The sequence below is a fragment of the Bidens hawaiensis genome, unplaced genomic scaffold (assembly GCF_021521415.1).
Source record: "Bidens hawaiensis isolate Kalapana, Puna unplaced genomic scaffold, B.hawaiensis_p1.1 tig00052338_1, whole genome shotgun sequence".
Lineage (NCBI taxonomy): Eukaryota > Viridiplantae > Streptophyta > Magnoliopsida > Asterales > Asteraceae > Bidens > Bidens hawaiensis.
The window spans coordinates 31,698-103,786 of NW_027499405.1; the positions used below are offsets into that span (position 1 = coordinate 31,698).

Here is a 72,089-nt window from a genome sequence, read left to right on the forward strand (position 1 = left end):
ACTGATGATCTTCTGTTTGCTCATCAACCAGCCGTGTCTGAAACTGTCCTATAGCTTCACAAATCTACCAGTCACCCAGCGTCTTCCATATCAGATCTCCCATTCAGTGTAAGCTTCTCCGACTATAACGATTGAGGTCTTTGAAATGCATGCATCCTCGTGCCAATAGATCATCTCAACCAATCACGTGAGTCCATCTGACTTCACCAACACGTGAAGTTGGGCTTCCTCCACAACTTCACCAACTCGTCGGCATACGATAAGGTTTAATCTTCAACTACTCAACATCAAGTGATCAATTTCATCACAAAACCACCTTGACAGAATCTAACGTATGACCATTAATTAATCCGAAGCATCTTCAATCACCAGGGATAACGATCAAGAACATAAACACTTTAGTTCCTGATTAAATCCAACTTGTTCCAGAATTTTCACTCTAATAAATAAGCATCACGTTTCAGGATCCAAAACGCCTTGAAAATAACATAAATAATATGCTCTGACCGCATTCCAGTAATGACAAAAACCTTCAGTTCAATTTGACTTTCTTAAGTTGGTCAACCTCGAACAACAACAATTTCATTGCCCACAAACACCCAAATATGTGTCAATATCCAGTTTCAAACAATATCCCATTCACAACTTCAACTCCATATCCAGAGTTGACACGTATTTGTTCACACGTAAGACCCAGAGATAACAAGTTTCACTCGTTGACGGAACAACATCTCCGGTCTCACAATAATCGTGTACACCTGGCCATACAGACGAAAACACCAAAATACTTTTTTTTTTTCTCGTTAACTTCGCCTAAAGTTAACTTCGTCTGTCCATAACTTCGCCTGGCTATAACTTCGCCGAGAAGTCAACTTCGCCTAAAGTCAACTTCGCCTAAAGTCAACTTCGCCTGTTCATAACTTCGCCAGACCTTATATCTTCGCTGAAACCCTACGAACAGTGACGGCAACTTCGCCTGATGAACAATAACTTCGCCTACGGCGCTGTTCGGCCAGAAACGCACAGAAACGTGCCAGAAACACCAAAACGCAGATCTCGAACCATATCATAAGAGCCTAAGGCTCTGATACCACATGTAAGTCCCCCCGGGGCGTCGCCGATCGATACGAGATCCGCACGAGGTCTAGGAGTGCGGAATCCTCCTAGACTCGTTTATTGGTGTAAAGATGAAGAACACAAACACGTACACGAACAAATTCACGAACAAATACAAGAACGGGATAAACAAATCTGTAGATTCTTATATAATAATCAAAACGAATTACATACCAAACTCGTAAACAAACGACGGCCGACCCGAGGTGAGCTCTACCTCGGGTCGTCCCACACGACTCTCACTCTCGGTCTCTCTTTAGACAAATAAACTGTAAAACACAATATTCTAATTTCTGGATACAAAACCTAAACAAGACACACATATATATAGACAAAACATCTTTTCGGGCTTGGGCTTGGGCCAGTAGGCGAAGTTGTTCATAACTTCTCCTATGGCGAAGTTGTGATAACTTCGCCTAAGGCAGAAGTTGTTACAACTTCGCCGTTGGCGAAGTTGTTCTAACTTCGCCTAAGGCGAAGTTGTGCTAACTTCGCCTGTGGCGTTCCGCTGGTCTGAATTGCATAGCGACGGTCACAAAATGCACCAACATTTTAACGATTGTGAGTTCGTTTTTGAGTTTTAGACATTCAAACAAGTTGTAATCAGATTCTAATGAACATGTTTATCATATTTATCTATTTTATCTGTTGTTCATTCAGTATGCTTGGCTAAACTTGTTTGAATCACCTAGGTTTGATGTTTAACGGTTGATTTATCACTTTTCGGGTGCTGATTTCGTGTTTTATTGTTTAGTTATTGTAAAGTTCATAATTTGTGATATTATTCCATGAACCTTGCTGAAATTAGATTCATTTTAGGTTGCATGAGCCCCAAGTAGTTGATTATTGCATGAATTTGTTTCGTGTAGTCGTTAATTGCTAGTTCGGTTAATACTGAGTGTGTTGATTGATGGTGGTAGACGCGTGCCATTAGGGTTTATGTTTCTTGAATTATTTAGGTCAGTAGGATCATCCTCTTTGAGTTGGACCAAAACTTTAGGGGTTAGCTTATCTCTCTGCTTTAGTTGATTCATTTACCCGTTGCGTGACCACGTGCGGTTTTCTAGCTATCGACTAGGTTAGTTTGTAAGTTGAGTTATTTTATCATTAATATTGAATTACCCCTCTCTTCCTAGGTTTGTAATTAGAGTGCGTAAATAAACAATTTGGTAAATTAGGGTGCGTAAATAAACAACCGTAAATTAAAAGCTAAATAGACGTTGTTAGGGTTTTCTGGTAAAACTGACTGTAGGGACCCAGTTGCCTTGATTCCATCTATCTTAGTTCATCTTTAGAAGCCGGTTTCAAACACTTGTTAGCACCTGATCCATCCTATACCCGTTAAGTCATCTTACCTAGGTGGTTCGTTTTCTTATTATCGTTAGTCCGTTAAGTTTCACCGTTAGTTAGGTTAAATAATTAAGTTAGTTTTGAATAAATAAGATAAAGAAATATATTATTCAGGCAGGACTTAGATTAGGGTTGATTATCTGAGCCGTTCTCACGTGTCTTTGTGTTCGAGATCCGGACTTCCATTAGACTGTGCTGCTACGCGACCGGTACACTTGCCGTTTGTGTGAAGTTTAGTTAGGATTGTTTGGTTTTATAAATTTAAGACTTAGTGTTGAATTGCGAGAATTAGTTATTAATATTTATATATAGCTTCTAGCACATCAGTGTTTCAATTGAATTTTATTGGTCAAAAATGTTAAATGGGATTGAATATCATTCAAAACTTGAAATTGATCATAAAATTTGAGTTGAAGTATACAAATTATATTCTAACAAGTTTATTATCATCATAAAGAGTATTTAACCAGAATTAAAATGGAGTTGGAAGATATAAAATGGGTTGACCCGTTAGCTTGTTTAAGTAACTAAAATTAAACCTTTATAATTATATTTTTGTATTTGTTTTTTCGTAATCCATTTTTCGGATATACTCTTGAATTTCCAATAAAATTTCATGATTTAACTATTAAAAAAATAAATAATATTACTCATTTTTTCTACTAACTCTAAATTATTTCAATTTATTTAAAAAAATCTTTTAAATGTTTTGGTAAATGGGTCAAAAGGATCGTTCGGGTCAATCCAAAATTGTATGTATGAGGGTTAGGGTTGAAATATTAACATTGAAAATAATGATATGGGTCCGGTTTGGATTACACATTTCAACCCGTCAACTCGCAATCCTGACCTAGTCCGTTAATCTGACACGATTGACACCCCTAATATTGGAAAGTGATGAAGGTTTAAAATGAAGAATTTTATTCAATTTTTGAGTTTTTGCTAAAAGAAAACTTGAAACAATAGGGTCAACAAGTTGAAACTCAAGAAAACTTGACCCAAATACCCTTTAGTATCACCCACGGGTCAATGGGAAGCTCCTTTCAAGTCACCCGCAGGACATATGGATCAACCCGCATAAACCTTTAAAGGAAGAACATTCCCCTATCATGCCGAAGCATCCAGGCACCCTCATACGTCATCCGCGTGATAGCAAATCTACCCGCCAAAGTGACCGGGAGGCAATACCAACAGGACAGCTGTAATTAACCAATTACCTTCTAGAAGAACTACCACGATTGTTACTTGGAGAATACGTGACCCGTCGACAATGGACGAGGGATACCTGGCTAGGTTGTTATAACCGTGCACATGGCCAAGAAATAACTGATCCTATCACGGCTCGACACGTGTCCAGGTTGTTATACCCATGCACATGCAACGTATAGCTCTACCTGTCAAAAGAGGGAACGTGTCCATACGGTTAAATGAGGTCTTCTAGAATGGGACAACTGGCCCAATTATATTCCCTCATCCTTCGGCTATAAATACTCTCTTGATCTGCATGAGGTATGCATTCACTCCCCATTATCTACTCACAATATTCAAGTACTTTCTCTTCTGAAGAACTGTACCTATTCTCACGCCGGAGGGTGGTTATGGGAAGCCCCCCACCTTGTCCTTCCCGTAACGAGCTCACGGTGTTTGTTTTGCATATTCCGGTCACTGGACTTTGGGAAGTTGTGCTCATATCTTAGTTGGTTATTATCCGTCTCCTACCTTGTGGACTCATTAGATCAACGACCCGTCAAGGGGATCAGATCCGTGTTTCTTCATTGGCGCCATCCGTGCTTTTGTTAGAACAACAATAATTCTTCGTTTTTGGTTCGTTGTACGATATGATCCAGTTTCCTGAAGGGCCGACGGGAACTCCTGCGCCTATTTCACGCATCACCGATACGGAAGCACCTGAAGGTTTCGCTTCTAGTGTTTTTGCACGTATCACGGCTCCCGTTTCACGAACTAATATTGAAACACCTAGAGGTTTTACCTCAGAGCGTGTCGCTAGCACCAGTTGGTCCTACTCCTATTGATTTAGGACATGTCACGGTACCAGAAGGTTCTAATCTAGGAGACTTGGGGCGAATTATGAGAGAAACGCACCGAACTCGCTCAGAATTGGGTCTAGAAGAAGATTCCGCTGATTCTGAACCGGCGTGGACTCGTCGCCATAATTTCAGATCTAGGGGACTCTTATCTCTGGATGAGTGGCTCCGTATTCAACAAGAAAGTGTTGCAGCCGAGTACGAGCGTAGGGTGCGCGAAGAGTGACTTTATGCTCGAACTTTGACTTTTGACGAATCTCCCAGGAGGTCTCTTTCCCCTCCTCCAACAACGAGGAGGAGCCATATCCGTCAAAGCGTTCAGACAGAAAGAGACCCGGAGGAGGTTTGGGAAAGGCGTGAACGTCCTCACAGGGTTATGCGTGTACCTTCTTATGTGGAGGAATATGAAATTCATGATTCGACGTACCACCCAAGGGACGTTAGTTATTACAGTGGTGATAGCGGACTCCACCTACGAGGAGGAACGAGTTACCCGCGAGTGGTAGTCCGTCAAACGGAATACCACAGTAATGCTGAGGTAGACTTCTCGAAGCGTTACAGCCCAACTGCATTTACTGAAAAGTCAAAATTCATTGCACGAATTGCAACAGTTCTGTTCCCGGTTAATGCAAAAATCCCAACATCTGTTGGAAAGTATGATGGAATGACTGATCCTAGCGACCATTTAATTAACTTTGTGGTCATGTGGGGAGTCAGCGGCTGGACTCTTCTCTACTGGTGTCACATGTTCGCTTTAACATTCACTGGTGCAGCACGTGAATGGTTTGAAAAGCTACCGGACGGACAAATTAAGAGTTGGGATGACTTTGTAGCCAAATTCTCCCAACATTTCAGTCAACAGCGGAAACACACTCGTGATCTGTCTGAGATATTAGATGTGGTTAGGCAGAACAATGAATCCATTGCGGACTTCATTACCCGCTTTAACAATGAAAGTCTCAATATCGGTGGCGTAAGCGAAGACATGTTGCAAGGAGCTTTCCGTAAAAATGTGAAAAGTGATAATTTAATTTGGACTCTGATGGGCAGAGACGGAATGCCGACGTCTTGGAACGATATCATGACCGCAAAGAAATTGTTTGCAAGGACTCAGAAAACCTTGGCAAATAATGGTCAGAAACCGAACCTTAAAGTTGAATTCCATACCCCGCGGCCGAACAAACAAGCGAAAGGAACAATTTGGTCAAGACTTCAGCCGACCGCGGAACCATCAAAACAGTTTGATGCCAGTACCTTGATTGGAAACAAGAATAAGAAAAATTCTTCAGTCCGGTCCTTCAACAGTTGGACTCAGTTGTCAAAAACTCCTTCTGAAATTCTCACGACTGAGAACGTGAATTTCAGAAAACCTCAACCACTCACAAGGAGGTCGTTCCTTGATGCCAAGAAGCATTGCTCATTTCACAATGACATTGGGCACAACACAAACAAGTGTGTGGCCTTGAAAAACGAAATTGAAGCAGCTGTGAAGTCCGTAAAACTTGAACATCTGGTTAAAGGTGCAAAACCAGGGACTGGTAAGGCTCCCGCGCGAGACAACCAGGGCCCGTCCAAAAAGCAAGTAAAAGATTTACATGTTCACATGATTCAAGGCGGACATAGTTGGAGGAAAGAGAAGAGAGTTCCAGGACGAGGAATGGAAGAATGAACCCGTGATTTTTCCCCGAATCAAAGGCGGACCGTGCAATAAGAATCATTTGATAATTACCGCCCTCTTTGGCCACTATTGGTCGGAGTATGTTTTCTTTGACACTGGTAGTACATCTGATATTGTGTACGAACAGTGCTTTGAGCAACTCGATGACGAAGATAAGGAGAGATTAAAACCTATTCATGCTCCTGTATCCGGTTTTGGAGGTGAGGTGATGCACCCGCGAGGGGTTATATCTTTTCCAATCACTCTTGGTGATGGAGTTCATTCGAGAACTGAGGAAGTTGAGTTTTTGGTTCTACCAGCAACTTCCAAACATGACATCATTTTGGGGCAGGAAGCAATCGGTGACTTTCACTCTCACCCGTCCACAGCTCACGGTGCAGTAGGAGTTCCAACCCGCACCGGCGTAGCAGTTATTCATGTCAATCGACACTGCTTCGCAATAGAAAGTTCAAAGCCTAGCAAACTCAGAGGATCGAACCAGAGAAATGGGTTTTAAATAAGAAATTTCCAGATCAAACAGTCGTAATCGGACCGGTCATCTCAGAGATAGTGAGAACTTTCTTGAAGCAGTTGTTAACTAAGAATATGGACATCTTCTCTTGGCAACCCGCGGACATGACTGGTGTCCCGCGAACATTGCGGAGCACAAGTTGAGGGTAAACCCGATGTTTACACCAATTGTTAAAAAGAAGTGAAAGATGGGCCCTGAACAAACCAAAGCTATGAATGAGCAAGTACAAGATCTCCTTCATACTTGAATCATCCGTCCAATCCAATACTAGACCTGGGTCGCCAATCCAGTTATTGTCCCTAGAAGCAATGGGAGATGGCAGATGTGCATAGATTTCAAGGATCTGAACAAGGCATGTCCCAAGGATTGTTATCCATTAACAGAGATCGATGTTAAAGTTGATGTCGTAGGCCCATTTAAATTCAAATGCTTTCTAGATGCCTACAAAGGCTACCATCAAATCCGCATGGCGGCGGGCGACGAAGACAAGACAACATTTCGTACAGACTAAGGCACATTATGCTATAAGATGATGCCTTTTAGTTTAAAGAACGTGGGTGCTACGTATCAACGGTTGATGGATGTGGCATTTAAGACACAGATTGTTCGAAACTTAGAAGTATATATGGATGATCTCGTGATCAAAAGCATTGAGGAAGATCAGATGTTGAGAGACATCAAAGAAAAATTTGACACCTTGAGAAGTATAAACATGAAGCTGAATCCAGCCAAGTGCTCTTTTGGGATGGAAGAGGGAAAATTTCTTGGAGTAATAGTTACAGGAGAGGGCTTCAAAGCCAATCCGGATAAAGTCCAGGCAGTGGCCCGCATGCCTTCCCCCTCTTCCCACAAAGAGGTTCAGACACTTAACGGAAGATTAGTTACCCTGAATCGATTCTTAGCAAATCATGCAACCAAATCTTACTCGTTCGTTTCAACATTGAGAAATTGCCTCAAAAAGGCACAATTCAAGTGGACTGCAGAAGCCGAACAAGCATTCCTAGAAGTCAAGAACTATTTGATGGAATTACCCACCTTGAATGCACCATATGCGGAAGAACCATTGAGGTTATACCTATCGGCGTCTGATATTTCCATTGGAGCTGTACTACGTACGGATAGAAAAATGTCCAAACACCAATTTTTTATGTCAGTGGGACATTATCAGATCCGGAGACCAGATACTCAATGCTTGAAAAAATGGTCCTGGCACTGGTTTATGCTGCCCTTCGTCTCCGCATGTATTTTCAAGGTCATCCCATCAATGTGTTAACTGGATACAAGCTCAAGAACGTGTTGAGTAAACCGGAATTGTCTGGACGATTGGCAAAGTGGGCCATCGAACTGGGTGAACATGCAATTGAGTATAAACCCAGACCAGCAATCAAAGGGCAAGTGTTGGCGGATGTCGTCACTGAAGTTCCGCATCACAATTGATTGAGCAACAACCCCAAGCACCTCCTGACCATGGACAAATTTGGTCATTGTTTACGGACGGAGCTTCAAGCAGCGAGGGATCTGGCGCAGGCCTCAGGCTAGTCAATCCCGAGGGCCATGAGTTCACATACGCCATGAAGTTAGACTTTAAAAGTACTAACAACGAGGAGGAATATGAAGCTTTTCTGGCAGGCTTACGGATAGCAAAGAAGCTTGGGGTTAAGCATTTGGAAGCACGGGTGGATTCTATGCTTATTGCGGGACAGATTAATGGAACTTACGAAGCAAAAAATGACGCCATGGCTTCATACCTGTCACAAGCAAAGGACTTGATCCTTCAATTTTCCTCTTTCAAAGTTGTTCACATCAAGAGGAGTGAGAACAAGTCAGCGGATGCCCTTAGCAAGTTGGTTTCAACAAATTTTGAGCACTTCGCTAAGGATATTCGTGTTGAAGTCCTTGATCACTGATGTGCTGAAAGTAGTTATATAAAAGCACGCAAATCTAGACACTAAGTAATAATTCTAGACTCTTAACTTAACTAAAACTACTAACCGGCAAGTGAACCGGTCGACTCTAGTACAGCTAAGTAAGTCCGGATATCGAACACACGAGACTCTTTTAATTACGTAAACTAGCTAAATTAGACTCAACTACAGACACGACTATTTATTTATTCTTAAAAAGGGGGTTTACTAAAAACAACTAATATTTAATTAATTATTAAAACTTAAGACGACTTAAACCAGGACTTAACTCAAAGAATGACGAACAACCACCTAGGCTAGAATCCCTAATGCATCAATTATCAAGTGGTTGGAAAATGCTAAGTTATGGAACCATGATCTTAAACTATTCACTTAATGGGAAACTGAGCAAGACCCTTGACCCTTCTTAAGAAGACACCTATGGAATCCTAATAAGCTATTAAAATTACCGGTTTTAATTAGACTCCCTTATGGTCGCTAATTTATTTTTTGACAAGTACCTCTATAATAAATCCTACCTTACAGCGCGGAAATCAAAGGCAATTTAAAGAATCCACTCAACTAGATAGACAAGGAAAATAAACCAAACCTATACAGACTCCTTACAGAGAACTAAATCTAGCAATTCATCAACCAAGACCTATCACATAATCTATCACCTTACAGCTATTTAGATTAGCAGCACGCTTAGGTCTACTTGATTTTTTAATATTGTTCCTATGGTATTATTGAAAATCAACCATAAACTAGTCAAAAACACACAGTAGATGACCTAACAGAATCCTATTATATGACAAACAATCACTAAGGAAATTGTGAAACAATAAAACTCGCCAAACAAACCTAAGCACACATATGGATCGAACGAATAAAAAAAAACTCTTACTTAGTCATAAATCCATAAACGAAAACAAAATCCAAACCAAAATCCAACGTCAACAAAATTTCATCATAAGCCTAGGCGGTGTAAGGGTTTAGCCAACAACCATACTCAAGAACAAAAGAAAATAAATTGGTTCAAATAATGAATTCATAAAGATAATAATAAATTCAAACCAATAATAATGATATTTGGATGAGTAGGTGTTGAACCCAAACGATCTCTGCTCGAACCAACGGCCTCTTGTCTTTTCTCCAAGTCAACAAGGGCAACCCTCTTTTCGTTCGTCCCCTTAAGTTCGCGGCTGCCTAGCTCCAATCACCCTCCACTCTGACTTCTGCCTGCGTCCCCTCTTTTATTATTAAACCTTTGCCTTAATAGTCCAACCTAACCGTCATTCTTTTCCAGCCCTTCACTTCACGTGGGCTTCCACCAAATAAGATAATAAACTTGGCCCATGTCATTTATTATTTTCTTTTTGTTGTTCACGGTTCAAGTTTTTTTTCACCATAAGTCTTTTAGAATATTCATTGAAGTCCAATTTTCTCAAAGTAGCATTCAAAGTTGTTTCCTACGTATAACATCCAAATACACAAACATTTAATAACAATTTAATTCTCATTTAATTGCATTATTCCATATATTCGTTCTTATTTATTAATAAAATTATTAAATTAAACACCTCAACTTAATAAGATGAATAACAATAATATACAAATTCCATTTCATGAGTTACTTGTTAGTCTCAAAAATAGTAAAAATTCATCATTTAGCTTGTTATCTCTTAAATTTATTTAAATCCAGCTCTGAACCAATAAGAAATATTATTTCATAAAAACCAATTCAAAACAACTCAAAAGTGTAAGGAATATTTATTTAATAATATGTATATTTTAGACCACATCAAATATCCCCACACTTAAACCTTTTCCGTCCCTGAAAAAGTGATTTGCAATGGAATCATAATCGGAAAAGTGATCTTACAAACATATTGATTATTTTAAAGCTTAGATAATCGCAAAAACTGCGATTGCCGATATTGTTGTCCACTTAAATCCATGCCTTATTCTTTACCGGGACAAATAAGATTCGACAATAATATTACTCAGTGGTTTACACAATTAAGACCCGTTTATTTTCAGCTTTTACCGGACCAGGGCACCCCAACTTGACTTAAACCTCAAAATTAGCAGATTTAAAACTTTTGTTGCTCTATTTTTTTATGAATAGTTAAAACGATCAAGGGTATTGTTTATCCACCTAAGCTTAAGCATCAAAGTCTACCAAGCAGCGATTAGATATAATTAAGGTTCAATTAATTTATAGCTAGTGTTCCCCACAACATGACATACCCCCGTTATCAAGCAATACACCGAACCATTACCATAGGTGAGTATGCAAAATTTCATCTGTAGGGCTTACATGTGGCGTGTCCCTTGTGGTCCATTTCTTAATGGTAATGAGACGCGAGCAAGGGGACCCCACATGACTAACAACGTGGATGATCAAGTCTGTAATGCATTTGTACTTTTGTACTTTTTGTGATCATGTTTAAAGACTTATGTGGAAGAAATCTACGGGTTTGCTCTTTTTAGCTTTATTTTAAATATTCACAACCCCATTTGGAATTGTGAATACCCAGATGAATAGACTGCATACAGACCCATGGTCTCCGGACCCGGGGCATCCCATCAATACAAGATTTAAGGTTGTAAAGCCATACGCCAATGATGTGTAAAACACTAAAACTAGCAGTTTAAGATTTATATCACACGCTACACTGCATACTCTAACGTTAAACCTACCCAAGCATCATATGATAACGTATTCAAATTTTCACATTTTATAATATTTCCACTTTTCATACCAAGAATTGAGGCTTGAGTATGGCCTGACCTTTCATTACTTATCTTCCACGGACAAAACGCTTTACCCACAAAAGATTTCCGTTTTAACCATTTAATCAAATTGCCCTTTCATTTTCAAGGTTGAGCCTACCGACACATCCCAAGTTAAGTGCACTTTCTTTTATTTATCTCATATTATTAGTAGTTTGAAAAACCAATCTCCAATTTTTCTATCATCTTCCATTTTATTGCAAAAAAAATTCATTAAACTCTTGGGACATTTCAAAAAAAAATTTAATCGCTTTTTTTTTACTTATTTTTTAATTCTTTTTTTTATTTTTGCCGAAAATATCAATTTCCCATCCCCGCACTTAAATTTCACATTGTCCTAAATGTGAGAAAAAGAAAATTACAAATAAAAAAATAAAAATAATAAATTGGAACAGACTCCCCTGGTAAATAGATGATATACCTCGTGAGTCGTGCTCCACGCCCTCCAATTCCAACGCGATCAACAACCTATCTTCAAATAACCTCATCTTTCACGAACAAAAACAGAAATCCTGAAACAAGTGGCATCCCCACACTTGTTTAAAACCATATCCCATCAACTATCTCATAAGCAACCTTGGAACAACCTGTAAGTAAGAGAAGAAACACCCGACAGAGAAAAGAAGTAAAAACAAAATAGAAATAAAAATAGAAGAAAAAGATAGTACCAGGGTTGCCTCTCAGAAAGCGCTAAGTTTATAAAAAGTCTTCAGCCAGACTTAGTCCCGAAACCTCAATCAGGAGACTTCTCCGTGATCCTCTTCCCATCGGTGCTCCTCAACACTCTCCTCTTAAAATCAGTTGGGATGAAACTAATTTCCAAAATCATGTAGGCCCAAAAATAAGCATTTGGCTCCATCCACCCATTATTAAAATTCTGAAAATACGACCAATTCGGCACACTTTGATTCCCGAGCCCGAATATCTTCCTTCTTGGGGCTCTTGATTTACGTGGCGATACACGAACAACTATTTCTAAAAACATATCCGCTTTACCGTGCACACGTGGATGTTCTTTCACAACGAGATGCAATTCTTTTACTCTTCGATTCTTCAGATATCTCTTGTGATTCCTCTTTGAAAATTTGTTTCTTAACTGGCTCCCCGAATAATAACACTTCAAGCACCTCAAGATCTCTTTCGGGGTTAAAATCACTCCCATCCACATCGGCTGAACCCACCAAATCTTCACCAAATTCATCCCTAAACTCGTCTTCCCAAGAGGGAATACGATCCTCTGTTTTATCCTGCAACCCAAAATCCTCAAACTTGATCGTCGGCTCATAAAATTGTATTTGATAGTTTAGGCCCGACCGAAAATCATACATGATATCTGAAAGTGGTGCTTTTGGATTAATGCTATGGGTGACACGTAAAACATCGTATAATATCTCTTCTGGATGTGATATGTGATCCATCATTGCGCCAGATGAGTCTTTACAACCGATAATATTCCCCATCCTATCATACACCACGCGGAATTTAGGCTGATAGCTATTTTTATCTAGGTGGTCCATAATTTCCTGTATTTCTAACTCCCATATAGTTAAACCTCTTTGATCTTTATGAGGATTTCCTTCAACTCTGGCCCCGTAGTAACAATCCATGAAGATCACTACAAAGATAAACTTAAACAGAAAAGGATCACGAGCACCAAATAGTAGTACAATAAAAAAATATATATATTAAAGAAAACTAAACTAATTAAAATAAATTAAACTAAACTATATTAACCTAACTCCTACGACTCAAAACGAACTATAAAAAAATGAAAAAAAAAAACATAAAAGGAAAAACTACTTAGACTCCTATGACTCAAACGAAAATAAAAACAAATAGCACGTATGTAGCAAATAAGTCCAAGTAAAGATAATAACGCAATCGCCAAGAGGCTCCGGCAACGGCGCCAAAAACTTGATGTGCTAAAAGTAGTTATATAAAAACACACTAATCTAGACACTAAGTAATAATTCTAGACTCTTAACTTAACTAAAACTACTAACCGGCAAGTGAACCGGTCGACTCTAGTACAGCTAAGTAAGTCCGGATATCGAACCCATGAGACTCTTTTAATTACGTAAACTAGCTAAATTAGACTAAACTACAGACACGACTATTTATTTATTCTTAAAAAGGGGGTTTACTAAAAAAAACTAATATTTAATTAATTATTAAAACTTAAGACGACTTAAACCAGGACTTAACTCAAAGGATGACGAACAACCACCTAGGCTAGAATCCCTAATGCATCAATTATCAAGTGGTTGGAAAATGCTAACTTAGGGAACCAGGATCTTAAACTATTCACTTAATGGGAAACCGAGCAGGACCCTTGACCCTTCTCAAGAAGACACCTATGGAATCCTAATAAGCTATTAAAATTACCGGTTTTAATTAGACTCCCTTATGGTCGCTAATTTATTTTATGACAAGTACCTCTATAATAAATCCTACCTTACAGCGCGAAAATCAAAGGCAATTTAAAGAATCCACTCAACTAGATAGACAAGGAAAATAAACCAAACCTAGACAGACTCCTTACAGAGAACTAAATCTAGCAATTCATCAACCAAGACCTATCACATAATCTATCACCTTACAGCTATTTAGATTAGCAGCACGCTTTGGTCTACTTGATTTATTAATATTGTTCCTATGGTATTTGTAACACCGCATCTTTACCTTCTTTAATTTAAGCCTAAAATACTAATTTAGAAAGTACAGGGACTAGAAGTGCAAGTTCTGAAAATTTGTTCCCATCGCGGTACGCGATATGGACAATCAACCCATCGCGTAGCGCGATGAGCTTGCTGAGTCAGTGTACACGTGTCCTACCACGTGTCGACACGTGGCACGATATGACAGGCCACGTGTCATGAGCTGGTAAGGCGGCTTAAAAAGGGTGGCGTCGCGATACGCGACGGGTCACAAGTGACCCATCGCGTACCGCGATGGGGACCAAATTTTGCTATAAAAGGGGGATGACGGGCATGAGTCTCATTCATCGCAAACACACCTTCCTTTACACACACATAGCCTTGGAAAGCGTGCCCCGTTGCCGTAGCAAGCCGACGTGCTGTTTTCTCGATATTCGTGCAAGATACGAAGTGGGAATTAAGCTAACAATCACATAAGCGAGTAGATCAAGTCCTGCCTTATCTTATTATCATTCTAAGCATCCAATCTAAGGTAGGAGTTATGTTTAAGTTATTTGAATCATAGCTTAGACTATCAATCGAGGCTATGGCCTTTAACCTTGATCGTATTTTGCAAATCATTCACAATCATGTTTTCATAAAACATTACTTCATGATGAAGTAATGTTAAACGAAAGATATATTTTGACGGGCATGTAGTAACTGGAAGGGGGATATCACTAGTAGTAAGTTTCTTGCCTAAGGAAAAGTAATTCGTACAAATCCCAATCAACCGAGGGACCCGTTTACTTACCTGGAGAAACTTACCAACGTGTTAGAACCTATTAGGCCAAAGCATGCTATATCAAACGTCACGTAAAACCAAGTGTTTTCAATCACAATAAAAGATAAACGATTTCAAGGTTAAGCTCACAATCATAGCTTAATCATCATTCAAATCATTCATACAAACCTATTCTTGTATAGGTTAAGTATCATTCACAATCAATCAATCAGTCAAGGTTTTCCAACACCGAAGGTACAGGTGAATACGTTAACCTTTTTATCAGTCAAAATATGTTTATACTCAACGAGACGAATGGGTGTTTGTCTTAACGAGTCAATCAATGTCTACATGAGATCGAGTAATCTCTAAAACGTTATAATACAAAGTAGAAAATAAAATCAACTCAGACCGAATACACATGTGTCTGGATCCATACATAACCGTTCTGCCTAATCATTCAAAGGCTACTTGGCCGTGGGCTAATGGTCATAACTAGTCTCCCGGTAAGGGCTACGTGGCTCAGTGGTACATAGACCAGAAGTAGAAATGCTTCTGCTGAGCTTGTAGAGAAAACTATATTTTTATTGTAATGTCATTCAAAATGTTTTATCGAGTCATACGTGTTCACCAGCATATAGCTGACGTATTTTTCCAACCCATTGCAGGTAATTAAGCATAGTAACATTAACAAGGATTGGAGTCGTAATGAAGATAGAAACGCGTTAAAGATGGCTCCGTTTTTTATACTAAAATCCTTGTAAACATATGAAGCATATATTTTGTAAACCAATACTCGGGTATTTAATTCCCGAGTAAATTTTCAATGTAAATTATTATTATATTCAAACCTAAAGTCTTCCGCTAAAATCAACCCATTACTCTGATATATTTAGAAAACATGTATTAACTTGTGGTCACACGCTTAGGCCCTAAGTCGGGGTGTGACAGTATTATTGCAAATCAACCATAAACTAGTCAAAAACACACAGTAGATGACCTAACAGAATCCTACTATATGACAGACAATCACTAAGGAAACTGTGAAACAACAAAACTCGCCAAACAAACCTAAGCACACATATGCATCGAACGAATAAAAAAAACCTCTTACTTAGTCATAAATCCATAAACAAAAACAAAATCCAACGTCAACAAAAGTTCATCATAAGCTTAGGTGGTGTAAGGGTTTAGCCAACAACCATACTCAAGAAAAAAAGAAAATAAATTGGTTCAAATAATGAATTCATAAAGATAATAATAAATTCAAACCAATAATAATCATATTTGGATGAGTAGGTGTTGAACCCAAATGATCTCTGCTCGAACCAATGGCCTCTTGTCTTTTCTCCAAGTCAACAAGGGCAACCCTCTTTTCGTTCGTCCCCTTATGTTCGCGGCTGCCCAGCTCAAATCACCCCCCCCCCCACACTGACTTCTGCCTACGTCCCCTCTTTTATTATTAAACCTTTGCCTTAATAGTCCAACCTAACCGTCATTCTTTTCCAGTCCTTCACTTCACGTGGGCTTCCACCAAATGAGATAATAAACTTGGCCCATGTCATTTATTATTTTCTTTTTGTTGTTCACGGTTCAAGTTTTTTTTTCACCATAAGTCTTTTAGAATATTCATTGAAGTCCAATTTTCTCAAAGTGGCATTCAAAGTTGTTTCCTACGTATAACATCCAAATAGACAGACATTTAATAACAATTTAATTCTCATTTAATTGCATTCTGCCATATATTTGTTCTTATTTATTAATAACATTATTAAATTAAACACCTCAACTTAATAAGATGAATAACAATAATATATAAATTCCATTTCATGAGTTACTTGTTAGTCTGAAAAATAGTAAAAATTCATCATTTAGCTTGTTATCTCTTAAAACTATTTAAATCCAACTCTGAACCAATAAGAAATATTATTTCATAAAAACCAATTCAAAACAAATCAAAAGTGTAAGGAATATTTATATAATAATATGTATATTTTAGACCACATCAATCACCCGTCCATTCCACAAAATCAAGTTCTGGTAATTCAGAATGGCATAGAATCCTTGATGGCACCGATTATAGCCTATCTGTTGTCAGGAATTTTGCCAGAAGAGAAGGCCGCGGCTCGAAAAATTAAGCACAAGGCCTTGAATTACCAAATGAATGATGGTTTTTTGTACCGGAGATCTTTCCTAGGCCCACTATTATGATGTGTGGATGCGGAAGATGCAAACTACCTAATAAGGGAAGTTCATGAAGGCATTTGTGACTTACACGCAGGCCCAAGGATGGTTGTAGCAAAACTTATGAATGCGGGATATTACTGTCCAGGAATGCATATGGATGCTGTGCAAGAAATCAAGAAATGTGATTCTTGCCAAAGTCATGCTCCCAACACGTTGTGTCCAAAAAACGAACTGGTTCCAGTAACATCCGCTTGGCCGTTCCAAAAATGGGCTATCGACATTATGGAACCTTTTCCAGAAGCCTCGGGACAGATCAAATTTTTGATCGTGGCTATTGATTACTTCACTAAGTGGGTAGAAGCCAAACCAGTCGCATCCATTACGGCATCAAGTGTCAAGAAATTCCTTTGGGAATTCATAATATGCCTGTTTGGCCTTCCGCAGGAACTTGTGAGTGACAATGGAACCCAGTTTGCGGATAGCGGATTACAAGAAAGCTGAAAGAACTTCATGTTACTCAGATTTTCACATCCGTAGCCCATCCGCAAGCTAATGGCCAGGTCGAAAGGACCAACCGAACAATCAAGGAAAGGATTAAGGCGAGATTGGGTACTAAGCCTGCCAGCTGGGTTGACGAACTACCCCATGTACTTTGGGCCTTTCGCACCCAAAAGAATTCCAGTAATTATGAAACGCCGTTCAGTTTAATCTATGGCACTGAAGCCATGATCCCGGCTGAAATAGGGATTCCATCCGCACGAATTCTAATGATCAGTGATAATGATAAAGAACTGCAGATGAATCTTGACCTCCTTGAAGAAAGGAGTGAGTTGGCATCAATTCGCGAGCATAACTATAAACGCCAGCTACAGAAATATTATGACTCGCGGGTTCGAAAGTGCACATTTGATGAGGGAGATTTCGTCTTCCGCGGTGACGAGGCTTCCGGATAGGAACCCCTGGGCAAGTTAGCTCCAACTTGGGAAAGCCCTTACAAGATAAAAGCAATATTATCTAAGGGCGCTTACAAGTTAGAAAAGTTGGATGGGACTGAGTTCCCTAGAACTTGGAATGTGGCACAGTTAAGGAAATGTTACATGTGACGTGTTGCTTACCTTTTATTTCTGGCCTGCGTGCCTAGTAGACTAGTGAAGGACATGTACTATCATTTCTTGTAATTTCATTTGGCTTATGCCTTTTTTATGAAAAGTGTTACTTCCACATTCCAATTTTATGTAACACACATGCTCTAGACCATGTACCAGAGGGGATTCTTATGTCCATAAAACAGAAGTAACGCAATCCTTAATTGACAAAACAAGAAGATCCTGCAAATACTTATATTATGAAACATAAGACAAAGTGTACCGGATAAATAAACTTCTTATATATGTGCAAATGGGATTACAAAAGGTTACAAAGAGGACATGTTTATGCGAGCTACAAAAATGTTAAACTACACTGCTGCATCGTCTTCTTCCTCCTCTTAATCATCATCAGCAGTTGTAAGAAGTTCCTTCAACTGCTCAATCCCATCCTTTTTGTCAGCAAGCTCGACAATCTGACTTTCAATAGTGAACTTCAAATTGTCAAAAGTCTTCGTCTTCTCATTAAGAATTTTAGCAGTATCCTAGCCGTGCAAGACGAATTCCTCCGGAAGTCTACCTTCTTTAGCAAATTTAAAGCCTTCCTAGAAACCCGTCTGGCGGCCGGCTTGAGAAGATGCGTTTAAAATCACAGCAAGACAATTCCCAAGTTCATCGCCTTCCCGAATATGGGCGATAACCTGTTAAAGATAAATGTGAACAAGTGTTTCGCATGTGATTATGTACATAACAAAATCCAGAGTAACAAATTACCTGGGAAACTCCGTCCGCCAGCAACCATTTCTTGTCCGCCGCCCGGACGAGTTTCATCTTGTGTCCTGCACATTCCAAGGCTTGCTCCTTGTTCTTGGTAGCAAGGGCGGTAAGGCGTTCATCCTTGGCTGCTGATTCAGCCTTCATAGTTTTATCAACTCGTCGCGTTCATCCAATTGTTGCTGGAGAACAGTTTTAGCTTCCTCAGCAACAGATCGACGACCTCTCTCTGCTTCCAGAACATTCTTGGCATCAGCCAATTGTCGTTCTGTAGCTTCAGCAGCCAAACGGCTGTCCCTGGCTTCATTCATGGCCCCTAGGGCCTCATTCTTCGCCTCGGACACCTTATTCATACCTAGCCTGTCCCGACATAACTCTTGGGTGGTGGATACAGTGTTGGTTAGGCTATAGGAGTAGGAGTTCAGTAATTCTTGGCGTGGACGCCTGCGCTGACGTTCCCTTTCTGCGGGAGGAACACTTCCTTGCAGGTATTCCATGCAGACATCCGCATTGGAAAAAGTTGAATCCTGGCGTAAGGACCAACACGGACAATGCATTGACGAGTTTTCCTCGTGCTGGGATGAAAACGTTTGTGGACTGTGGCCAACGGCACTAACCCCTCCTTGATCCCTAAAACGGTAGGAAAATCGGAAATGTGAAGAAATAACGGGGTCCTAACGGTTACCGTCTTTCTTACCTCCAGAGGGAGGGGTATCCACAACAGCAATTGGGTCCTGCACACCTGTCGGCGGAGATGTTGGCGGTGTAGCAGGTGGTGTCGACCCCCGTAGACCGGAGGATCCTCAGAAGATTTCTCCAGAAATTTTATTAAAAGATACTTCTTTTCAATAAAGGAATAGGAAGTAATTACTGCACCTATGAATGTTGAAATTACCTGAAGAAGCATCTGTTGATGCAAGTTGTTGAAGACGGGAGGCCAGCTTCGTCCTCTTGGGCTTCTTGGTAACGGCAGGTTTTTTAGATGACACCTTCCGCTTACCAGATACCTTAGAGACACCCGCATCAACAACTTGATGCTCACTTCCAACGACGATATCATCTGTAGCCTGATGTTAATCTTCAAGGGTGTCATCAACACCTTCATTGCCCGCCGCTTTGCTGGGGTTGTCTTTTGATCTTGCTTGCAGGTCAGACCTATAGTTGAATGTAGGGCATTAGTAACATCAACTGATAACCCCCCTTCGCAGAGTGATGACTCTTCGCTAAACGAAAGAAGTACAATCACCCCGCTAGAAGTGGCAACAGTAATTGGCCGAGGTTGTAAAATGCCCTCACCTTTTAGAACAAATTCCTCACCTTTAGCATACATCACCTCGGAAACCACAGGTTCCGGGTTGAGTGTGGTGGAGAATAGAAAATTATTACCGGTACGCTCCAAGATAGGTGCGTCCTTTGGATCAACCGGACGACGCACCATCAGACCTTCCTCACGGTCTAGAAGCGTACTAAAGACGGAGCCCTCACCTGTATAAACAAGAATAGACGTCAGAACTCAGGAAGAATATTGAAAACAAAACTAAATAACAGACTTACTCTTGTTCGCTTTCTCGTAGTATGGCTCCAAATTAGGGAATAGCCACAGACGGCTCATCCTAGCACTCACCATCGCCCCCTCATGTATCGTGCGAATGTGAGTTGGTGTATTGGTTAACATCGTAAACCAGGGAAGGTCCACGTGTGTGGTGGCGGGGACCACCGGCATTCCGTCGTTCGATTTACGATGGGTCATCGTAAAGGGGATGACATCTTCCCAGATACAGAAAAATTTTGGCTTCCATTCATGGAGGTTGCGGATCCATTCGGTGCCAATAACCGCCTTCCCAATTGTGGCCCAACTGTACCATCCGCCGCGGTAGGTAATCTTGTAAAAAACTGCAAACATACCGACGGATGGCTCCAGATCGCGAGCCTGACAACAGAATTCGAAATATCGAACTCTCAACATCCCAAAGGGATGGATCTGGGATAAATGAACTTCATACGATGTCAATATCGATTGAACAAACCTCGTCACCAGTAACCGGAAATTTCCTGTTGTAAAATAGTCCACATAAACGGCCATTTTATTCGCCGGAGGGTCGGTAGCGATATCACCATCTGCCGGATGTTCCGGCTCCCACTTCGTCGCCAGACCGTATACATTAACGAAGTCATTGAAGTCCTTCTCTTTTAAGTTAACAACGACCTCATGAATAGCCGGAGCACTCTTCTCATCACCTGCTATCTAATTAGCTTTTTAATCGGAGAATTCAAAAGTAATCTTAAGATCTCAGAATCAGAGAGAAAAAGAAGAAGAATTGGAAGGAGATAAGAGTGAATGGAAACGGGATATAGTCTATTTATACACATCGCAATTAATGCGATTGATTGGACGCCAGTGGAGAGAAGCAATGTAGCCCAATTGAAGGCTGACACGTCAGGCGGGAAAGACAAAAAATCAAAAAGCAGACTGTCAAGGACGTCATACACGTCCTATCAGTTGCATTGCGACATTTCTCTTTACGCCACGTCATTACCCTCATCCCACTTGTAAAATTTCAAAATTGGATAGTTCGAAAATATCTCTCAAGATATTTCTCAAATAATTCCGTAAGATTCACAGGATGACAAAAATTTTCTTTTCATTCATAATAAAGATATTTACAAGATATGGAAATGAATTACAAGTCTAAACCTATCTTATGGATCTGGTGCGAACGCATCTTCAGGAGGAGTAGGCGGAGTATCTTCCGTCCCTTCTCCCAAATAGTCTTTCAATTTCTCCACACCGTTGCTCGCTGCTGCAAACTTAGGAAGCATGTTTTGTACAGGAAATGTCAAATTGTCATATTCTTCAATTCGCATATCATACTCCTGAGCAACGTCGAGTCCATGCAGCGGATGTTCTTCAAAAGATCGACCAGCTTGGGCATAAGCCATCCCTTCATTAAAGCCCACCACGCGGTCGGAATTGGCGGAAGCAGTGAGTAGGAAAGCAAGGCTATCTGTCATCTTCGTCCCCTCCTTGATATGTTTAATAACCTGTATAAAAAGGCGGATTCAATAAGGGAAAGTAAAACAAAGTATTGATGATAGAAGAAGAGTGGGATAACGTACCGCGTTAAGACCTTGGCCCAGTAGCCATCGTCGTTCCCTCTCTACTCGCTCCGCCCTTTCTTGAAGTTCACGGTACCCGTAAGCTATCTTTTGTTTCTCGTTTAAGTATTCAGCTGCACGGGCTTCCGCCTCATTACGGGCCTGGAGGAGCGAATCATAAGCATCCTGCATATCGTCAGCCCTTTGTCTTTAAGCTCGGCCTGCTCATGCTGCAATTTTGATGGTGTTTCAAGTTCTTGAATGACGGCACCTTGGAGGTCACCTGTTCTTCTAACGCCGTATTGACATCAAGTGCCTTGGCCAAGTCATCTCTTTTCTTCTGAGTCTCAGCCCGAGCAGCGTGTAGAAGAACGTTTTGCTTCTTGCAAGCTTCCTCCCATTGACGGGCAGCAGCCGTGTGCCTGTCTTTCTCATTCCTAAGGGCGATCTCAACATCAGATAGTTTCCATGTGGCCGTATTGGCTACTGCGCGATATTCATCGGCTTCTTTCTTAGCCTCCTCGGCAGATTGAGTCGCCTCTCCTAACTTCCCACCCATCGTCCGCCATTCGCGCAAAATTTCCTGTCCACAAGCCAAAGTATTGGCTAAGGGCAAGGAATAGTACATATGAATACCATGGCGAGAGCATCTACGCTGATAGATTCGCTCCGCGGGTGGCACACACTGATTGACGAATGCTACACAAACTTCTAGATCGGTGAAGCGGGACGCATTCACGATATCCCAGTTAGGGATAAACAAGTGATAGTCCTCCCCGGGATTCGGATCCCTGTAATAATCTGAACTTGCGGCTTGACGACGCACGGGGATAGAGGAAGACTTGGGGGGTCACGTGACGCTACTCCTTCAACGTTTTGAGGAGGACGTTGTGATTGAAAGCCTACTCCTTCACCCATCGAAAAAGGTGAAGACGAGAAGGAGAATTGTGGAGGAGGTCGGGGAGGAGATTCTTGTGTTTTAAATGCCTCTTCTTCCACAATTGGAGCCTTCCCTTTGGAACTGGAAACCTCCCCAGTCCTGAAAAGATAATCCAAGGAACTTTCAGTTTCCGGCTGGCGGATTGGATCTTCTTGATCACCTCGGCAGGAGGAGTAGGCGGCCTATCCTCCTTCTCCTTCTCCAAAGGCGGCGAGGGTTGTTTCTCGCCTCCAAGTGTTGGAGACGGTAGTTTGTCCGATACAGAATTTCCACCAACAGCTTCAGACGATTCTACATAATGAGATCACACATGAAAATCAATTAAAACGTTAAAGTACAAAGAAAGGCGTTAATATTACTTACCAGCCATCCCTTTCATGCGCTCAGCAAGGCTGACCCTCTTCATCGGGCGAGGTGCTCGCTGCTTCTTGGTCGCAGGACCTTCCTCAGTGTACGCGGAACTAGCGCCCGCGCCGCTTGCCTGGAAAGATTCAAAATTTCTCTTATGCTCCAACTCTGCTAAAAGATGAGAAACAGAGGAAATTTCAAAAGTATCATCGGATTATTCATCCTCTTGGGAAGACGATTCGTCACTCGAAGAAAGAATAACCATTATCCCGTCAGAAGTAAGAGCGTTCAGCGGAGGGGGGTTAAGTATGTACACACCTGTTTGGAAGATCACTTTCGAGGTTGCGGGTTCGGCAAGCACCTTAGTTGGAAAGAGAAATTGATCCCTTGTTTTTCCAGCATAGGTACTTCTTTCACATCACGGATACGCCTCCCCGTACAACCCCTACCCTCAAAAAGGGCATGCAGCATAGGTCATTCACCAGGAAAACGCATAAAAGAAAGTCAGTTAACAAGTCACTTATAAAACAAAAGTAAAGAAGGGGATGTGACTTACGCTCATTCACGCCCATAAAAATAAGCTCCAAGTCTGGGTATGGCCACAAGCGGCTCATACCCGCTCACACAAGAGCTTCCTCGGGCAACCCCCGCATAATAGTTGGTTCCATAACCAAAGCACGGAACCATTCCCGGCCTTCGTGTGCGGCTGTAACAACGTTCGGAAGTACCTCGTTCGCTGGACGACGAACCATGACAACTGGAAGGACGTCCTCCGAAATCCAGAAAAAATTCCGGCGCTAGTCCTTAGAAACTTCTTTGGTCACAACGCCGATAATCCTGTCAGCTATGGGATTGCATTTATACCACCCGCCGCGGTTGGTCATCTGGTAAAAGACGGGAAATCGATCAATGCGAGGCGACATTTCCTTTGCCGTACACATGAATTCGAAGTGACGAATCTGCATAACGGTAAGAGGATGTAATTGGGATAAATGAATCCCATAGGCACTCAAAACCTTCATGAGAAATTTGGTTATCGGAAACTGAAAATTCCCATACATGAAGTAGTCAGCATATACATCCATCTTGCCAACAGGAGGCAGGCTTGCAACAGAGCCGGCCTCAGGAAACTCAGGTTCCCATCATGGGGAGATACAATAAGTACGAATTAGCGCTTCGTACTCGGTAATATCCTAGTTAACCTCCACGGTGTCTATGTTCGATATCATAGATCTTGTGTCACTCACCATCGATTCGACAGTAAACGGGAAACAACGGGCAATTTTGAAAAGTAATCGACTGGTTACTCGAAAGCTTAAGGGTGATAACAGAGAAGGTAGAAAATAATCAAAGGTGATAAAACTTCGAAGAGAAGATCGTCTCCACTACTTATACCCATCGCAATTAATGTGATGGGATATGAACAGTGGAGAGAGAAAATCATCGCCCAATCAACAGTCGCCACGTCACGCGGGAAATTCGAAAAAGAGAAAAAGGTGCACAGTCGGGTACAGTGACAGCCGGCATAAACATACCATCACCTGCCCACGCGCCTGCGAGTGGTTAACTTGTTCTTTTTCATGACTATCCACAGTTCCAACAGAAGATATTTATACTAACTTGCAAAATTCAAAAACCCCCAAATGTCTTAAGTCCAAAATTTCACCCGCATAAAAACTTCACGCGGACGAAACACTGGACTGGGGGGATTTATAGAGGTAGGGTACCAAAAAGACCCAAATACCCTTAAGTATCACCCGCGGGTCAACGGGAAGCTCCCTTTAAGTCACCCGCGGGACATATGGATCAACCTGCATAAACCTTTAAAGGAAGAACATTCCCATATCATGCGGAAGCATCCATGCACCCTCATACGTGTCATACGCGTGATAGCACATCGACCCGCCAAAGTGACTGGGAGGCAATGCCAACAGGACAGCTGTAATTAACCAATTACCTTCTAGAAGAATTACCACGATTGTTACTTGGAGAATACGTGACCCGTCGACCAATGGACGAGGGACACCTGGCTAGGTTGTTATAACCGTGCACATGGCCAAGAAATAATTGATCCTATCACAGCTCGACACGTGTCCAGGTTGTTATACCCATGCACATGCAACATATAGCTCAACCTGTCAAAAGAGGGCACGTGTCCAGACGGTTACAGGAGGTCTTCTGGAATGGGATAGCTGGCCCAATTATATTCCCTTATCCTTCGGCTATAAATACTCTTTTGATCTGCATGAGGTATGCATTCACTCCCCACTATCTACTCTCAATATTCAAGTACTTTCTCTTCTGAAGAACTGTACATATTCTCACGCCGGAGGGTGGTTACGGGAAGCCCCCCACCTTGTCCTTCTCGTAACGAGCTCACGGTGTCTGTTTTGCAGGTTCCGGTCACTGGACTTTGGGAAGTTGTGCTCATATCGTAGTTGGTTATTATCCGTATCCTACCCTGTGGACTCATTGGATCTAGGACCCGTCAAGTGGATCAGATCCATCTTTTTTCACTTAGGTGTGACAATCAAGGAATATGATAAGAATGATAAGCAATGGAACAAAACATCAATATACGCTTACATTAAAGAGTTTAATGTGTAGTTGTAAAGAGAAAACTAAGCAAAAGTGAAGATTTGGCATTTGAATCGAAGAGTTTACACTTGCAACCTAAGGTGATTACTTGAAGTCTTTATTAATGAGATCACACAACAATTGTGTTAAAAAAACAAAGGTAAACGACTAGTATAGCTTTAAATGTTTCGAATTCTATTGTAGCATTTGGTTGTGCTTTTATATTGATATATACTAAATCTTTTTTGTAATTGAAAAAGGAAATATTGCAAGTAATGACTTATCAGTTATTAATTTAGTTTACACTTTATAATCTTTGAGATTCACGTTGAGTGCTACTACTTCTTATTAGTAAGTCTGAAGTTTGTCGTTAAGTCTAGTAATATTTAAAATATTTCTATAAACTTATGGAAATCTGGTCACACTGATTTGTTTGAGTTGATGATATTGATTATGGTCCACGTTTTCCTTGCGACCAGTTCTTGGTACCAGTGGCGGATCCAGGAATTTTTTTTGGGTGGTTCACTACTTTTATATGTTTCAATTTCACCGAGTCGGGTATATAAAATTCCGGGTCGGTTTGAGGTTCGGGTCGGTTCGATGGTTCGGGAAAAGTTCATTACATAATAAAAATACGATAAAATAATAAAAGAGACACCGTCATTAGAAATTAAAAAACACATAATATCAATACAATAGTCTTTATGAATTAAAAAAAATTCTTATAGTTGTTCCCTACGAGTCTTCTCTTTTGAAATCGTTGCATTACTTCTTCAACCGAAACTTGTTGGAGGAATTCCCTTTCAATGTAACAAATGCAAGAATCGTTCATGTATTCATCACCCATCCTATTACGCAAATCCGTTTTCACATTCTTCATTGAAGAAAAACATCTTTCAACACTTGCCGTTGCAACCGGCAAAACCAATGATAACTTTATTAAACGATACACTAACGGATAATCAATGTGTAATCTTGTTTTCACCATCATTTTAGCAAGATCGCCTAAGCCACTCAAGTTGGCAAACCGCTTATCTTCTTTCACGTTAGTAATGTAGTGGCCAAGTTCATATACAAGCTTCTCCTTTTCATCAAAATCAAAATCACATGGATACATCTCGGCCAAGTTTATCAAGTTTACTTTACTAAAGGCACTAAAATTACAAGACGGGCTCAAAGAACTCATATTAGTAAGCAATTTAATGGTTACCTCATTAAAGCGGCTTCCAAGCTCTTGAATTTGCATATCGAGAACCGTGTTGAAATTATTAACCACATAATGATGACGATTGGTGATACCGGTCTTCTTTCTTTTAAATCTCGGGTCAACATACTCGGCTTCCATATCAACCACTTCAATTTCATATTTTTCACAAAAGGATGTGACATCTTCCAAAAGTGAGTCAAAACCTTCAAGTCGATACCTTTTTAGGCCTTCATCAGTTAACTTAACTAGCTTAACTGCATTCAACATATCTTGATCTTTTCTTTGAAGCGCTTGACACAATGTGTTAGTAACACCCAAGATGTATTTCATCAAATGTAAATAAAATACAAAATTAAAAGTTTTTATGAATTCTTGAAGCCCACATGATTCTTTTTGGTAATTTGAAAACTCTCCCGATTTTTCTATATATTCAAGCACGTCAATAACACAAGGATATAAAGTAAGCAAACGGAGAATTGTTTTTTCATGAGAACTCCAACGTGTATCCCCAGCTCTTGCAAGTGACAACTCTTGATTCTTTCCACTTCCGGTTTCAACTTCCGAATTCAATCCCAAACTTTCTCTTTGACTTTCTCTTAACAAATCTATTCTTTTACAAGATCCACTAACAACATTTACTAAATTTGATAATTCTTTATAAAGTCTGTAAATCTCATAATGTTTGGTTGCAAGGCCCCCAACAACAAGTTGAAGTTGGTGAGCAAAACAATGAACATAATATGCCGAAGAATTTTCTTTCAAAATTAAAGCTTTCAAACCATTAAACTCACCGGACATGTTGCTTGCACCGTCATATCCTTGGCCTCTTACTCTACCAATACTCAAGTTGTGGCGAGCAAATAGGTCATCAATTGCAGCTTTAAGAGATAACGCGGTTGTTTCCCTAACATGAACAAGGCCAATAAATCGCTCCTTCACAAATCCTAATTTATCAACATATCTTAAAACCACGGCCATTTGTTCTTTTTTAGAAATATCTCTCGATTCATCAACTAATATGGAAAAGACATCATCATTAAGTTCTTCAAATATCCTCTTTAATACTTCTTCTGCAAAACAATTACAAAGTTCTTTCTGGATTGATGGAGACGTCATTTGATTATTCCCGGGAGCATTAATATAACCTTACCAATTTCTTCACTTAGTTCTCCAAACACTTTTAAGAACTCAATAAAATTTCCCCTGTAAAGAGATTCTTCAGACTCATCATGACCACGAAAAGCTAATGAACCATTCAACAATGCTTTGGTAAGTCTAGCCGAAGCATGTAATCGGATTCTATATTGTTTTTTATGTAGATCTGTTCCCTTATCAATGGCCACAGGTATAGACTGAGCTTGGTTAAGTAAGTCTTTCCCCTTTTTACGTGCTTTGTTGTGAAAACTATTGATTTTTCCAACATGATTGCTAAATTTCTCCCGACACCTATTCCAACATCGCAATCCTTCACTTAGAAATGCATCATTTTGTCCACTTTCCTTAAACAAGTAACAATGCAAACAATACACTTTGTCCGCTTTGACACTATATTCCAACCAATTTCCAAATTCACTAGTGTACCATTCCTCATTAAAGCGTCTTAATTTACCACTAAAATTTGTTAGAGGACAATCATGACCGGTTGGTTGACATGGACCTCTAAGTAGATATGTCCGTCTAATTTCATCTTTTTGACTTGGGTGATAAGATAAAATTGGTTGCCTTTCGGAAGGATCCCATGGTAGATCATCCAAATTTATTTTTAATGGTTTACTACTTGAAGATGATGATCCAAGGTTCGATGGTTCACTTTGATAATATTTCTTCATATTCAAAATACCTACAAATCAACAATTTCAAACTAACAAATTTAAAACTAAGAAACTAACAAAAACTAACAAACTAACAAATTAAAACCAATAATCATTAAGGCTTTATTGTAACTGCCAATGTGTGTTGTTTGATTGAGCTTTATTTGTTTTATTCACATAAGTTTATTTAGTGTTGGTGAATGCAGATGGTTATCATTAGATATGCCATATACAATTATACCAAAATGTTCATCCATTTGCTTGCAGAGGTTGTTATGTTTTTTCATTATTATTTATAATTCTGAATAGGTGTAATAAAAATTAAAAAAGATAGATGTAAGTTCAAAATCTTAAGCTTCTGACGGAAATAAAAAATCCTAGAGCTGGGCAATTCCAGCTCCTGAGGAAAATGCAAAGATCCAATCCAACTTAGATGTAAGTTAATTTCACATAAATTATTACCTTCAAAGTGGGAGCCGGGAGGATTCAAGACTGATAGGGATGGCGGTGGACGGTGGTCAGTGGGCAGTGGGCAGCGGGAGTGGCTGAGGGTGGACAGAGGCGGAGTGGCTGAGGGTGGACCGTGGACAGAGGCGCTGCAGCTGCTGAGCTGCTTTGCTTATGTTATAAAATCCGTGTGATAAAATCCGTGTGATGGCAAGATCTTCGTAATTTCACAGATGAAGAAAGAATGCGAAGTGGCGAAACAGAGCTCAGATATTGTCAGCCTGAAGGTGGACAGAGCGGAGTGGCTGAGGGTGGACAGAGGCGCTGCAGCTGCTGAGCTGCTTTGCTTATGTTATAAAAAACCCTAACAGGCTAACATCAGTTAGGGACTTAGGGTAACTTAGTAAAAAAAAAAACTATTAAAAACGGGAATAGAACTTGCGACCTCCGGGTTACAAAACCCACAAACTACCAGCCGGGCATGCACTTTATATGTTTTTAAGATGGTTCCTATATAATTTATAGGGTGGTTCCTTTATTATTTTCTATATATAAATACACTATAATTTCGAAACTCGGGTGGTTCCGCGGAACCACCCGTTACTACCGTAGATCCGCCCATGATTGGATCTTTGCATTTGCCTCAGGAGTTGGAATTGCCCAGCTCTAGGTTTTTTTATTTCCGTCAGAAGCTTAAGATTTTGAACTTACATCTATGTTTTTTAATTTTTATTACACCTATTCAGAATTATAAATAATAATGAAAAAACATAACAACCTCTGCAAGCAAATGGATGAACATTTTGGTATAATTGTATATGGCATATCTAATGATAACCATCTGCATTCACCAACACTAAATAAACTTATGTGAATAAAACAAATAAAGCTCAATCAAACAACACACATTGGCAGTTACAATAAAGCCTTAATGATTATTGGTTTTAATTTGTTAGTTTGTTAGTTTTTGTTAGTTTCTTAGTTTTAAATTTGTTAGTTTGAAATTGTTGATTTGTAGGTATTTTGAATATGAAGAAATATTATCAAAGTGAACCATCGAACCTTGGATCATCATCTTCAAGTAGTAAACCATTAAAAATAAATTTGGATGATCTACCATGGGATCCTTCCGAAAGGCAACTAATTTCATCTTATCACCCAAGTCAAAAAGATGAAATTAGACGGGCATATCTACTTAGAGGTCCATGTCAACCAACCGGGCATGATTGTCCTCTAACAAATTTTAGTGGTAAATTAAGACGCTTTAATGAGGAATGGTACACTAGTGAATTTGGAAATTGGTTGGAATATAGTGTCAAAGCGGACAAAGTGTATTGTTTGCATTGTTACTTGTTTAAGGAAAGTGGACAAAATGATGCATTTCTAAGTGAAGGATTGCGATGTTGGAATAGGTGTCGGGAGAAATTTAGCAATCATGTTGGAAAAATCAATAGTTTTCACAACAAAGCACGTAAAAAGGGGAAAGACTTACTTAACCAAGCTCAGTCTATACCTGTGGCCATTGATAAGGGAACAGATCTACATAAAAAACAATATAGAATCCGATTACATGCTTCGGCTAGACTTACCAAAGCATTGTTGAATGGTTCATTAGCTTTTCGTGGTCATGATGAGTCTGAAGAATCTCTTTACAGGGGAAATTTTATTGAGTTCTTAAAAGTGTTTGGAGAACTAAGTGAAGAAATTGGTAAGGTTATATTGGGTAATGCTCCCGGGAATAATCAAATGACGTCTCCATCAATCCAGAAAGAACTTTGTAATTGTTTTGCAGAAGAAGTATTAAAGAGGATATTTGAAGAACTTAATGATGATGTCTTTTCCATATTAGTTGATGAATCGAGAGATATTTCTAAAAAAGAACAAATTGCCATGGTTTTAAGATATGTTGATAAATTAGGATTTGTGAAGGAGCGATTTATTAGCCTTGTTCATGTTATGGAAACAACCGCGTTATCTCTTAAAGCTGCAATTGATGACCTATTTGCTCGCCACAACTTGAGTATTGGTAGAGTAAGAGGCCAAGGATATGACGGTGCAAGCAACATGTCCGGTGAGTTTAATGGTTTGAAAGCTTTAATTTTGAAAGAAAATTCTTCGGCATATTATGTTCATTGTTTTGCTCACCAACTTCAACTTGTTGTTGTGGGCCTTGCAACCAAACATTATGAGATTTACAGACTTTATAAAGAATTATCAAATTTAGTAAATGTTGTTAGTGGATCTTGTAAAAGAATAGATTTGTTAAGAGAAAGTCAAAGAGAAAGTTTGGGATTGAATTCGGAAGTTGAAACCGGAAGTGGAAAGAATCAAGAGTTGTCACTTGCAAGAGCTGGGGATACACGTTGGAGTTCTCATGAAAAAACAATTCTCCGTTTGCTTACTTTATATCCTTGTGTTATTGACGTGCTTGAATATATAGAAAAATCGGGAGAGTTTTCAAATTACCAAAATGAATCACGTGGGCTTCAAGAATTCATAAAAACTTTTAATTTTGTATTTTATTTACATTTGATGAAATACATCTTGGGTGTTACTAACACATTGTGTCAAGCGCTTCAAAGAAAAGATCAAGATATGTTGAATGCAGTTAAGCTAGTTAAGTTAACTGATGAAGGCCTAAAAAGGTATCGACTTGAAGGTTTTGACTCACTTTTGGAAGATGTCACATCCTTTTGTGAAAAATATGAAATTGAAGTGGTTGATATGGAAGCCGAGTATGTTGACCCGAGATTTAAAAGAAAGAAGACCGGTATCACCAATCGTCATCATTATGTGGTTAATAATTTCAACACGGTTCTCGATATGCAAATTCAAGAGCTTGGAAGCCGCTTTAATGAGGTAACCACTAAATTGCTTACTAATATGAGTTCTTTGATCCCGTCTTGTAATTTTAGTGCCTTTAGTAAAGTAAACTTGATAAACTTGGCCGAGATGTATCCATGTGATTTTGATTTTGATGAAAAGGAGAAGCTTGTATATGAACTTGGCCACTACATTACTAACGTGAAAGAAGATAAGCGGTTTGCCAACTTGAGTGGCTTAGGCGATCTTGCTAAAATGATGGTGAAAACAAGATTACACATTGATTATCCGTTAGTGTATCGTTTAATAAAGTTATCATTGGTTTTGCCGGTTGCAACGGCAAGTGTTGAAAGATGTTTTTCTTCAATGAAGAATGTGAAAACGGATTTGCGTAATAGGATGGGTGATGAATACATGAACGATTCTTGCATTTGTTACATTGAAAGGGAATTCCTCCAACAAGTTTCGGTTGAAGAAGTAATGCAACGATTTCAAAAGATGAAGACTCGTAGGGAACAACTATAAGAATTTTTTTTAATTCATAAAGACTATTGTATTGATATTATGTGTTTTTTAATTTCTAATGACGGTGTCTTTTTTATTATTTTATCGTATTTTTATTATGTAATGAACTTTTCCCGAACCATCGAACCGACCCGAACCTCAAACCGACCCGGAATTTTATATACCCGACTCGGTGAAATTGAAACATATAAAAGTAGTGAACCACCCAAAAAAAATTCCTGGATCCGCCACAGGATCCAATCCAACTTAGATGTAAGTTAATTTCACATAAATTATTACCTTCAAAGTGGGAGCCGGGAGGATTCGAGACTGATAGGGATGGCGGTGGACGGTGGTCAGTGGGCAGTGGGCAGCGGGAGTGGCTGAGGGTGGACAGAGGCGGAGTGGCTGAGGGTGGACCGTGGACAAAGGCGCTGCAGCTGCTGAGCTGCTTTGCTTATGTTATAAAATCCGTGTGATAAAATCCGTGTGATGGCAAGATCTTCGTAATTTCACAGATGAAGAAAGAATGCGAAGTGGCGAAACAGAGCTCAGATATTGTCAGCCTGAGGGTGGACAGAGCGGAGTGGCTGAGGGTGGACAGAGGCGCTGCAGCTGCTGAGCTGCTTTGCTTATGTTATAAAAAACCCTAACAGGCTAACATCAGTTAGGGACTTAGGGTAACTTAGTAAAAAAAAAAAACTATTAAAAACGGGAATAGAACTTGCGACCTCCGGGTTACAAAACCCACAAAATACCAGCCGGGCATGCACTTTATATGTTTTTAAGATGGTTCCTGTATAATTTATAGGGTGGTTCCTTTATTATTTTCTATATATAAATACACTATAATTTCGAAACTCGGGTGATTCCGCGGAACCACCCGTTACTACCGTAGATCCGCCCATGCTTGGTACAACCAACCACATTCCAAGTCTGAACTAACCACATTATATCAAAGTTGTAACAAAAACAAAATGATTATTCATAATACGCAAAATTGAGCCAATACAAGTACCTAAGATTTTTCAAATCCCTTTTAAGTTCATTAAACATTTAGAATATAATAAAATATCTAACAACATATGCAACAAGGATCACAAAAATAAGATGACAACCTCAATGAGAAGCACTTGTTATAGTTTGTAATCAGTTTATCAAATATCAATGCTTAAAAATATAAAAATTATTTACAAACTTTATAACTTGTATGTTGAATTTTATTTTGATTTCTTTTATTTCAATGAAGATAGTATTAATATTGAAGCAATTGATCTGTCAGACTTCATTAACATTAATAGAGTTCCAATATGGTGTAGTGGTAAGCAATTTGAGTTTTCTTCATAAAGACCCAAGTTCAAACCTCACTAACAACAATTTGGAGGGGACATATGTGACTCAATGAAAAAATACTGGGATCTTTGTGATTTTTAGTTCGACCATGAGAGTGTCCGGGTTTTACCACAATTGGATCTTTGGGTGGGTGAGTGGGTTTTCCCTGGCATTGGAGATAACTTGGAGACGCTTAAAGACTCCGTGCGGTTGTATTGGACCAACTGACGGTGATTTTTATCATTGAATCACCCCGTACGAAATACTTATACAATTCTGTTCGTTGATTGTTAAAAAAAATACAATAGAGTTTGGTTTGAATAAATCAAAAAGAAGCAGAGCAGTAATGTCTTCTAAATTGTCAGCACTCATTTATTGCTGTCCATTTGTCAACCATTTTTACAATTTAATCACTAATTAATACCAATAATTCCAAATCTGAACCACCTCACTTGAGTGCTTTAGCGTTTCAAGTAGGTTTTATGTTAATATTTTTCTGGCCAACTCCGTAAAAGTTTGATGGTGAAAATTGTCGTCATGTTGCTATTACGCATTAGAAGAAGGATTAACTGAAATTGATGTAATGGTTTAAACTAAAAAAACAATTATTTTATAATCATTTTTTTAATAAAAATACGAATAAGGTATTTTAATTACTTGAATTTGCAGTTAACCCACTATACAATGTATTCACCTCGTTACTTCAATGGCACCTGAGGGGTGCATGATTAGCTTTGACGCCCCAGCTACTTCAAGTACAATGGTATTTGGCCTCTCAAAAATGGTGATGGGGACAAAGTCGGTCATACCTCATTTTTGGTTAACCGTGAAACGTATGAGCATCAAAAAGAACCCAAAATATGAAAATAATGCATTTAGACTTTAAACTTAGACCAAGTTTTTATTAACTATTTATTAATGAACATGAAGCTAATACTTTTATCTAAAATATTGACTTTGCGTCATAGATCGAGTAACAAATATTCAAACAAATTTGGTGGGGGGTCAAACAAAATTTAACCGAAACTGAACCATAATCCAAGAAAACAAAAAACCGAAACAAACTGTCTATTATTAGTTGGAACTATAGGTTAATTCGGGTTTTTCTTACCCCTAGTTCGAGTTGTTTCTCATATGGCAACCATAGCTTTGTGTATAACAAGTAAAAGAATGTAACAAAAAAATCAATCAAAAGTATAAATCAAATGAAACAAAAACTACAATATTGTACGCTCAACCCCATCCAAATCAATCGATCCTTCCCTTCTCCGACTTCTGTTTTTCAGTAACCCATATAAGTTTTTCAACTCCTTTCCGGTATGAAAATTATCCATGCAAAACACACCCGAATGATCACTTGCCTCTTCAACAGTTCTCGTTGACCCACTATGCATCAACTTTGACGGCAAGTCAACTAACCCATCAATCGACCCACTATGACTCAAGTTCCGTGGACCCCTCGGTAACCCCGAACCCAAACCCGAATCATGTCCGTGTTTATGAACCATCCCCGGTTTCCCACCGTTTCTAGTTCCATCACTCTGTGTTTGCAACGCATTAATAACCGTTTTAAGAGCCCGCGTGGGGGAACCGCGGTTCGAGATCATGATCTCCCCGATCTCCGCGGGGCTCAAACTCGCACCCGTTTGGAATATTTCTTCAACTTGCGGGAAAAGCTTGTGCTCTTTTATCCCCAAATGACTATTTGCGAGGTTTTTAAATGAGGTGAAATCACATAAAGGGAAGTGGACGTGGAAGTCGATCCTACCTGGTCTCAGGACCATAGGATCGACTTGATCTTTGCTGCTGACGGTGAAGACCATTACCCGTTCTTCACCGCAGCAGCAAATGATCCCGTCCATAAAATTTAAGATTCCAGACAAACTAACCGCCTTGGATTTCTCCACCAAATACCGATCCAAATCTTCGATCACAATCATCGATTTACACGTCGTCTGTAACAACAGCAGCTTCAAATCCGAGTCCCCGGTGACTTTCGACATATCAACGTCGTACACGTCATAGCGAAGAAACTTGGCCATTCCCGCGATAAAGCTCGATTTTCCCGTACCCGAAGGGCCGTACAACAAATAACTCCGTTTCCAGACGCGGCCGAGACGGTGATAATACGATTTCGACTTCAAGAACAATTCCAAATCGGATTTGACCTTGTTTTTCAAGTCGGAGTCGATCATGGCCGTGTCGATCGTGGCCGGATGCGCAAACGGAGTCGATATCCACCGTCCGTTCTTCTCGGGTTCATTCTCGGCGTTAATATACAACCGAACCTCCTTACTCTTACTATCAATCTCATCAGCAACTTTGCAAACATGCTGAAGATACGAACTTAGAATCCGACGTTTCTCCTTACGTCGTATCTTCAAAACATAGCCCTCGTTATCTAACTTCCAGTAAACTCTAGATCCGAAGAACATGTCGGGGAACAGCTGATTGTCGTTGATAACGAGGCTGATCTCGTTCGGGTTGCTATTACCCGAAAACAGGCTGACAAAGTCCAGATCACCGGCAGACGGTAAGGAATTAAGGTAGGTGACAATTTTATTGAAGAGTTGATTCTCCTGCATGTGGTGGTTGAACTTGGGGACTTTGTAGAACTGGTGCGAGTGAAACCACTCGTCGATGAACCTCCATCGGGTTTGCAGAAACTGGCCGACGGAGGTTCGGGATAATAGTCTCGGGATGAGATAGAAGCCTAGTAAAGTTGTTAGGAAGAAAAGCAGGATGATTAAGATCATGATGATGAGGATGATTGAAAATAGGGTGTTATTGTTAATGATAATATAAAGGGTCAAGGATTTGTGTTTGGAGGGTTAGGAAGAGTCGGAACAAGAATGGTGAAGGAGTCAAAAAAGATGTGCATTTTCAATTAATAAATTTAGTCAATTATTTGTTTGTTTTTTTTAATATTTACTTTTTATCTTTGACAATTTCAATCAGTTGAATGTAAATTAGGTAAAATACAATGGCGTCAATTAGCTGACAAAAGATATATATATATATATATATTATTTTTGGAAAATATTTTTGTATCAAATGTTTACAAATTGAAAAAAAAAATGGTTTTAAATGATGAAAATATTGAGGTGAAGCGTGTGGTTTATGGTGCATAATGATAATGATCACATGTGTGTCTTAAATATAATTTGCTGGCATTCATAAATTGAAGGAGTATTTTTAGAGTACAACTCATGATGCAATGGATTTGGATTTTAATGCATGTCCGGTACCCAACCAAAATTATGCCTCTATTTGCTGTTTGGGGGTTGGGATGAGGTGGGGTGGGATGGACAGGAAAATAATCTAAAATATGTGTCAAAACTAAAAACAAAAGTTATATAAACAAACATACTATTAAATTTTAATAATTACAACTTCTATTTATTATCTGATATTAATCACACTTTAAGAATGAGTTATTGTTGAAATGGTTTACAAAAAATCACACTCAAGAGTGCTTTTAATTAAAAAAAACTCTAAATAAAGGATACTGAAAAGATTAAATCAAATAGAACATTAATGTTAAAAAAACACATAAATTAGTGGATATTGGTTAACATAATGCAATTTACATAATATTGGCTAATATCAAGTAATTTATTAGTTTCTTATTTTTTTTTAAATAGACACACGACCCTTGTGGTTCACCAAATCCTGGAACTTAGTTTCAACCATTTCCACAATAAAAGCATCATCATCATCATCGTACTCAGTATATCCCATCAATAGCAAAGCTATGGTAGGGTCTGAGGAGGGTAAGATGTAGACAGCCTTACCTCTAATCTGTAGGAATAGAGAGGCTGCTTCCAGTGAGACCCCCGGCTCGATAGTAGTTTTGCATCAAGCCTTGGACATAAGGCGCATAACACTCAACCATCGGCACACCGGTCGATTGGTGCATGCACCCTTGTCTTTCGGCTATCAACGCCACCACATGATGCCTGATTAACCTTCCGCCACTTTTAACATTATTTTCACGAGATTAGTAAAATAACGTCAAAATTAGTGCAATTTCACTTTTGCCCACCCGAGGGTTCACACATATATACATTATATGCGCGCACAGGGCGTGAGATATATAAATATGATGAAAATCTAAATAAAGGGATATTGAAAAAGGTTAAATCGAATAGAACATTAATGTTAAAATGGAGGTTTTGTTTGAAAATCTTTGGATCTTAATCGATGAGAAAACATCTAAACATGCTCATCTAACATTAAGCATGACGAACAAAGGCAATGGAGTTATGGTCCTGGAGCAACTTGTAATGCTTGAAAGTTAAAAATGGATTACTCTCGACATGCATGACATGCATGAAAGTCACATAGTTTCCAAAGACAAAATCGAGTAATTTAAGAGCCATGTATTTTCTTATTGATTTAAACGTTTTAATAGTCGTTTAAATAATTTACTTTCTTGGTCATATGAATTATATTAAGACATAATCATTTCATATGCGTAACAACATACTTTTTTATCTACTTACATGTGCTTTAACATTTTTGTGAACATGTTGATTTGTTAGATAAAAACAATCAATTTTTATTAAATACATGCAAACCCTTTTTGGGATGAAAAATAAAGAACTAGTAACTTTAATGTAAATAAATATATAAATGACATTTCCACTCTGCAGGTTAAAAAATCTCGAACATACCAAGCTATTTAACAAGTTGCCGATGGAGATGCTCTAACATACCAAAATTGAGTAATTTAATTGATATTAAATGGTTGCATTACATAAAAACAATTTGCATTACAAAATTGAGTAATTTAATTGATATTTTCTTAATGTAACAATCTTACATATAAATATCACGACAATTAAATAAAAACAATTTGTTAGTTTTCTAAATACTCAGTTGCAATTTATGTGACAGTTTATCTAATTTAATTAGCTTAGTTATATAATCATCAGTCATCATCAATAAATTATAACATTAGTTGATTTACTTTTGTGTATCTACATTGACAACCTCAAAAAAGGCAAATTGCACACATATATATATTCTTAATTTATAATTTGCTTAATAGTTTTTCGTCTTTAAGTGAAATGGGCCTAGTGGATAAACCTAGTTGATATGCCTATTCAACTTTTAGTTAGAATAATAATAATAATGGGAAATTCTCATATAATAAATTCAAGGGAAATGTTAAAATACAAATAATGATAAAAATGATAAGTGTGGTAATGATTTATGATCACATAAAAACCCTTAAATAAATTTAAAAAAATAATAAAAAATACATAACTCAAAATATAAATAAAAAACGAAAAAATTAATAAAACAAAAATGTATCCCTGGTCATTTCCGTTAAAAAAACGTCGAAAAGACACAATGCCAAGACAAAAGACACAATGACGAAAATAAACAAAAGACACAATTATAACTAAAAAAATAGATCGCAAAATATAGCACAATGTCAAGAAAAAAAACACAATGTTAAGGGAAAAAGACATAATCAATCACAAAAATAAACACAAAACACAATGATAAATAGAAAAACTCAATGGTATTTTTTTCCCTCAACATTGTGTTTTTTTAGAACGAGGAAGACGGTGAAAACATATTTGTGTTTTTACTTTTTTTTTGTTTTTTTATTAAATTTTGAGTTAAGTTTTTTTATTAATTTTTTTTAATCTTTTAGGGTTTTTGTTTGTGTGGCTATTAATTTTTCTCATCATTATCATTTTTGTCCCCCTTTATAGAATAACTTGACCAAATCCTTAAAATGGCCAAAGAATTTTGCCGGGTTCAACGGAATTCAACACCGTACGACGGAATTCGTGGCCCTACAAAATCGTGCCACGTATCTACGTATTAATGGATCCGGCGGAATTTTTAATGGATCTAACGAAATTCTTCATCTTCTACATCTCAGACATTAAACCTACATCACCATCTTTCTTATTTCTCTCCAAAATCAAGGAAATCCATATTGTAAATCGCTTAGTTTTCGATGAGAACACATCCATAGTGTTCAATTTCACTCTAAACTCGAAATCAAAAACCCCTGAATTGAAAATCTAGGAGTTAGACGGACAAATTGAACACGTGGATCCGACGGAAGAATGAACTGAATTGTCGGATCCGATTGTTTATTATTACGATGCCTAAAACATGAATATGTCGGATATAGCTTAAAACACGTCGGATCCGCCAGAAAATTTGAATACGTGTCAACATTTGATAGGCTATACTAATCCTTCTAATAAGTTCTTGTTTCTTTCGGATCCGACGGAATTCTTTGGCCACTTTGGGGATTTGTAGAATACCATGGTTAGTTCTGGAAAGTGTTGTCAAAATACGCCGTTTGGAAAAATTTCCTATAATAATCTAGTAAGGTTTTAAGGAATTGAATTTTGAATTATTTAAATTAATACAATCGAACTATCTGAATTTGAAACTTTGATGCTAGGTTGTAACATTCGTTATTTTTCAAACCCGACCCGTCAAATTTTTTTATGATATTTTATTATTCGGATTATTGTTATTCAAATAAATAAATTTATTATTTGATTCTTTAATTTCATTACGCGTTACACGGATTAGCTTCGTTTGTTTTATGAAGTATTATAAACTATCATTCACTCTTAACTATAGTTTTAACCTCTCTTGCGCTGATGACCAAATACCAAGGACCAAATTGCAAAATAAAAAAAAAATATTCCTTTCCTCCTTCCCTCCTTTCCCCACTGACGCAACACCCCTATTTCTTCTCCTTCAAGTTTTGACAAGCAATCAACCAAAAAATCAGGGATATTGGTGGATTGGGTCGTTCCTTATTCAACACACATCTTAATATATGATAAACTAGTGTATTTGACAGCAAACGAGATCAAATCAAATCGATTTTATTAACTCTCAATATGAACTGATCGGACCTAGAAACTCTATTAATGCTCGTTGAAAAATCAATTATCCAGTGCTACACACTCCTCATAGCAGCTCGACTCAAATCCCTAACTCAATTGCTAATAAAAAACAGTCTAAAGTGATATTCGATCTCGTGTTCAGGACGTTAGCCCTAATCTCTTAATCTCGTTTAATCCTGCCATGTGTCTCCCTCAAGCTAGCTTATTTATGGGTAACCTTTGTGTGCTTCTAGATTGGGTTTAGTTGATCGACAAAAGCCCTCTGTCAAGAGGGAAATCATGCATCAATTTGGGGATTTATCAGTTAGGGTTTCTATTGGAATTGGGGGTCAATTATAAGTAATGGTTAAAATATTTTTGTTTCATCCAAATTACAGTGTAGCATACCAGCACAGTTGGCTTATGTGTGTGGTTGTAATTTAGTGAGCCGCCCAGGGGCCCTGGGTGCTCATTTTTGTAGTTTTATTTTTTCTTGGTATATTTAATCTTATTTAGGTTTTTTTATTTAATAATAATATGTAAGGCCCCGATCTCGGTGCCCTACTTGGACGTTGGATTTATTCATAAACACAGTTCTAAATATCAGAGTTTAATAAAACTTTCGCGAAATAATAAATAGGGTCAACCATTCGTTACACAACATTCAAAACTTGTCTTTAAAACATAACATAAAACAACTTATTAAAACATCATGACAAAACTTTAGATGTCAGCCTCTTCAATTCCTGCCATCTGTCTCCCTCAAGCTAGCTGCCTCAGTCTATTTACTTGCGTGGATACTAAAAGTCAGCTACGTTGAGTGAGTTCTAGTTAATCAGGCAACATACATTCATACACTTACCTTCATATACGCATCCGAATGTACATATCATATACTTTATATGTTACCTTTCTGTCATACATTCATACATACATTCTTTCATACTACATACATAACTATCTTTACCATCTCAGATATTAGTAGGGTCTGGTCCCTTTCTTTTCTATCTCAGATATTATTATGGTATGGTCCATCCTATCTCAGATATTATTAGGGCCTGGTCCCTTCTATCTCAAATATTACTAGGGTCTGGTCCCTTCTTTTCATACAACCATACATACGTTTCTTTATATACACATTTCATTATATACTTTCGTACATACTATTAACCTCTTACACATATCATACACATTCACATATCATACACTTTCACATATCATACACTTACCACTTAAGGTAAGTGTATAAACTATTCACATTGAGTATGCACTCAACCCCAAAAACATAACAACGAAATGGGGCTAAAAACTCACCTGAACTCGCTTCCTTTCAGAGTTAATGGTAACTCTTTTCTTTAACTGGGCACGGATAACTGTATAACAATTACACGTATCAATTAACTATTACTATCCATATCGAATTTCTAGTTTAATATAACCCTCAATGAACGGGGGTCCGGGGGCAGCGGGGTCTAGGGGCGGCAGCCCCTAGCAAGGTTTAAGGGGCAGAGCCCCTGGCTGGGGTCGAGCTGCCAGGTCAGCTTGGAAAAAAAAATATTTTCATTAACGATTCTTAACAAAATTTTCATTAGAATTCTTAAATGATTTTCTTATTCGCTATCCCATTCGCTATGACGAATGGTTCCATTCTTTATAACGAACGGCTTGATCTGAGACGAATGAGTGCATAGCGAATGACTAAAGCCATTCGTGTTTTCTATAAGACGAATGAGGGCTCATTCGTTACAAGAGCATGCAACTGTATCATGTAGCGAATGGCTAGGTTCGTTGTCCTAACTTGGCGAATGGATAGATAACGAATGATGTCACACCCCGAAAATCTCATAATAATAATTTCAGCGGAAGTCTTTACAACTAAACAAATTTTCGGGCGGTGACAGTTGTTGTAACGAATAGCCAATCATAATAACACAACGTTTAATATATAATATTAAACATATTATTTAAATATAAGAGTTTACATAGTTTTTATTATAAAAACTACCATAACGCCTTGGTCCACACCTCCTCGCGAACTCTTCACTTACCTGTAAAACATTTTTAAATAATATTTGGGTCAACACGAATGTTGGTGAGTTATTCCCGAGAAAAACTTACTATATAAATATAGACAATTTATATGTAAACAACACATGAATATAATAGTGTACGGCTATTATACTCCCAGCAGTACCGATCTATACACGGTACAACACAATAACGAAACCCGTATTTTACCTTTAAGAACAAAAAGCGTTAGTTGTAAACTAGCTAAGAGTACAACGCGTGTATGACTACCAATTTGATAACTCGAAACGTACCATACTCGAAATATTCCCACTTTTAACCCTACGCGAATGGAAGTGGGGGGCGTCACCCGATAGATCTACCAACATTTCTGTGCCTTTAACTCGGTTAACAGTTATTTAACCAAATTGATTCATCCCACAATAACGACATTTTGTAAAGTATAATGCGCTTTCAAAACATATATATAAATACGAATATAGATATACAATATGCTTTTCGGAGGAAGAACTCACCTTTGAATCCGATGTTTGTATAAACGTTCGTGTCCTATATTAGTACACGTTCGTTAATTTTAAGTTCGGGTTTGACCAAAATTGGTTTACTATATATATATATACATGTATAACCTTAATCTTAAAGTTCACACAAGCACACCACACATAAAGTTACTATCTTATAATTCTATAAATACACACTTAAAATATAAACAAGTAATAATCAACTAATAATTGTTTTATTTAATAATTTTAATTTATTATTAAAATTTATAAAAATTATTACCTTTAGTTGCTGGAGTGTTTTGGAAAATTTAAGTTATTATTTTATTTAGAATTTTGACTCTATTATAATCGGTTTTGTCGGTTTTGCCAATTTCGTCGGTTTTGAGCTTAAAAATGAACCGGTTGTTATTTTGTGAAAACTTTTAGTTTTAAATTATTAAAAACACTTTTTATATAGTTTTTAGTCAAGTTTAATTATTTTTTCAATAAAAATGATATGGTTTTCATTTTGTTACCAATTTCTTAAAAATGTCAATTGTATCGATTTCGTGTCGGTTTTCGCGACACGAACCGGGTCGGTTTAGGCTTTGCTATATTTGACCTTTCTTATACTTTAACTTATGTTAAGTATAAGAATATTATGACTTTAGGAGCTGTTTTAATTCAGTTCCAAAAACTCATGTCGGTTCACGTTAAAAGTCGAACTTTCCGACCGTTAATGTTACCGACAAGCTATATAAGTCATAATGTCAAAACCAAACCTTTTTGTACAGAAAATATACATATAATTACAAGTAATACATCATCGCATTCATGTTTGATCATCTAGCAATAAGCATGCACACAAAACAAATCTTCACTACACATGCTCAAGCCTTAGCTTAAGCTTTCAACTACGCAATGAACATGTTATTTCTATAATCTCTACAAGGTGTTTATGTATCAAAATTTCCATATCTTAACAACCCATAATATAGTCCTAATACATCCCATTATCATCCTTTAAACAAACACATTCTTGATTCTTTAACAACAAAGTTTCTATATTTAGCAAATCGGTTATTTTAACAACTTTCATTCATTTCAAGCTTTCAAATGTTATTAGGAGTAACTTATATCTATCTAGAAATCTTTTAACAATTTATTAAACACTTGTTCTTAGATTTTCCATTTACTCATTAACAAAGTTACTATTACTAGCAAGTAGCAATTTTTAACAACCTTATTATTATACCAACAATCTTTACAACAGAGTTTACTAAAGTAATCCTAACCACAAGTCTTTAATTATCCACACAAGATTATGTTCACTTATCAAACCATCTTACAAAACATCTTGTACAATCTATAAAGTTTCTTTTATTAGTAAGTCTTAACACAATTTTAAGTTAACATGTTTCATGCATCCTAGTACTTCTCGTAGATTTTATTCCTTTTTACATGTCCCATTCAATCACTTAATTTGTCATTTTCAATCCATATAAAAATCAATACAAGACAAGTATGAACTTTATAACAATCAAAATTTTGTGTTACTTGCATGTGTAAGTAACTTTTCAAAATAATCAAATCTCTACACTTTTTCAACCCTTTTCCAAGATCCTATTTACCTTTTCAAAACCATTATTATTGTTACTTACAACTTTTTCAAGTAATCAACTATGTGGGTTTTCAAAATTATCATTCTTTCTTAACCATTTTAACATTTAACAAGTTAACAACTTCAATCTAACACCCAAACTAAAACCCACGGCCAAAAGTGGGTGTTTTTACTCATAATCCATCTTTAATCTTTGACCATTTACATATTTACTTCCATTATTAAAACAATACTTAACTCATTTGTTAAACAAACTCAAGTAACATCAATATGGTCAATCTATACAAGCTATTATGCATCCATAACAAGTCCTATAATCAACAAAACCCATATTATACATTCACATGCAAACTCACGGGTCACACACATGCATGCATACATCCATATTATACTTGCATGCACATTATCAAGCATACTAAAATCAAGCTTTAAATATCAAATAACAACTAATATACACAAATCTTGAAGTGGGTTACCTTGGATTTTCGGATTTGGTGCCTAAGGAGGTGATAATGTGGCCTTAAGTTAGTTTATGACTCCTTCTTTAGCTTCCTAAACTCCTATTTTGCTTAAGCCTCCACCAAGAACTCTTAATCTTCAACCATGGTGTGTATAATAATTTGAAAAGGTGAGATGGTGAAAGGGTGGTGATGGTATACGGATATATATAGAGAGAAGGAGGGTATAGACTTATGAGTTGTATTCTAGGGTGTTGTGGGTGAGTAATATCAAGTTTACAAGTAATCTACTTCAATCATTATATGTATGTATATATTTATTATAATAATGCAAGTGGGTGGGTTGTGGGAAATTGGCGGACCCGTGGAACAATACCTCAATCCAAACGTTCACAAACTTATGGATTAATCAATCAAAACTTAACCAAATTCTACAATAAATAGCTTAAACGATTTATCTCAAACCCGTGGAAAAATCCCAAACAAACCAAACCACGAAAATCAATTCAAACACAGCCCAAAAACCACAAACAGCATAAACAGAACATCTGTTCACGTAACACATCAATTCAATCCAGTTCCATCCTTAATCAGCTTAATAATCCAATTCCACAAACCACAATATCACACTACCAAAACCAAATCGAATTCCAGTTCATTCAACATCCAATTAACATCTCATTATGTTAATTCAATGAAAATTGATAAACACAAACTCAGATCTTAAAATTATTACTCAATCAGTGAATTAATCACTTAATTCATGATGAAATTACCTTTAATACACAATCTAACCCTGGTAAGCTCTAATAACACTTGAGAACAACTAAGAGCTTCAATCAATTGATCTGTTCATATTGATCAATCACAGGATCTAGTTATATGATATATGTATATGTATAATAGGCTTGATAATGTTAATGAAGTGTTGAGTGAATAATTGAACAGAGTAGCGGCAAGGGAGAAATACAGTTAAAACACTTTACTTAATCTGTAGGCTAAACAGCCTATATATAGAAGATGAATGCCATTCGTTACGCAATCTGTAACGAATGGCCTTCATTCGTCTTCATTACATAAGTAACAAAATGGTATAGCGAATGACTCATCCGCTATACCTCATTCGTTAACATTCCATGACGAATGGATATGATACATAACGATTAATGTCCATTCGTTAAACATCTTTAACGAATGGGCAGTGATAAATACGATTGGTCTCATTCGTTAAACATCCTTAACGAATTAGCCATAACATTAACGAATGGGACTTATAAATTACTAAAATGCCCCTACATTAAAATAATAATAAATTACAAACGATTACAAAGACTCGAGACGACCAAAACCGTGCACTAACAAAATGAGTGAATCGGAGGATACGGAAACCGGGGATGCTGGTAGTTCCCAACACGGGGTTTGGGATTATTCATTGGATTATGCTTCGTATAATAATAATTTCAATGAGGTGGTGGAAAGGCATAGGCCCTCGACCTACAATAATTGGTCGGAAGAGTCTCATGCCTTGTTTAACAATCAAACTTTTATGGGGGAATATGTTGAACGTGCCGAGAAAGAAAGACACGATCGTTTAGAAATGTGGAACCACACTCATGCTTATGGGCGAGAGCAATAAATCAACATTCGGTATCGAGATGATCGAAATTGTCAGGTCCCCGATTTCAGGTAGATCTTACACTAATCAAGTCATAACTCACACAAATAAATGTGTCGACAAGGGAGTTAATGACGGGTTGCTATATTTAGAAAGATAACCGTTTGTTAAAGGCGGAATCAATAACAAACAAGGTAGTTGCTTAAACAATAATCAAAGGTAACTAACACACACAAGATTCACTCAAAAGATTTCCAATCATATAATGTTCATCATACAAATGATAATCTATTTAGGGTTTCTTGAAGGGAAAGTTTATCCGTACGATTCCTAGGACGGCTGTCACACTCAGAAATATTCTTTCTTATCTGAAAAGTGTGATTGCCTTAATCCGTCCTTTTCGCCGCAGGAGGTGTGCCCTAAATTATTCTATTTATCGGCCTGACACCTCCTTTATAGCTGTCATTCCTTCTAAAAACCCTAAATGCTAATACATATTCAAATTACATATTCAAAATTATTCTAAGTGTAAAACAAGTCTTCCGGGTAGGCTTTGTAGCAATATTGACTTTCCGAGTAGACTGTGTGCTCTGCCTTCCTTCAGTACTTGGTAACATAGAAGTGTGCTCGGGATCAGTTTCCGGGTAGACTTTACTTGAAGAGTATTTTACCAAGTAAAATACTCACCGGGTAGACTTCAATCTTCTTGACTTTGTCAGACTTTGCCCGACAAACCCTTACGAGCAACCTTGATCTTCAATGGTCCCTTAAACTCTTTACTAGAGAATAGCTTATTAGCAAAGTGTGCTCGGCAGCACTGTTCCTTGCTTGAGTTGAACTTTGCCCGATATTACTTAGAGATATTCCATTAAACATCAAGCCTACTTGGACTAATGTATTATTAATGAATACCTTGCCTGGTCTTCCAATCACTTGGCTTCATGAGCTTGGTTAGCCAAAAGCTTACTCGGGAGTGAACCTTACTTTGCTATGAAGAAAAGGCTTGCTTGATAAAGTTATCCTTGCCCGGATTTGCATAAACTAGTGAACCTTGCTCGGTAATACGCCAATTTGCAAACCCTGCTTGGATATTCACTAAAGAAGAATTCTAGAAGATAACCTTGCTCGATAGGCAAAATATCATGTCCGGCTAAGTAAAAGCTTGCTCGGAAGACTAAGGTGTGCCCGGATCCATACTTAGCGAATTCTGAGGAGGTTGAGAAGATTCGAATCTTCCATATATCTCTTTTAGGTCAAATCTTTGACTCAACAGAAATCGAAGAATGCACGATCAATGGCATACGAGGGGAGCCAGTTGTACCGGATCCACCAAGTGTGGATTACACGACCTTACCACCATTTTACGAGTCTGTGTGTTATCCTGAACCACCCCTACATTATTCAATGTGGGTAGAACCGATGCAAGTAATGGCACCACCACCACCATCAGGAGAGGGCATTAACGGAAGCAACAGGGCATTGAATTTTGGTGAATTTTTAGATTTCATGACGTCTATCTTTGGGCCGCCCCAACCGCCGTACTATTGATCAAGTTTCCATCGTGTCAGGTGAACTGAATTCTATATAGTATGTGCGTATTTATTTATCTTTTGTTGGTTTTGATATTTGGTTGGAAGGAATGAGGATAAAACACTTGGTGATTAAGTGTTTTGGGTCATGAAAGGTAGAGGAGTTTTAATTTGTAATGTCGTTGTTTTTATTCTCTACAAGCCATCATTGGGGACATGTCGCAAGTGTGGGGATGGGGGAATTTTTCGTTTTCAATTTTTTTCTAAAAAATAATAATACATTTTTATAAAAATTAAAAATAAAACCGGAAAGTGGCAAGATGGTGGGGTATGGTTTTGGTCCCTTTTCATGGTCACAATTCCCTTATGGACAAGTTTGCCTAGTTGTTTTCGAAACGAGGTTGTCTAGTATTCTAGTCAAGGTTAGCATGCCTTCGGTAAAATAACCTGCATAGCATGCCCGGATACACCTGTGTATTGAGAAAGTGAAGATTGGTGAGAGATTTGTTATTTTCCGTTAGAACTTGTGCGATCAATGCAGTTCGAGACCTTAGTTTGGCATGAGTGCAAAAGTGATAGATGCAATTGGGTTAAAGCCTCGTCTGGATGAGTGCGAGTGTGGGTTTTGGGAGTTAGGCCTCATACATTACACATATGATCGTGGTTAATGAGATGGGTGGGGGGTTGGTTCCCTTAGAAAACATTATTGGACTTATTTTTTTATTCAATCAACCACGATGTTACATTTGCGAGACGATCAGGCTTAGTAGGTATTTCTTGTATTTGTATTTGATTTCGTGCTACTCGATAGGAAGTATTGAGTATCATGTTTATTTTCCATGTGTAAAAAAATGTTGAGATTCATTGTTCAATGTATTGAGTGACGAAAAAAAAGTTAGCGGTGTATATAGTTGTTTTTCATTATTTACTTAGTTTGTATGTAACAAGCCAGATCGGATCGCCTGAGCTACTCTCAATATTCTCATTCCATACCCTTACACCTAGCCCCGTTATAACCCGTTTTAAGTCTTCTTGATTTACATTGGTGTCAAAGCATTTATATAGGTGGAGATTTGACGGTAGTACAAGCTTATGCGAGGAGAATTGGTTATGATTGAATATATGTGAATGATGACCAAGAACAGTGTTAATGTGTGAAGGTGTGTTATGTGTGGGTAAAAACTGAAATCATGTTAGGTTTGATTAGAATTCTATAGTAACGAGGAAATATGGTATGACTTGGGACCTTGACTAAACCGGAATTGGTTGGTATGTATGGTGGTTGTAAGTTAAAAACAAAAAAATTTGTTGCTTGAGGTGTTGTTTGGGGGCAAGCAACGGTTAAGTGTGGGAATGTGATGGGTGCATCGGAGTATGACCAGTAATTGAGCTTAAACTGTCACACACCCATCTTAGGGCTGAGCGTGCGACCAACAGTAGGTACCACATTTGTAAATAAATCAGAGTTATGGTATTAAAAGTGGAAGTCTTATATTTATGTGGATTTATAATATTAACATTTCAAAGACAGGATTAAAAAATACCCGTTTAATGTATTACCTGTTTACACGAAAGATTAATTGTTTATATTAAACCACCATTTATAATTTAAAGTTTTAACAAAAAGATCCAAGCCATCGGATATCTTGAGCACTTCGAGCTTCCAAGCCATATTCTTGATTACCTACAAAATGTTTAGAAAATACGTCACAACACTTGATGGTGAATATGCTGACGCTAAAATATTTTCTTTTACTTGATTACCCCTCGAGACATAGTTATGTCCGGCACATCATGGCTTAGGAATAGTCAAGCATTTAAACAAACACTATTATAAATAAAGTTCACACAATACACCCCAGCAAACACCGCAGCGTTCGACACTAGTTAGGTACCATATGAATACACATGGTCATGCTCCCCTCATGGAAAACATCATATGACCAGGTGTGGTGTGGTGTGCCCACCGTCTTATTACCACATATATAAGGATCCAAACAAACATACACGACAACCTGAGGGCTAGAGCTTACTTTTGTTTATAACGTTTTAGAGACACCTAGTCTCATGTAATTTTTTTATTTAATTCTTTTGACTCGATTAAACACGTTTGTAAATTTGGGTCGTATTCACCTTTTTCTTTGGATCAACTTCATTACACTGTCTGATGGTCTTTCACTTTGCTATCTCGCACCTATATTACGAGTATAACCTTTTGTTAGTCGGATATACAATCTGGCTTAAAACCTTTAGTCTCTTTTTATAATCTTTACCTCGATTATATTTTCTTAACTTTAAAACCATTAGTTAAAAAGTATTCTTGCTTTATTATCTTTTATAAGTTAAACCTCTTTCTTTTTAACTTATATTCTTTTTTTTTTCTTTTATAAGATAAACCTTTAGTTAATCTTATTTTACTTTTCTTTAAAACCCTACGTTTCTTCTTCTCCAAGAAACGTATGCTTTTCTGTTCTTTATTATTTAAGAATAATAACTTAAATAATATTCTATAACAAAGATTTATATAATAATCACATTGATGTTATATTCATATTCCTTTCTTTTCTTTTCTTTGTTATGTTTTCTTTTATTTATCAAGGTATCGAGTATATCCTCGACTTTGGGTTTTAAGCCTTTTAATAATTTATTATTATTTTATTCAGGCATCTTGCCTACCTTTGTTGGCTTATAAAACCCTACACGATTGAGAAGCACTTCGTCACCGCTTCGTTTTCCATGCTTCTTGATCAACACCTTTCATTCAACACCTTTTCCTTTGCACGCAAAACAAGGTACACCATTACTTCTCCACACATCGGCACGCTTTACGAGGCGGGTTCATTGGGATGGCACGCTCTTCAAGATAACATCGTCGGTATCTCGGTATTGATGGTTTAATTGTACGGAACTCGAGGAATTGGGCACGTTTTACAAGGTGATCGAGGGTACGATTTGTGAGACTTAGAGAGATGTTTAGAGAGCAAGTTATGAGTGAATTTTGGTGTGAAAATGAGAAAACCTGGAGTTGCTATTTATAGGCAATTTCAGGGGACCCATCGCGATACACGATGGTGCTTTGGTTGACCCGTCGCATATCGCGACGTAGGTCGGCCTGGTCACCCATTAGACCTATCACGTGGCGCCACGTGGCGGACGCGGTGCCACGTGGCGACGCATAGTGCCACTGGATGACTTGTGTCGACACGTGTCATGCCTGTCAGACCACGTCATCACGATACGCGATGACGGTGGCTTTCAGGCGATCGCGTATCGCTATGATACCATTTTCTTGGTTTCTGAAATAAACCATTCGCGATACACGATGGGCTTGTCCTTTTTCCCGTCGAGTATCGCTATGGGACAAGTGGACAGATTTTCATTTTAAACCTTGAATTTTAGAATTTGACATTTTTGGTCCTTAATCTTTTGAAACTTGGTATTTTAAACCCGAAACTTTCACAATGTTACATCCTCCCCACCTTGGAATGAATCTTGTCCACGAGATTCGCTCTTAGAACAAGTGGGGGTACTTTTCCTTCATTTCGGGTTCGAGTTCCCAAGTATATTCGGGGCCTCTTCATTAGTCCCACTTTACCTTCACGTTTTTCAAGGTTCGTCTCTTTAATTTCTTTGTTTTAGAATCTTCTATTTGAATTGGTCGTTCTACGAATTCTAATTTTTCATTTATTTCGACGTCTTTTAAGGGCATAGACAAAGATTCATCAGCTAAGCATTTACGCAGATTAGAGACGTGGAATAAATCGTGTATCCCTTGCATTTCCTCGGGTAGTCGCAATCGGTATGCAACAATACCAATTCGTTCGAGTACCTCGATGCGTCCAACGAATCGGGGACATAGCTTTCCTTTCTTACCGAAGCGAACAACGCCTTTCCATGGTGAGACTTTCAAAAGAGCTTTATCACCTACGTTGAATTCTAACGGCTTACGAAGGACGTCGGCGTAATTCTTTTGGCGATCACGTTCAGTCTTAAGTCGTTCGCGGATTTGCAAAACCTTGTCGGTGGTTTCTTGGACTATTTCGGGTCCAGAAAATTGATTATCTCTTGTTTCAGACCAGCAGACGGGCGTTCTACATTTACGACCATATAACGCTTCGAACGGTGCGGCTTGAATACTCGTGTGATAGCTATTGTTATACGAGAATTCCATTAGGGGTAGGTGGTCGTCCCAACGTCCACCTAAGTCTATCACACAAGCGCGGAGCATGTCTTCAAGCGTTTGAATTGTCCTTTCACTTTGCCCATCAGTTTGTGGATGATAGGAGGTTCTAAGGTTTAACTTTGTGCCTAACGCTTGTTGGAAGCTTTTCCATAAATGAGATGTAAAAAAACGACTGTCTCGATCAGAAATTATAGACAACGGTACTCCATGAAAAGTAACGATGTTGTTCATATATATAAGCGCTAATCTATCCATTGAGTACGATTCATTGATGGGTATGAAGCGTGCGGATTTTGTTAGTCTATCCACAATAACCCAAATAGCACTATGTTGTCGAGTCGTTTTCGGGAGTTTTGTGATGAAATCCGTGGTTATTAACTCCCACTTCCAAACAGGAAGTTTAGGTTGCTGAAGCAATCTTGTTGGCTTTTGGTGTTCAGCTTTGACTTTCAAACAAGTTAAACATATTGCAAAATGCGAAGCGATGCCATTTTTTATTCCATTCCACCAATATTTTGGCTTTAGGTTTTGGTACATTTTGTCACTACTGGGGTGCATCATGTACTTGGACTTGTAAGCTTCGCTCATTATCTTTTCACGCTCCCCAACGATTGGTACCCAAATCCGGTTTCCCATTCTAAGAATACCATCGTTACCTTTGACTAGCGAGTCAATGGCGCCGTTACGTTTTTTGTCGGAGATCTTGATTTCATTAATTGCTTGGAGTTGAGCGGATTTGATTTGTTCGATGAGATTAACTTGGATTTCTAATCTTAACACTCGGACTCTTCTTGGTTTTTCATGTTCTTTACGACTTAAGGCACCGACCACAACGTTAGCCTTACCTTCGTAATAAACGATTTCACAGTCGTAGTCGTTCAGAGTTTCCATCCAGCACCTTTGACGCATGTTGAGTTCTTTTTGCTCGAATATGTGTTTCAAACTTTCATGATGGGTATACACGATAAAATTGACTCCATAGAGATAGTGCCTCCATATCTTCAATGCAAAGATTATGGTGCCTAACTCTAGATCATGAGTTGTGTAGTTCTTTTCGTGTACTTTGAGTTGACGAGAGGCGTATGCGATCACTTTTTTGTGTTGCATTAGTACGCATCCCAAACCGGAATGCGAAGCATCACTAAAGACTACAAAATCCTCGGTACCTTCTGGCAAGGCCAGTATAGGTACTTGGGTGAGTTTTTGTTTAAGTATATCGAACGCCTCTTGTTGTTTGGTTCCCCATTCATACTTAATGTTCTTACGAGTTAATGAGGTTAGGGGAACGGCTATACAGGAGAAATTTTCGATGAACCTTCGATAATAGCCGGCCAAACCTAAGAAACTTCGAATCTCGATTGGCGACTTTGGAATCTCCCACTTAGAAATAGATTCAATCTTAGCGGGGTCCACTTGAATACCATTCATGTTTATGATGTATCCAACAAATTGTACTTCGTGAAGCCAAAATTCGCATTTCTAGAACTTGGCGTACAATGTCTCGGTTCTAAATAATTCAAGTAAGGTTCGGAGGTGAGTTTCATGATCATCCTTAGACTTAGAATAAATAAGTATGTCGTCGATGAATACGATAACAAATTTATCCAAGTAAGGCTTACAAATTCGATTCATCATATCCATGAACGCGGCTGGGGCATTAGTGAGACCAAATGGCATGACCGTGAATTCATAGTGTTCATACCTTGTTCGGAACGCGGTTTTAGGAATGTCTTCGGATTGAACCTTAAGTTGATGATAACCAGAATGAAGGTCGATTTTAGAGAAATAGCTCGCGCCTTGAAGTTGGTCGAAAAGATCATCGATTTGAGGGAGATGGTATCGGTTTTTTATTAAGACTTTGTTAAATTCTCGGTAGTCGATGCACATCCTCGTGGATCCATCTTTCTTCTTGACGAATAGAATTGGTGCTCCCCATGGTGATGAACTTGGGCGAATAAAACCTTTCTCGAGTAGCTTGTCAAGCTGTTTCTTAAATTCCTTCATCTCAGTTGGAGCTAGACGGTATGAAGCTTTGGCAATTGGTATGGTTCCTGGCATAAGATCTATCCTAAATTCTGGAAATACATCAGAGAATTCAGAAACGATAGGTACGTCTTTTATTTCTTTTGGTTTATATTATTCGGTGAATGCTAAGCATCCTTGATTCAAACATTTGTTAACCCTAATCATTGAGATTATGCTAACTTGGTCAGCGTCCTTGTCCCCTTCAATTCAAATGGTTCGTTTATCAGGGGCTCAAAGTTCGACGGTTTTGCTATTGCAAATGATACAAGCATGGTTGTTTGATAACCAATACATACGAAGTACAATGTCGGCATGTTGGCCGCCTTTTTGGTGTCAAGAATGAAGACTCTTGAATTATTTTTCTTGGCTTGACCACTTCCACCCGCACCACCAGTCGCGGGTTTGTTCTTGGGACACTCGAAGCTTAAGTGTCCCATCTCCTTGCAGTTAAAGCAAGTCATTGTCTTTTTCCAACAATCGGTTGTTGCGTGGCCGGGTGTGTGACATGAGTCACAAACGATTGTGGTTGAAGACGGAGCAAAATAGTATTTCCCTTTCTGGTACTTTTTGCATGTCTTGCATGGCGTGGAATTTGAGTTGAATCCAGTTCTATGTTGATTTACGCCTTTGCCCTTGAATCGGGCGCTTCCTCCAGTCCTCTTGTGGTCATGAGTTGGCACTACTTTCGTTTCTTCTTCTTTGTGGCGAATAATGCCGCTCATCAGATATCCAACCAACTCCATCGCAAAGTCGGCTGTTTGAGGGAGGTGAGATCTTACCATATCGCGAATTTCCAGTGAGAGTCCCCAAATATATCGCGTGACTTTGCTGGACTCAGGGGCTACCAGCTAGGGTACTAATCGGCAGTATTCATGGAATTTCGTGTTGTAATCGCGTAGATTAGTTCCTACGACTCTATGGCTTAAGAATTTCTTGGATTTTATTCTATCTCATGCATTGGGTAGAACTTCGCCATCATCATCTCCTTGAATTCTTCCCATGCCAGGTTGTACAGAACTTGTCAGCCTTTGCTCATAATCAATGTGTTCCACCACTCAAAAGCTTCGCCCTTGAACATTTGGGCAGAGTATTGGATTTTCTCTTGCTCGGAAAATTTTCTTATTATTACTATTGACTCCATCTCTTCGAGCCATCTAACAGTCGCATTGGCGCCCTTATCGCCATAGAATTCTTTTGGTCCAAAATTCGTAAAATCTTTAAACGAGCAACTATCGATTTTCATCTTCTTAAATTTTTTCTTGATCCATCATCGGCATCTGATTCATAAACTCTTTCTTCGACGTGGGATGGTTTCGGATGAGATTTGACATACTTATGAGAGGGTTTAATCAATTGAGATTTTCTAGAGTGAGTCCTAGCTTGAGATTCAACCCTAACAACTTCTTTTATCATTTGTTTTATTTGATTCATGTATTTATCGGGTATTCTTTCTTGCTCTTGTTCTTTTTCTTTATTTTTCTTATTTTCTGCTTCTTTTCGGGAAGCTTCAGCATTTTTTTGTTTGACATTGCTGAAATTTAAATATCATTCTTCTTAGACACACATTTTTATTCATTACACATGTGTATATATATATCGTAAATGATATATATATAATATTACAACACACATTTATATACATCTTCACTTGATGTATATATCCCTATCCTTATTCCACATACAACGTTTACACAGATTATTAAACATAAACAACTTCAAACATAAACAACACTCGCATTCCTTCATCTCTTCAGTCCTTTATAAACTTTTTCACCATTTTAGTCATTTTATTACACTTTCGTAGAAGTTTTTCTCCCATCTTCTTCTTCTTCTTCTTCTTCTTCTTCTTTCCATCCACTGCTATTTTCTTTTGCAAGTCATCTGTCTCGTGTAAGGCCCTGTCCAGATGTTCCTCTTGGGCCACGGAATCTCATTCAGATAACCATATCTTGGCGGCGGATCACGGTACCCCGTCATGACTATATCGTAGTGGTTCTTCGGGTCTGGGTATGGCGATGATGTCACGTCGGACGGATAGTTGAATAATGCCTCAACAGCTTCATTTTGTTGGCGTATTTCTTCTGCTTGTTCCGCAATTGACAGGATCCTGCCTTGATATGGCGGGAAACTTGGTTGAGACTCGTTCCTTAAGCTTTGAAGATATTGGACATAGGGGTCTACCGATCCATACTTTGGATTCTTTTGAAAGAACGGTTGCACGCGTCCTTGGCTTGGAGGGCAATCACAATCTGATGGTTCTTCCATTGGGGTCGATTTTTCTACGGGTTCCTCTTCCTCTTCCGGTTCCTCTTCAGGGTCCTCTTCTTCTTCAGGGTCCTCTTCCTCCATCAGTTTTACAGTCTCATGCACCATTGGGGGTATACGGAAGCTTTCGTATGGCATCATTACTCTCATTCTTGGCTTTTGGGACGGTCCTTTGGAAGAGTTGGGGTGAGAGTCCACATCATCAAAAGTAGATGTTTCGGTATGACCCCTTCTTTGATCGGAATGGCATTGCATCCAGTCGGACGAGTCGGATTCCGGTTCCCCTTTATTTGTTTATTCGCGAGGAATGTGTATGATGGATGAGGATTCGACGGTTGATATGTTGGAATCTCGGACGGATGGTATGTTGGTACTTCGGATGGATGGTACGTCGGTACATCGGACAGATGGTACATTGGTATGCTTGAGGGATGGTAGCTTGAGTGTCTTGGTGCCTCATGTTCTTGTCTTGGTGAATCATCGGGTAAGTTGATCGGACATTGCTCAGTTCCGGGGAAGTATATTGGTTTGTGATGGTCGGGTATAAATCTTGTATAATAGTTCTTTAATTTTGTAGTTTTTAATTAGTTTTTCATTAGAACAATGGTACTTCAAGTATGCTTTTGATTTATAGGTTTGTGAGAGTCAAAGATACTATTTGGAGACATTTACGAGCATGATTTGAAGTCCCGGGAAGATCGGAGCCAATACACAAGTGTTGAAAATGAAACGAAACAAGTTGGTTGAAATTCAGCTCCTAGAGTAAGCTACTCCGGGATTAGGATAACCTACTCTGGATGCCAAATTAACTCAGAGTAAGACAGTCAGATTCAGAGTAAGGGATTTCCACCCAAAGTAAGCAACGCCAGGAGTCAGAGTAGCTTACGCTGATATGCAAAATTCAAATTTAAAGCATGGGCCCAGCTGCTATATAAAGGATAAAACCCTAACTCGTAAGGGGGAGGATTCCAGCCGTTTTTGGGATGAGTTTTGGCCACTTTGGGAGCTACATAACACCTCCAATCACTACAAGATCCATGTTTCATCATCAAGAACCAAGAATTGAAGATCATATGATGACCATGAGTGGCTAATCTCCTAGAATCTCACCCGGGATGTATAGTTTGTAACTTTTACCTTTTTTCTCATGTGATTAAGAACACTCTTGTATAATTATTGATGGTTGATATATGATTATTGATGTTTGGTATTTCTTTGTGTTCAATTGGTTTAGGTTTACGTTGGTCTGAACGATTTGTTACCAGTTGCTAGATAATTGATCATATGATTGTTTTGATTAGATTGAATACGATAAAACATATAATTTCCCTTAATTGAGTCACGCTGGCAAGGACCGTTTGATAACCAGTGCCGTGTGTAAAGCGATCATTGATGTCTAAGGTTTTGTCTGATTGATCAGTCTGTAGTTAAACAGTAATAATTAATCTGTTAGGTTGCATGAGATTACTGTAGGTTGCTTACTTAAATTCCCGGGTGTGATTTTCTTTGTTAACTGCTTACAACTCGTTTACTTGTTCGTTGCTTAGTTCTCTAAATTTACTTTAATTGCTTGTGTGTTCAGCACTAAAACCATTTACTTCATAATATTAAGTCTGTACACGAATTGCATTGACCACATACTCCTTGTGATACGATACCTTACTTGCTCTAACTATTTAGAATAATTAGGTTTTTGATTGACTCAAACGACGGTCTTCAAAATGATATTCAATTCTTGGTTCTTGATGATGAAACATGAATCTTGCAGTGATCACATAGTCGTTTGCAATTTTGTTCAAAGTAATATTTTTTCGAGATTTGGAGTCCCCCGAACCATCATAAGTAATGGGGGATCTCATTTTAAGAATTTTAAATTCGGGAAATTGCTTAAACGATACGGTGTTGATCATAGGATAGCAACTCCTTACCATCCACAAACGAGTGGACAAGTTGAGGTTTCCAATAGGCAAATTAAACAGATTTTACAGAAAACTGTTCGGACGGACCGAAAGGATTGGTCTACCAACTTGACCGATGCCTTATGGGCCTACCGAACCGCTTATAAAACACCAACTGGAACCACTCCTTATAGACTTGTGTTTGGAAAGGATTGTCATTTACCGGTTGAAATTGCACACAGGGCATTTTGGGCTACTAAACAGGTTAATATGGATTATGATGATGCAGGTAAGGCGAGAAAATTGGCTTTGTGCGAGATCGAGGAGTTGAGAGACGAGGCATACGATTGTGCGTCCGCTTACAAAGCAAAGATGAAGAAAGTTCACGATGCGAAGATTCGGTTTGAAGAACTTTGAAGTTGGACAAAGAGTTTGGTTATACAACACAAGGATGAAGCTCTTCCCGGGTAAGTTGAAAAGCAAGTGGATGGGCCCGTATTTGATTGTTAGAGTTGGGAATCACGGGCAATACGAGATTGAAGATTTTGATGACCACGTTAGGCAAGTGGTGAATGGCTATAGGTTGAAGCTATACTTGGAGATGGAGGACATTCATAACATGGGTAAGGAATCAGTGAGTTTCATTGTAACCTCACCCGTTTATGAACACTTGATGGTCAATTACATGTGTTTCCAGGTTTGTGTATATTTTGTTGTATTTCGAACTTTGTGGGTGTAGTTCACTATAAACCCTCACGAGACCCCACTCGTCCTCCCAGGCTACCGGGTGGTTTACAGGGCTTGTTGCATACGCTAAATGCAATCGTGATTCCTACGAAAGTGAGTTAGGTCTTTTTACGTTTTTAATTAATTTAACAGAATTTATTATGAAACGATTTAATTTAGCTCGGTAATTGTTTTAATAAAATTAACAAATATTTATTTTCATAACTCTTAAAAGACCTATGTCTTACACTTGTGAGAAGCTTGCTTCTACACATCTCGAGGTTTTGCAGGTTCAATTGTCAGTATGGTAATTGGATGAGACGAGAGTATACGAGTGTTACGAGAGTTCACGAGCCGACTGGTCCTTCTCCAGTCACGTTCATATCAGGTGATTTCAGTTTCATAATTTAATTTTGTTTTTATTACTTTAAACGTTAAAAGTGTAATTGTATAATTGTTAGTAGAACCACCACACATGAGCCACGAAATTTTAAAATTGCTTAATAGTCAAAAAGTCAATTTCAACCCCGTCCCTCAAATGTTTATTAATCGTTCTATCATTTTTAATTTTGAGGACAATGTTAAGTGTTCTTACATTGAGGACAATGTAAACCTCAAGTGTGGGGATGGGAAAAAATTTGAAAAATTTTAGCCCGATAGTACCTCGAAGAGTGTTCATAAACCAAAGTTGTTAACTGTTAATTATTTCCATTAATGCCAAGTCATAGGTTTCTGGACATGGTTGGTTTTTCAGTGTCTCATTAGTCTCACTCACAAATGTTTTTATTACGAGAAGTTGAGAATGGGGTCGTTTAGGCGGGGATAACGAGTCATGGGGACAGGTACACATGTTTATATCGTCAACCCTATTCCTCCGGTACGTGTGTGAGTTGACCCAAATATATATAATACACATATAATACATAGTACACACATGTCATTTGAGTGCTTTCACTGATGCTCATGAATTACGGGATCACAGTTGGCAAAATGCAAAAGTGATAGAGGCAACTAGGTTAAGCCTTGTCTGGATGAGCGTGAGTGTAGGTATTGGGGGGTTGGGGACTCATACATTATACATATGAGGATGGTTAATGTGAGGGGCGGGGGGTTGGGTCCCTTAGAAAACATTTCTTGGACTTATTTTCCCCCGACATTATGTTATGAGACGATTCTGCTTACTAGGTTTATTTGTATATGTAATTGTATTTGCTTTTGTTTTGTACTTGTATTTCTCTCATTATTAAGCATCACACTTTTATGCTTAAAAATGGAGAAAAAGACAAAAAGATGTCTGTTTATATTCAGTATGTATTCTGTAGTTCGTTCGTTGAAGTTCGTTTATGTAAAAAAAAAAGATGTCTGTTTATATTCAGTTATGTATTCAGTAGTTTGTTGAGTTCGTTTAAAAAAAATGAGATCAGTATGTATGTTAGTTTGCTTATTCAGAGGTTTGTGTCTTTGATTCCTATGAACAATACAATCGACGTGAGGATGATTCACCACCATGAGTGGCTAATTTCCTTGGTGATCATCTCGGATGTAAGGTTTAATTGATACACTCTGTTATGCTTGAATTTCTAGAATAATAACTTTGCAATGTTTGCTTAGTTGTTATGGTGTTTGAATAATTGTTTGTAAATTGTTACTTGTGTGTGATCATAATCTAAGCATTACGTTCTTGGTGCCATTGGCATTCGAGATATAATGGGAGGAATTAGGGTCAAATGTTAGTCAATTGGTCACCGGGTAACAACCTTGCATTAGAATAATTCAAGTGCTTAGTTCCCTTTTTATCACAAACAAGTAATCAAACATGAACTATGCCTATGTGGTTCTATCTAGTAAGCATGAACATTAGTGTTGATTTAAACTTGAAATCTAGGATTGTCGCTTTCTCTTAATCGGTTTATAAAATCTTAATTGTTGTTTTGTAAGATAGTTTATTTCATTTTAGTTAATCAAAACCAATCACTAAAATTCTGAATTTACTTTTTATGCAATTTAGTTTAATTTAATCAGTTGATAAAGCTACTAGTGAACACGCATTCCACAAACTCCTTGAGTTTGATACCCACTTACTGCTATCTAGTTAGTTGTATTTGGTTTATTTTTGAGTGAGACTTAGACCTCACGTCAGTAAACTTAAACAAACTATGTCAAAATGCAAGAAATGTGGGGGATTGTAATTGAGATGATACCACTGAGACGTTATCAGCAAAAGCTTTTCTTTAATTGAGATGATTGAGATATTATCTCAAACATGTGTCGAAAGGAAAATCTTTTATTTATCCGGTCAGTAAGTTGGATAAAACAAAATAAAGAACTTACCATGATTTTCTTTATACCATCAGAAAGTTGGATGATGTTCTCCAATAACACTTCCATGTGAGGGTGACTTGCATTTGAACTTGAAATGATTGGAAATAAGGATTATTGCAAACATGTGATTGGTAAAGTACAAAATGGTCATAACGAGCTAATTTGGTGAATTAGACTCGAGTGCCAATTGGTTTAAATCAGAATCTAGATAGATGTCTAATATTGGCATAATGAAGATGTGTTTTCCTAAAATGAGAACTGTTTTCTTCAAAAGACAGCTGTTATAACAGGATTCGAGATGAATCTAAAGGTTATAAGATGATAACATGTTTGGAAGTTAAGAACACATCATAACAACTCATCTTAATTGCGCAATTATCTAGTACTGACTTGACGAAGTCATAGATAATGACTTTGGATCCAAAAACCTGAGGGTTGATGAAAGACGAAGTTGTGGAATGAGACTAAAGCCCATGAAGAAAGTGAGTGCAAAGGAAAACCTAAACTATGAGATTGGAGATCCCATGATCTAGGTTCAATAGGACAACCTAAGTGCATGAACTAAGGGAGGTTACTGTGAGGGCATAACCTATGTACAGTTGACGCATAAGCTAATATCTATATCCTGCTAAATTACAAAGGGTGTTTTAAAAAACATCCTAGTCCATTTCAAAGATAGTCAGTGACAAAGGGAAGGCTAAGCATAACATATGGTTAATTATATGGGGATCATAATAACCATTAGCTTTTATTGATTTGAAGGTCAAATCAACTATGTGATGGTTACTGATATATGGATCACGATATCTGTAATGAATTTAGGATCAAATCACCTATGTGAAAGAGAAGTGGGGTCGCTTCGAATGGATTTGTGAGGGGGGGAGGGCAGTCCTAGAGCTCTCGCAGAACCAGGCTAGTGTTCCATGACCAGAACAAACACGACAATGATGGGTTAACAAGACCAGGAAAGTGGTGTGAGAAATGTATTAATGTCTACATAAAAAAGGGGATTGGTTCAAGGACACCGCGTCTACCAACTGCTATGAGACTAAGTATGTTTCACAAGGGAAGGTTAAAGGCTAACGCTACCTATCCTGCAATGCTCAACCGCTGTAACTCTATTTGACACGTGAGTGTACGGATCGATCTCCATTCATGTGGGGGATTGTTGGAAATTTTGGACAATAATTAATTTTTTAGTGTTTGTTACTAATAAATAAATTAGTAGTGTGTCCAAAGAGTAAAGATGAATGCATATCGATACTCTAAAGTGTGTAGTTGAGAACTTGAACACTGGTAAAAAGATAAATGAGTATGTCCCACATTGGTAGACCTCTTGAAAGTGGTCTTAGTATTTTTGTGTAGTTGAACCGGGTAGTGTGACAAGTGTCGTCGCATGGCAGCACCATGTGTGTGAGCGTGACAAGTGTTGATGTGAGTGGTGAGTCACCTGCTATGTGTCATCCTTTGGAGAGTTTGTGCCACCAACCGACACCTGGCAACATCATGTGACAAGTGTCGCCATGTGTCATTACATGTGATGAGTCAGCATGCTACGTGTCAACTCCTTGTGATGTGTGCTCCACGACCTGACGCGTGTCATGGTGACTCATCACCTGGCTACTATATATAGAATGGTCGGGTGAGCAGTTTCGAGACACCGACAAACTAGATCACTCACGACCCGAATTCACACACATCTTAACCGGCTCGTTACCATGCACATGAAACCAAATGGCTCTCTGCCGATGATGCGTGTTCTCAGTTCCAACTCTCTCTCGATCTCGATCCTGATCTCTCGTTATAAATACAGTTCAGGTGCTAGGGTAATGCCGGCATTTATACTGCTTCGGCTGTTGTACATTGGGAAACAGACGAGCTCGTGGAGGTAGCCTGAAATCTGTTTTAAGGGACCTATGTTCAACAAAAGTCCTCAGCCACAACCAGGAACCACAATTTGTTCAATATTGCAGCTCAGAAGATACGGATGGCTTCTGGTGATCAAGAGAGGTTCACCAAGAGAATGACCACATAAGAAGACACGACTAGGAGGTGATGCTCATGTCTCGTTACGTCTCTGTCAACTCGGCTCCGATGCGGGTTCAACACAATGATCAACTCGACTTGGCCCGGTGTCAAGAATTAGCTTTTGGAGCACAAGTCAAAGTTTTCGGTATGAATCAAGACAGGTGTATATGTTATATTTGTTGTTATTCTCATTCAAATTTGTATGCGCTATGTACTACAAATTCCCTATTGTATAAAGAGATTATTTATTTGTTTCATTAATATGTTTTATAAAATCGTATTTTCTTTAAAATCGTGACGCAAACGGTGATGACCTGACGGAAGCCATAGTTCATCAGATGTTTCCGGCAACTACAACTCACAACAACTTTTCCGGTTTGATTTCTCCGGCATTAAAGCTGAATATTTCCGGTCATCTTAACAAACTTTTCCGGCAACTTAGCTCCAATTCCTAGTCGATTTTGGTAAAGCTGAATATCAGCTTGTTTTGTGTGATTGAAAGCTTTTATTCAATTCCAATCGTTTCACGTTCCGATTCGATTTCAATTCTGATTCGTGTTTCGTTACGATTTGGTTTTGTGATATTCGAGTTCGATGTTTGTTACATTTTGATAAGATTCGTGTTCGACTGTTGTTTCGGTTCATACATTCCCAGTTGAGAGTTTAGATTCTGGCTGTACTGTTTTTGTTTTGATCCGGTGCTTCGTTGACGTGCTCATGTGTCCTTCTGATTCCGTGTTCATATTAATTCATTCGCTCTCGGTGTTCGATTCAGTAGATCGTATTTCTGTTCGCACAGTTAGTTTTGATTAAATTTGGTTGAGATTTGTTTGCTGCAAGTGTTATTCATCTCATTCATTTAAATCATATTCGCTTCATATGTCTAAAATTGGTTCTCTCGTATAAGAGAAATTTTCGCTGGTAAACATAAAAAGTTAACTGCAGATTTTACAAGGTTGAATTCCATTTGTTACAAAGGATGTTCGGATTTGAACGGGTCAGGTCATCAGGGACATTTTAGTCGTTTAAAGAAATCGAATGTTAAATGAACAAAATTTGAAGGTCGGCTCAGATTTGTGAATTTGCTCGAGGGGCAAATTTGGTCGTTAACTTTGTATGTCAAATGGGCCTAAAAGTGAAGATTAAATGAGTATTTTGGTGTTTTTAGCTCGGGATATAAGTTCGGATCAGATTTGCGATTGACAACGAGGGACATTTTGGACATTTGGAATTGAATGATGTTTAGCTCAAACGCTTAAGGAGTTTGTCTAGCATAAGGATCAACCTATTATCAAAATTTCATTTGCAAACGGGCTAAGGGACAATTTGGTCATTTCCAGAAATTATACTACAAAAGGAGCGAAAGTTTGAAGTTTGGTTCAGATTCGATTCACTTGTTCGCTGCTGGTTTACTGTGTTAAACGTGCTGAAACGGGGCAAAAACATGCTGAAATTGCTGATTCGTTGCTGAAAAACGCACTGATTTGTGCTTAAACGAACTGTTATAGTGCTGAAACTGTGTTTAAACGCGATGAAACTGTTAAAAATTTATGAAAACAAACTTAAAACGTGATGTCTTTGCGTTAAAAGTTTCTGAAACGAGATGTCTTTGAGCTGAAAAGTTGCTGTTTGCTGTCAGAAAGTGTCGAAACGTGCTGAAATAAGTTTAAGTGCTGATTTTTTTGCTGAAATGTACTGATTTTGTTGCTGTTTGCTGCTAAAAAGTGCTGAAAACGCACTGAAATTGCTGTTTAACGTACTGAAATTGCTAAATACGTGCTGAAACGCGCCGTTTTGGTGCTGAAATTTGCTGAAGTGCTGTAAATGTGCTGAAATTTGTTGAATAGACCTGTTTTCGCGCTGAAAATGTGTTGTTAACGAGCTGCGATTTGCTGTTAACGTGCTAATCTTCGAGTTTGGAATTTGTTTAAAGTTTAGCGAGCGTCTTTTGATCAATCTTTTAAACGGCGTTAATTTGATTTGATCAAAGACGTCATTTCAAGTTTTGATCAAGAAAATTTTTCGAACCTCGTTTTGGTGCTCAGTTCGTTTATTCGCTAAATTTCAAAGATGACTGTTTTATTATTCTTCACTTGCTACTTATTCGATCGGCCAAACCAGTTCTTCTTCTAAAAATGAGATCGAAGTTCCAAAACTTACAAATATTGTTGATCTCATGGTTTGGAAAGTTCCCGATGAGGATCGATGAACTCGATATTGATCTACGAAACCGAAAACGCACGCTGTTTATTTCGGTGCGTTTCGGTACTATTCGATGAATGAAAACGACCGAGCACGTACACAAGATGTAAATAATAACTCGTTGAAGCTCATTAGAAATTTTGGCAGAGTAACATTACAATTCGGTCTTTCGGAAAAGTGAACTCTTTTCTATAACTAACTAACATGTAACCTATTTATACTATGCATACATTCGTTTGCTCACATGCCATTCGTTACATGCATGCATTCTATCTAATTCGTACTTAAAACTAACAAGCATGTTACAATTGCTTCCTCATTCGTTAACTTGATTTTCTTTTACATTGCAGTTTGGTTCTTTTCATTATGGAAATTTAATTTCAAATAAAAGGATCCAATTACAATAAAGAGGCAGGTAAGCGGGCAACAAGCTGCGACGCCACCCCCCTTTTGAATGGCAAAACCTATCGTTAAGCTTGATCAACACATTCGTTAAGCTTGCTTCCATTCGTTAGTCCTTGCCTTCCTCATTCGTTAGCTTTGCACATTCTTTATCTTTGCATCTCATGCAAAGCCAATGCAACTCGTCGGTTCAACTCATCACTTGTCACATTTCAAGTACTAACAAAATTACAGTAAAACTAGGGAAATATAGGAAAACCTCTTGTCAGAGCGTTTAAACCTATAAACCTAACCTCACAGACAACCCGACTATATATCACCTTTCAGCTTTCTAGATAGGTAAAATATAAAGCTCTAACAAATCACCAATCAATGTTCCTATGGATTACTCAGTAAGCGACCTAAACATGCATTTATAACTGAAAGACATTCAACAAGACACGTGCGGAACAAAGATCAATAATAAATCTAAAATAAATACACATACACATACACATAAGATCAATTGTCAAAAAATTCTCTACTCTAGCATTAACCCAACAATAAAATCCAAAAACCTGTATAATATCCGCAAATCACAAAGTAATCATCAAAAACCTATGTAGCTAGGGAGTTCAATCAACAATCATACTCATGAACAAAACAAAATAATCTGGTTCAGCAACTGGGTTCATAATTAAAATAATAAATTCAAATCCGAAATAATAGTGTTTCTCATATTAATCTTGAATGCGCTCTATACTCGAACCAACCCTTGCTTGCTCCTTCTCTTATTCTTCCTTGCGCGATGACAGAAGCTCCCCTTCTAAAACGTGATTTCCTTTTGAACCTTCGATGTCGGGTCCTTATATTGCGCCCCCCCTTAATAAAATTCCAAGGGTTCCTTTTAATGGGTCAAGTTATTCTACAAAGGGAAACAAAAATGAGAAGGATGAGAAAGATTTGTAACCACACAAAAAAAACCCTCAAAAAAAATTTAAAAAAATAGATAAAAAAATTATAACTCAAAATTTAATAAAAAAACAAAAAAAAAGTAAAAAACACAAAAAATGTTTCCACCGTCTGTCTCGTTGTTATAAAAAAACACACAATGGTAAGTGAAAGAAGTCGTTGTGTCTTTTTGTTTATCATTGTGTTTTGTATTTATATTCGTCATTGATTGTGTCTTTTTTCCTTAACATTGTGTCTTTTTTTCTTTATATTGTGTTATATTACTCAACATTGTGTTATATTTTGTTCAGAATTGTGTTATATTTTGCGATCTATTGTGTCTTTTTTAGTTATAATTGTGTCTTTGATCTCGACATTGTGTGTTTTCGTCAATTTATTTTATTTTTTTTGTATTATTATTTTTAACGTGAATGATGGCCGAAACATTTTAGTTTTTAATTTTTAATTTTTTTTGTTTATATATATATATATATATATATATATATATATATATATATATATATATATATATATATATATATTGAGTCACGATTTTTTTTATTATTTTTTTTGAAATTATTTTTAAAGAAATTTTTTTGTGTTGTCACAAATCTTTCGTACACTTTTTATTTTTGTCTCTCTTTATATTTTAACTTTACCCTCCTTCTAATTGCCTTATTCCATAACGACCAACAAAAACCCACTAAGCATATCTAGTCGAATAAAAATTAATTATGTGGTGGGCTTTTTTATACACGAGCCTAAAACCAATTCAAAGAAACCTAACATATATATTTCTTCTTATATGGCTTTTCCAAATGTGTGATTTTAAATAATATAAGTTTGAAAAGTCAAACACACACACACACATATACTATTAGGTACTCGCGCGATACAGCACAATCCGAAAACAACTTGCAACACATAATTCTAATCATTTACCAAATGCATATTTAATAAAATCACGTTAGCATAGGCTAAAATGAAGTCGAAGTGCAAATGAACAATTGTTGATGTATAGTTGTATACACTTGTAAAGCATCGAATCATTTGTAAACATAAGTCCTATCTAATAAACAAACCATTCTATACTTAAAAACATAATATATTCCTTGAACTCAAAATGTTATATAATTTATATCAAGATGAAGATAAAAAAATAAACTAATCGCAACCTGAAATAAAGTTATGTTCAACCCCAAATTAAATGATGAACTATCACAAATATAACTACAATCAATTTGTCATACATCTTTACAAACTAAACAACACATGTAATCTGTTCCAAATTTGACTCAAACATTTAGCCCATCTCGCTTACATAAAATCTGTCCCGGACAAATCTCCACACTTCAGACCCGGTTAAAGAAGCACAAAGTGAATTAATTAACATAAAAATGAACCTTCTTTTATATTCCTAAAATTGTCCCTAAAGTGACAAATATATTACGGCCTGCTGCAGACCTTTAAACCAAAAACAAACAGCCGGTTTATAATACCTGGTGAAACCTTTTGCAGAATTTTAACACACGTAGCTTAACTTTTTCCTTGACTATGGCTCGTAGCCAGCCGAGGGGTCACAATGGTCGAACTGTTGCTCACAACCTAGCGCAATTGGGTCAAGTGTTTTGCATAGATCACCAATAAAAAATGTTGTTGATGTCACATATTTCAACCAGCCTATCTTGCCACCTCTACAGAGTTGATGATTACGAACTTTCAAGATTTTGAGCAAGTGCCCTCAAGTAAAATAATGAGTAAGAAAACAACTGAATAGTAATAATACAAATAATTCTTACAAGAAATTCATGCGATAAGCTGCCACTAAACGCCACGATAATATCCACCAACTACTCCGTCGCAGGCCCTCTTAAAAACACAAAAATAACAACAAATTCAAGTCTAATTTGAAACATTAATCGTAGGGGTGACAAATGTGACCCATTGGGTTGAATGGGTTGAAATAAAATGAATATAATAGGCCAAACACTAAAAAGAAAATAACTGAAACAAGTCAAAACGTGTCGACATTTCTCAAGTTTTTTTGTTATGGAACGAGAATAATAGAGGAAACTTTTTAGCACTTTTATTTTTTTTTCGTTTTTAATTTATATTTCGAGTTATGAGTTTTTAAGTATTTTTTTGAATTTTAAAATGAGAGGTTTTTGAAAATGATTTCAGAAACCCCTCATTAAAAAATTCAAAAATAAAATAAAATAATAACATGAAATATAAATAAAAAACTAAAAAGGTAAAAGTGCTAAAAAGTTTCCTCCATTATTCTCATTCCACACACAAAAAAAAGACTCGAGAAATGTCAGCCCGTTTTGACTCGTTTCAATCATTTTCTTTTTTTAGTTGACCCATTCTGACTCATTATATACATTTTATTACAACTTATTCAACTCAATGTGTCACATTTACCACCCCTAATTAATCGATCTCAAAAAATTAATTTGAAACAGATAATTACCTTTTCTCATACAAAGCATCTAAAGTTTTATCCAAGCAATTTCTTGGATCTACACATCCTCCACAACAAAACTAATCACATGAAAACTTTTGTTTTCACTACCTTTTGCATCATAGATCAAGTAGCCTTATTAGTTCCCTAACATGTAAAAATTAGTTCAAATCACCAGTGAAAGTTTTTGTTTTGACTACTTTATGCATCTATAAATCAAGTAGCATTCTTTAGATTGTCTAATAGAATATAGGCACAAAAACTATACCACAATTGTTAGCAAGCATGAATTGAAAAAGAATAATATTGTTTGTATTTTTCTTGATTATTATGATCATTACATTGTCCATATTTATGGATATTACAAAGGCTTAAACATGGAAAATAAATAAAGATGGTGGCTGGAAATTAAGAGTAGAAAACGTGTCTTGGTCCTTAATTTTCGGGAGATGATGTTGACTGATCCCAATATTTATAAACCATAAGCTTTTTCCTTTCTTAACATTCCCCCTCAATTTGAATAGTGGAATTTTCAATGTTCAACTTGCCCAGACATATCCTGAAGATTCTTCCGACGGCTTTTGTGAGAATATCGACTATTTGGTCTTCGGACCGAACGAATGGCAATTCGATCACCTTGGTTTCTGTTTTTTCCTTAATGAAATTCCGATCCACCTGTATATGTTTTGTTCGGTCATGTTCTACTGGATTTTCCGAGATTTGAATAGCGGCTTTGTTGTAACATAAAATTTGGTTGGGTTTAATCGACGGAAACCCGAGTTTAGTGAAGAGTTTTTTAATCCACAAAACTTCGGTCAAGCCTCGTGCTATTCCTCTGAATTCGGCTTCAACACTAAAAAGAGCCACCACTTTCTGTTTATTGCTTCTCCAAGTAACAAGATTTCCTCCGACTAGGGTGAAGTATCCTGAGGTTGGTCTCCTTTATCACCCGCCCAATCTTCATCAGTATAGACTTGAGTGTCTAAATGACCATTTGATTTGAATAAAACACCATGACCAGCAGTTCCTTTGAGATATCGGATAATTTTTAAGGCAACTACCATATAAGGCTCTTGCGGTTGATGCATGAATTGACTTACTACCCTCACAGGATAGGCTATGTCTGGCCGGGTATGTGATAGATATATCAATTTCCCTACGTTTCGTTGGTATATACCTTTGTCATTTAACTATGCTCCATCTTCCATGAAGAGCTTTCGGTTCACAATCATAAGGGTGTCTGAGGGTTTGCAATCAACCATACCTATCTATGCTAATAAGTCAAAAACATATATCTTCTGGCAAATGAAAATCCCTTGGTTTGACCTTAATACTTCAATTCCAAGGAAGTACTTGAGTTTTCTCAAGTCTTTCATCTCAAATTCTGAGAACAGATTTGTCTTTAGTCTCTTTATTTCTTCTTCATCATTTCCCGTAACAATCATATCATCGACATAGATAATTAGACAAGTTATGAGTTTTCCTCTCCGTTTAAGGAACAAAGTATGATCTGAGTTACTCTATTTAAATCCATATTTTTTCATGGCTAGGGTAAATCGGTCAAACAAAGCACGAGGAGACTGTTTTAGGCCATATAAGGATTTCTTTAGACGACAAACTTCTTCTGGATTAAAGTTTTTGGTGAATCCAGGTGGTGCTTCCATATATACTTCTTCTTCAAGTTTCCCATGTAGGTAGGCATTTTTAACATCAAACTGGTAAAGTGGCCACTATTTGTTTGCAGCTATAGAGAAAAGAACCTTGATCGTGTTGATTTTTGCAACTGGTGAAAAAGTTTCGGAATTATCAATTCCGTATGTCTGAGTGTATCCCTTGGCTACCAATCGTGTTTTGTATCTTTTAATGGTTCCATCTAGGTTGTGTTTTACAGTGAACATCCACCGACATCCAACCGGTTTTTTATCTTCTGGGTGGGTACATATTGACCATGTGCCATTTTTAATGAGAGCAGCCATTTCTGATTTCATGGCTTCTTTCCAATTCTGTGAATTGAGAGCTTGTTCAACAGTGGTTGGGGTTGCTTCGGAGTATAGTGAGGTAGTAAATGCTTTGGCTTATTGT

At 37.8% G+C, this 72,089-nt stretch overlaps 2 protein-coding genes and 1 pseudogene across 2 annotated transcripts; 1 reads left to right on the plus strand and 2 right to left on the minus strand.

Annotated features, from left to right (window-relative positions):
- Positions 1-22,867: 22,867 nt before the first annotated feature.
- On the minus strand, positions 22,868-28,777 carry LOC143599549 (uncharacterized). Its single transcript, XM_077077472.1, has 5 exons — positions 28,734-28,777; positions 28,188-28,648; positions 26,600-28,020; positions 23,269-23,386; positions 22,868-23,196 (listed from the first exon to the last, which is right to left on the minus strand). The coding sequence occupies exons 1-5, from the start codon at positions 28,775-28,777 to the stop codon at positions 22,868-22,870; spliced, it is 2,373 nt and encodes a 790-aa protein (XP_076933587.1).
- A 1,785-nt stretch (positions 28,778-30,562) lies between these two features.
- Positions 30,563-32,643, plus strand: LOC143599550 (uncharacterized). The gene is made up of 3 exons (XM_077077473.1): positions 30,563-30,624; positions 30,708-31,366; positions 31,520-32,643. Exons 1-3 carry the CDS (start codon positions 30,563-30,565, stop codon positions 32,641-32,643), a joined length of 1,845 nt encoding a protein of 614 aa, XP_076933588.1.
- A 2,398-nt stretch (positions 32,644-35,041) lies between these two features.
- On the minus strand, positions 35,042-36,851 carry LOC143599551 (AAA-ATPase At2g46620 pseudogene; annotated as a pseudogene).
- Between the last annotated feature and the right edge of the window lie 35,238 nt (positions 36,852-72,089).

Excerpts from the sequence above, each read along its gene's own strand:
- LOC143599549 (XM_077077472.1), bottom strand. The coding sequence starts at position 28,777 with ATGGGATCCTTCCGAAAGGCAACCAATTTTATCTTATCACCCAA. Across the intron at positions 23,387-26,599 it reads AACAAGTTTCGGTTGAAGAA|GCAAGCGGCGCGGGCGCTAG; the intron begins GTAATGCAACGA and ends GAATCTTTCCAG. Across the intron at positions 23,197-23,268 it reads GCGCATGAAAGGGATGGCTG|AATCGTCTGAAGCTGTTGGT; the intron begins GTAAGTAATATT and ends CTCATTATGTAG.
- LOC143599550 (XM_077077473.1), top strand. The coding sequence starts at position 30,563 with ATGAGGAATGGTACACTAGTGAATTTGGAAATTGGTTGGAATATAGTG. Across the intron at positions 30,625-30,707 it reads ATAGTGTCAAAGCGGACAAA|GTGTCGGGAGAAATTTAGCA; the intron begins GTGTATTGTTTG and ends ATGTTGGAATAG. Across the intron at positions 31,367-31,519 it reads CGGTGCAAGCAACATGTCCG|TAAATGTTGTTAGTGGATCT; the intron begins GTGAGTTTAATG and ends TATCAAATTTAG.